The sequence below is a fragment of the Miscanthus floridulus genome, chromosome 6, assembly GCF_019320115.1.
Source record: "Miscanthus floridulus cultivar M001 chromosome 6, ASM1932011v1, whole genome shotgun sequence".
Lineage (NCBI taxonomy): Eukaryota > Viridiplantae > Streptophyta > Magnoliopsida > Poales > Poaceae > Miscanthus > Miscanthus floridulus.
The window spans coordinates 122,017,846-122,089,934 of NC_089585.1; the positions used below are offsets into that span (position 1 = coordinate 122,017,846).

Sequence of the window (72,089 nt, forward strand, 5' to 3'; positions counted from 1 at the left end):
ACAAGTTTCTTGGATTCTGATTTAAAACATACTTGAGGCGATAAACGAATCCTATATGACTCAGTTTTGTGGACTCACATAAACGCCCAGGTGAAATTATTCAGCACATAGAGATATTTAGGAATGTCTGACAATAATTCTAGCAAATAAATAGCGAACGGTTTGTTCTATTAGATTAAGCATGAAAAGCAACTTTTATAAATAAAATAAAATCCATTAATAAATAGAACAATATATATATATATAGATTTTGAATCTAACTTAAATTAGAGCTTTGATAAAAATCTCCTTGTGCCTTGATGTTGCTAATTGTCTAAATTAGTAAACCGATAGAAATATTTATAGGTATATATATACTCATGTGTTTATTTTGATAAGCATGCTCATTTGAAAAGCTTTAGTCTAGTGATATGTTTATGTTCTTACATATAGACTCATTTTAGTCCCTATGATAAATGGTAACGTACCCATGATGACTGCTCGTCTAGCCACCTCATAAATTTAACGTGATTGGTGTGAAAGCACGACGAGAGATAGCACAGTAGCTTCATTTACTTTTACTAGCACGGCGTATAGCTACTCGCCTTGCTTTGTAATTATGCACCATCTCGTCTCCTGTCATGGCTCTACACCCTGGCGCGTTGGTTTGCCTATTCCATTGTCTCTCTCTCCTTCGCTAGCGCCTTGTCTAATTTTTTAATGGGAGCACATGGCTCTATCGTGCCCACGCCCCTGCTAGGTGCCACCGTTCGTCTGCTTGTTCCATCGCTTCACTCTACGGCACCACCAATGCCTCTGCTTCCTCTGTCTGCCTTGCTCATCTCTATTTGCCTTGATTGCTTTTATCTGCCTCTACTGAGCCTCTGCTCGCTCTATCCCTTTGCCTCTTCATTTTTCTCTACTAAAGCCGCCACCGCTAAGGCACACCGTGAGCGCACACAAGCCCACAACGCTGCCTTCCATGCTCCTCTATAGCTCCACAGAGCGTCCGAGCCGCTTCACTAGCCAACCGCCCCACCGAGCCCCGGTTCGCGCTAGACCCGCTGCTCTACCCCACGATGCCTCCTCCACTTCGGTTCGTGCCATGGCCAGGCAAGTTCGGTAGTGGCCGCGCATCTCCCCATGCCACCCATCGCTCGGTTTCGCCTCGCGCGCTCATGCCTCCGTGGCCGCGCTAGAGCAGCAGCCACTGGCGCTATCCCTCTGAGACCCATGTTGACCGCCTGGGTCCTGTGTCACATATCCTAGCGTCCGCGCCCTTGTCCCCATGCCTACCCCACTAGCCCTCTGTCGCTAGAGGTCATAGTCGCCGCGTCTCCAACATGGTCATGCACCGCCGTCGCCGGTCCCTCCCTCTTCTGGCCATGCCGAGCCCTCGATGCGCTCGTGCTGCAGCATCCTCGCCGGCCATCATGCCCTTCAGTGCCTCTCTCATGTGCTCCTTCCCTGGTCCCACCGTAGCGGCAATCATGGCGCATGTGGCCAGACTTTGGTGAGCCCTCCCCAGCGTGGCTGTGTGCTCCTTCGGATCTGCATGGGCCTTGGGCCGCCCCCGCACCAGCACCTCACCGCTGGTGTGCCCCCACACCATAGGTCCGTCCGATCACCATTGCCGTCGCTGGCGCACGCAGCCTGGCCGCTTAGGCCATCGTCGGTTCCTGGCTGCCTCAGCCCAAGGCCGCACAGGTCCCCGTGCAGCTTGTTGGTGGGTTGTCCACCACCGTCGTGCCTTCCCCGGCCCCACAGCGCCATTGCCACCACCGCCGGCCGGTGCCTCTGCGCCGTGCTCTGTTTTGTGGAAGGGGAAAAGGTGAGGAAGCACGATTAGAAGTCTTTATCGGGTTCATTTTGTAAAAAATGCTAGACTCATATGTTTACAAATAAGGGCGTAGTTAATTTTAGGTAAGCTCAAGGGCCTTTTCGCAAATGTGCCATCGCCGCCTACACCGCACTAGGCCACGCTCGTCCGCGCATGGGCCGCTCGGGCCCCGTTTTCGCATGGGCCAGTCTACCGCGCTGGGCCGCTTGGGCCCCGCTTCCGCGATGGGCTACGCTCGCCGTGCCTGGGCTGGACTGGTGCTGCTAGGCCGCATGTGCGTGCTGTGCACCGGGCTTCCCGCGCCGTTACCGTGGGCCGCTGGGCCATTTTGCTGGCCGCTGGGCCCTTTTGTTTTCTCAGGCAATTGCAAATTTAGTTTCAGGAATAAACTTGTAAAATCAATATAAAATTGTGTAGGTGTTCAAAAATGGTGAAACTAGTTTTGTTGAGTTTCTAAAATCATGATATACCTAATAGTGTATTATGTTCGCATAGGTTCGGTATGTTTTTAGGGTAGCTCTAACTATTTTAACATGCTTAATATTGTTAAAAGGTGAACTTGTAGGAGTTTCCGTGATAAATCGGTGATAGTGTTAACTCTGAGAATTTTATAGTAAATTACTAATATTATTAGCTACTCACTGTAATTTTTGTAGCTCCGGAATAATTAGTTTGCTAGATAGATAATGATGCCCTATCTCGAATAATGAGTAAATCGATAGAATAAAATAAAGAAACAACTTGGGTTTGTAGAACTAAAATATTTGTTGGGAAATAACGCCTTAATCGACGACGTGGATACGTAGCCTAAGTACGGTCATCGTTAGAACTAGCTCATTAACTTGAGAGGCGTAAATCATATTTTACGAGTCATGGTTACAGTCGATTAATTATGTCTTTGCATTGCATTATATTGCATATCATAATAGGGACATCGATGGATCACAGAGTCATCGCGAGTTGCTGGAGAAATGGTACTTTGGAGATCGTGTTGCAATGATGGAAAGCTAACTTCTGATTAAATCTTACCCAGGCAAGCCCCGATGCATAACCCCTGATTTTCTGCACTTTAAATCATATTTGTGCATTAAGTTTTAAGGAGTTGATTGAAACCCACTTGCATATATATCTTTATCCTATGAGTCTTACTAGTATGACAGGATCGTGTAGATTGCTATGCTATAGGACTCCGGTAGAAGTCAAAGGATTGCCTGTCACTCGCGAGAGATAGGAAAATATATTAGTGTATTATTATCACATGGAAAATATAAATGGTGGAAAAGAAAATGGTGACTGGGCAGGGATATGGTTTGGGTATTGGTGGGTGTAAGAGGTTGTGTCCTGCGACCAATGGGATATGGCTTGGTTACACTGCTTTCCCCGTCTGTGTCGGTTAAGGACCGACCGTTGCATAAGATGCCAGGCAAGTCATAGATTTATTATCTTGAGCACATACTTATGTATGGACGCTTGGAAAACTTGTTACTCTCTTATCATGGGTTCCAGCTCTTTTTGGACTGACCGTCATGGTATTTTTTGGGTTAGGAGGTCCTTGCACCACACTGAGTCTGGGACTTAGGGGCGGGGGCATGGAGTCCCAGTTTGGATAGGGACCTGGACCCCATGATAGAAGGGTAGTGGTTTGGTCCTACTTGTGCCCGGGGTACAAGTGGGGGCATGTGTTTTCAGGGTACCCAGCTGGGCACATTGATTCGCGAATCGCCGCCGAGTCGGTACAACTTGTCTTAACTCTAGCACCGTAGTAAGAACTAAAGGATGAAAGATTGAAAAAGGAACTCTGATTGCTTACCACCTACTTGAAAGTAGCACAGATGCTTACATAGAATGGTTAGTAAATGAACTAATGCACTGCTAAAAAATTTGAATATAAGGACGCTCTTTTAGTAATGCATTTTGTAGATGTAATAAACCCACAAACCAGATAGCCTTGCATATCCTTAGAGTCTTTTCTTTCCTCTGGTTGGGTAAGTCTTGCTGAGTACAATTGAGTACTCAGGGTTTTATTTCTCCTTATTGCAGGTGATAGGTGGATGCTAGAGCTGACTCTTGTGTGTGGATTCCTCCTGGTGGGCTCAGAGAGGATTTCCTTTATGCTGCGATCATAGTTTTTATTCCTAACTCTCACCAAATATTTTTATAAATAGAAGTTTTATAATCTGTTGTCATAGTTTATTTATCAATGCTTCATCATGCCATGAATAGCTATTTATTTCCGTTGTAATTCTGATCACATATTTATATTCTGCTGTTAATTAAATTGTTCATAACTCTGATAATATGTTCAAATTTTGCTATTATAAATGATAAATATTATACTCTGATGTTGTATTAAAAGTGAAGTAAGAAATGGTTAATAATGATATAAGCTTTATTCTCTCATTTGTGACCCTGATGGAAAAATGTGGATTTTTGAGTTCTCCCTCAGTGTGTGCCCGACAGGACCACGTGATTTGGTGCCCTCCCTTGAGTGCTTAGTGTCTAATGAAAGACGAGCACTCCTGAGAGGCATTAGATTAGGTGGTACTGTCACATATCCACCAGGAGGAAATGAGCGGACTTGGTAAGGCGATCCACAATGACCCAAATAGAATCATACCCCTTTGCTATGTGGGGCAAACCCACAACAAAATCCATAAAAATATCCTCTCATTTCCAAACAGGGATAGGCAAGGGCTATAGAAATCCAGGCGTACGCATATGGTCCGCCTTAACCCTTCCACAAATGTCACATTCTGAAATGTATTTGGAAATATCCTCTTTCATATTTGGCCACAAATACAAGTGACATAAATCATGATACATCTTGTTACTTTCCGGATGAATGGATAATTTGGAGTTGTGAGCTTCATCCAAAATTTTCTCCTAAGCTCATCACTTGAGGGAACCACCAATCAGTTTTTGAACTTGACCACACCTTGATCATCAATACCCAAATGAGGACCACATCCTTTGGTAATTAACTTCTTGATATAAGGGATTTCTGAAGCATCTTGCCTTTGCTCTATAATAATTTGCTCAAGTAAATACGAGACTAGAGCAATATGGGCTAACACTTTAGAATGGGTGAGAGACAAAAAATCTTCTTCAACTTGATGCGACTTCCGACTTAATGCATCAGCTACCACATTAGCTTTTCCAGGGTGATAATGAACTTCTAAATTATAATCTTTGATTAACTCAAGCCACCTCCATTGTCTCATGTTCAGCTCAGACCAAGTGAAAATATATTTGAGACTCCTGTGATCAGTAAAAATGTGTACTTTATTTTCCAACAGGTAATGTCTCCAAATTTTTAGAGCATGCACAACTGCAACCAGCTCTAAATCATGGGTGGGATAATTCAACTCATGCTTTTTCAGCTGCCGTGCAGCATAAGCGATCACACGTGCATTTTGCATAAGCACACATCCCAGTCTAGTCCTAGAGGCATCACAATACACATCAAATAACCTATCAATATCTGGTTGGGCAAGAACATGAGCAAAGGTAAGAAACTTCTTCAGGGCTTGGAAAGCTTCACACAAGCCAGACTCCATACAAACTTGACATCCTTCTGGAGCAACTTGGTCATTGGTTGAGCTACTTTAGAAAACTCAAGGATGAAGCACTGATAATAACCACAGTAGGAGACCGTGATGCCTAAGAGGGGGGTGAATTTGGCAACTTAAAATTCTAACTCTAAACTATGGCCTCTTTTTCTAACCTTAGCAAAACCTATGCAAAAGATAAACTATCTAAATGTGTAACTACAGTTTTGCTAGTGTGTTGCTATCTCTACCACAAAAGGAGTAATACAATCAATGTAAATGCAGAAGCTAAAGAGAAAGGTAGAGATATGCAAACTCCCATCGACAACTCTGATATTTTTACCGAGGTATCGAGAAGCATTCAAGCTTCACCCTAGTCCTCGTTGGAACCCCTCACAAGAAATGCCTCGCAAGGGCCATGCTCCTGGTCAGGTAACTCCGTGGATAGCCTCGGGCCTTCCCCACACGCAAGTGGGTCTCCGACGTGCCTTTCGGCAAGGCTCTCCCGGATGCTCCCTACCGTCTTCACAATCAAGCTTCCGACCGAAACGCCATGGACCTTGTTCTCTTCGGTACACGGTGGCGGCCACACCACAACCACGGTTGGTGTGATCTCGCAAGACTACAAGCCCCTCTGATGTACAACGATGGTGCACGCAAGCACCGAGTGGTAAGAGATATGCAAACCTCACTAAACACTAGGCCTAAATCTAGAGCAAGCGCATAAGCGGTGGTCTAATCAACCTAAGCACTTCGCAAAGCACCTACGCTAATCACCTAATGAATCACTAAGCACTATGCATGTGGAGATCACTAAAATGGTGTATCAACACCCTTGGTATGTTTTCTTAGCTCCACACACTTTATTTGGTCAGTTGGGGTGTATTTATAAGCCCCACTAAGAAAGTAGCCATTGGGGATGAAATCCTGCGTTTCTGCTACTGACCGGACGCTGATCACGTCCTGACTAGACGCATCCAGTCGTCTCGACTGTTAGAGCCACGATCAACTGATTGAATGCTGCCAGCGTTCGGTCACATGCCACCGGACGCGTCTAGTCACAATTTCACCCTTTGGAACATCTCTGTACTCGATTGGACTCTGCTGTCCTGCGTCTGATCGATTTGCTTGTTCAGCGTTCGGTCGCTGCTGCTGCCGAGCCTCTTGATCGGGGCATCTGGTCACTGTGCTACCAGCGTCCGGTCACTTCTGTGAGCTCGTTTCTTCGTGATCTTGCGCCCGGCTTGGTTCCTATATTCGTGCTTGGACTTTACTTGATATCTTGGGTCTTCTCTTGTGCTTCTAAGGTCTTGCTTATGGTGTTGATCATCGGATCATCATGTCGCCTTCGTCCAAGTCACGTCTTGCATCCTATTGAACTACAAAACAATCACTTACAAATTCGTTAGTCCAATTTGGTTGTGCTAGTCATCAAACACCAAAATCCAAAGTAAACGAGCCAAGGGTCTATTTTCCTTACAATCTCCCCCTTTTTGGTGATTGATGACAACATGACCAAAACAAGCAAATAATAAAAATTTGGAATTTTAAAAACTATCTACTTGCTAGGATGCAATGCAAGGGCAAGGTTATATGATGCTAAAAGATACTACTTGTAAGACTAAAAGATACTACATAAAAACTTATCTTGCCCTTGCAAATGTCCCCATGTGGCATTATAGATTTTAGCCTTGCTTCCTACAAATTCTCCCCATTACATAGACTAATCCATAATCCACTATCCTCCCTTTCTCGGACCGTTACCACTTGTAGACACTACTTGTAGGCCATTACCACTTATAAATTATTATGATCTAGCTTTTGGTCCTACAAATTAGTGCTTGCTTTTGGTCCTCTAAATTCCCCCCCTTTGGAATCAAACACCGAAAAGGAAGACATTAGTAGCACAAGGGAGGGTCAAACTTTGTGATCCTTTGTATGTAGAGTGGAATATGTCACAAAATTTGACTCTCACATTATATAGACTAAGCTCCCTCTAAATATATGCATACATATGGTAGAAGGCAAAGCATATGCATAATTGGCAAATTGTTGGTCAAGAAAATTTAATCTATATAATGCATGGAGAAGGCATATAAATATCAAAATGAAATCAATATGAGGATATTGGTTTAGAAATACCACATGTGGAAACCAATAAGATTTCTACCACTTGCAATAGGTGGTGGATATTTGAAGTATGGTGCTTAACTCCGGGGACTCCATTTTCCTTGCAATGAGACTACTACACACATGATAAGCTTGAAAAGGTATTAGTCTCAAAGCATCCAACTTGTAGAGTAACATCTCTCTAAATTTGTGCACACAAGTATAGAATACTTGTAGGAAACATGCACATTGATTTTACAATAAAAAAACCACTTGAAAGATGACATCACATGAATGTAAGAATCATTTTCGAAGGCGATATTCAGGAGAAATTATCTATAATTTGGACTTTGGCACATATTAGATGAACAATCGAAAGACAAGATATGTGCCGTGCTCCTAAACAATTTTAAACCATGTAGGTTTGCTCCAAGGGTTAGGAATGAAACCGAGCAAGCCTACCATAAGATACACCTAGTGTATGCATGACAAAAGATATAAGCATGCAAATGCAAACCTAGGCATGAAAAGCAACCAGATGCTTAAAGATACCAATTTGTAAGAAATATCACTTGTAGGAAATGCAAATTGATACTACTTGAAGGAAATTGAATCTAGTTACCTAATATGGGAAGGGGAATTTGGGTCCATAGTATTCACTAACCCACTTGGCAATGATTTTGTCCATCATGATGCACCCCATGAAATGCGCCCACACTTTGCCAAGTCTCCAAATTCCCCGAGGTCCATCGGACTTCTCACTCCCCTTTCAGGATCTAAACCTTCTTGGTGCTCTTCATTTTGGAAATGATTTCCTTTGGCACCCAAAAGTGTTTGACCCTATTGTTGGCTTGCTTGTTCACCTTGATGGCCACCACCTTGTCATTTTCTTCTTCTTTAACAAGTATGGTGTGGAGGCCTTCTTGTCCACATTGTTGGTGTAGGTGTTGGAGAGCTTGCTTGTTTGCTTCTTCTCTTTCTTCTCTGCTCCTCCCCTATTTTTCACCTTGCACTCATAGGACTTGTGACCTTTCTTGTGGCACACGTAGCAAACCATGGTTTGTCCTTCATCAAGCTTCTTCACTCCCTTGATGGTGTTATCTTGATGAAGTTGGGCTTGCTTCACCTTGCCTTTCACTTGAGTCAAGTCCTTGGAGAGGCGAGCTACTTCTTGCTTGAGTTGCTCATTCTCCTTTCCAACCTCTTGTGTACATGTATCTACAACAACTTTCTCAACACAAACTTGGTTGCACAAAGATGAGTCTAAACATAAATTATTACAAGAAGTAGAGGCATCCTTTTTAGACATGTTAAAGATAGAACTTTTCTTTTTAGATGCCTTGGTGGAGGTTGTACTAACGGCTTCAAGATTAGCAACTTTATTAGTTAGCCCATCATAATGTTTGCACATGGTTTCCATTTTAACAAGCAAACTTTTTTAAGCATCTTGAGAGCTAGCTAACTTTTCTTTTAATTTTTCATTTTTCTTTACAAGTTGCTCATCATTGATTGTGCATGCATTTGTTGTTGCACTAGCCTCAAGTTGCTCAATTTTAGTAGATAGTTCAACATTGAGATTAGCATAATTCTCATATTGTTCAAGCAAAGTTTTGTATGCTTCTTATGAACTATCTAGATTTTCTTTTAATTTTTCGAGCTTCTTTTGTTGACTAGTGCAAACTTTAGCATAATTAAGATTTTGTTGCACAATTTCATTATAAGAAGGCATTTCATCATCACTATTACTCTCACTAGAGGATGAGCTTTTGTTACCTCGTGCCATAAGGCACATATGAGAAGAGCTTCATGATGAGTGCTTGCGCCCTCGCCTCTTGTGATGATGTTCTTCTTCACTTGAAGAATCATCCCATGACCTTATTGATGTGAGGGCTTGGTTCTTGCATGCCTTCTTTTTTGTCTTGGGTGTGGGCTTATTTGGACAAACTTCCACAAAGTGCCCCAACTCACCGCATCCATAGTATACTCTCTTTCTTTGCTCATTTCTTTGATTGGTGAAAATGAGATCTTGGATTTGGATGGGTACACCCTTGACATTAAGCCTTTGGATCATCTTCTTCACCTTGTTGATAAGTTTGATTGATTCTTCATCAAGGTCGGAGGTGGAGGAGGAAGATTGATCATCATCACTTGAATTTTCATCATCATTATCATCATCCTCATCTTCTTCTTCATCTTCACCTGAGGAGCTTGAGCTTGTCTCAACTTGCCTGCCCTTCATCTTCTTTTTCTTGCTACATGCGAGAGCTTTGCCTTTGTTTGATGAAGAGGCTTCTTCTTGATCCATCTTGTATGACATTTCAAATGCCACTATCTTACCAATGACTATGGCCGGGGTCATGGTGCTTAAGTTGTCCATGTTGTGAAGGATGGTGATGATACTTGCATATTTCTTTTATGGTAGCACGGAGATGATCTTCCTCACAATGTCTGCATCATCTAGCTTTGTTAATCCTATTGAATGAAGCTCATTGATAATTAGATTCAAACGAGAATACATATCACGAATAAGCTCATCATCATTCATTGTAAAGGAATCATAATTTTATTTAGCTAGACAATGTTTTTGCTCACGGACATTAGATGTGCCGTCATGGAGCTCTTGGTGTTTTAACCAAATTTCATGTGCCGTATTTAAAGTGAACACTGGTTAAATACATCCATGCTAAAAGATTCAAACAAACAATTTTTAGCTCTAGCATTAAAATGTATTTCCTTGTCTTCACTCTTTGTGGGTTTATCAAAATTCTTAATGGGTTTCACCCCATCACGAGTGACTCTCCAAACTCTCAAATCAACCGCCTTATGGTAGCAAGTCATTCTAGCTTTATAATAGGGGAAGTTAGTTCTATCAAACTATGGAGGCCTAGAGGTATCCATCCCGACCACTCTAAATAGCGTCGGCTCAACGGCGGTTAAGCCAAAGGTCCAAATTGAGCCAACCTGTCTCTGATACCACTTGTAGGGAATGTGACGCCTAAGAGGGGGGTGAATTAGGCAACTTAAAATTTTAACTCTAAACTATGACCTCTTTTTCTAACCTTAGCAAAACCTATGCAAAAGATAAACTATCTAAATGTGTAACTACGGTTTTGCTAGTGTGTTGCTATCTCTACCGCAAAAGGAGTAATACAATCAATGTAAATGGGGAAGCTAAAGAGTAAGGTAGAGATATGCAAACTCCTATTGATAACTCCAGTATTTTTACTGAGGTATTGAGAAGCGCGCAAGCTTCCCCCTAGTCCTTGTTGAAGCCCCTCGTAAGGAATCCCTCACAAGGGCCAAGCTCCTGGTCGGGTGACTCCGTGGATAGCCTCAGGCCTTCCCCACGCGCAAGTGGGTCTTCGACATGCCTTCCGACAAGCCTCTACCGGATGCTCCCCGTTGTCTTCACTATCAAGCTTCTGGCCAAAACACTACAGGCCTTGTTCCCTTCGGTACACGGTGGCAGCCACACCACAACCGTGGTTGGTGTGATCTCGCAAGACTACAAGACCCTCCAATGTACAACGATGGTGTGCGCAAGCACCGAGTGGTAAGAGGTATGCAAACCTCACTAAACACTAGGCCTAAACCTAGAGCAAGCACATAAGCAGTGGTCTAATCAACCTAAGCACTTTGCAAAGCACCTACGCTAATCACCTAATGAATCACTAAGCACTATGCAAGTGGAGATCACTAAAATGGTGTATCAACACCCTTGGCATGTTTCCTCAGCTCTATACACTTCATTTGGCCGGTTGGGGGTGTTTTTATAAGCCCCACTAAGAAAGTAGCCCTTTGGACAAAATTCTGCTTTTCTGCTACTGACCGGACGTTGATCACATCCTGACCAGACGTGTCCAGTCGTCCCGACCGTTAGAGCCACAATCAACTGATCGGACGCTGCCAGCTCTGGAACCTCTCTGTACTCGACCGGACTCTGTTGTCCTACGTCCGGTTGATTTGCTTGTTCAGTGTCCAGTCGCTGCTGCTGCCGAGCCTCTTGATCAGGGCATCCGGTCACTGTGCTACCAACGTCCGGTCCAGCGTCTGGTCACTTTTGTGAGCTCGTTTCTTCATGATCTTGCACCTGGCTTGGTTCCTATCTTTATGCTTAGACTTTGCTTGATATCTTGGGTCTTCTCTTATGCTTCTAAGGTCTTGCTTAAGGTGTTGATCATCGGATCATCACATCGCCTTCGTCCAAGTCATGTCTTGCATCCTATTGAACTACAAAACAATCACTTGCAAATTTATTAGTCCAATTTGGTTGTGTTGATCATCAAACACCAAAATCTAAAGTAAATGGGCCAAGGGTCCATTTTCCTTACAACCACCAAGACCAAGGAACTGACGAATCTGATGCACTGACTTTGGAGATTTCCAATTTAACACATCATGCACCTTGCCAGGATCCATAGAGATGCCTTTAGGTGTCAGGACATGTCCCAAAAACTATACTCAATCCAACCAAAACTCATACTTGTTGAATTTGGCATACAACTTGTGTTCCTACAATTGAGTCAGGGCTATGTGGAGATGTTGTGCATGCTCTTCATTGTTCTTAGAATATATCAATATGTCATCAATGAACACCACTACACACTTGTCTAACTTCGGCATGAAGAATAAATTCATGAGATACATGAAAAATACAGGAGCATTGGTGAGACCAAAAGACATGACTAGGTATTCATAGAGCCCATACCTAGTAGATAAATCCATCTTTGGTATTTCTTGTGGCTAGATCTTAATTTTGTGATACTCATAACGAAGATCAATCTTTGAAAACACCTTGGCACTAGCCAACTGATTGAACAAAGTATCAATAAGAGGTAAAGGATACTTGTTCTTAATGGTTACCACGTTGAGAGGGCGATAATCCACACATATCCGAAGAGTGTCATCCTTCTTCACAAAAATAGCTAGACAACCACATGGTGAAGAACTTGAAAGGATGAATCCCCTCTCTAATAATTCCTCTAATTGTTTCTTCATCTCAGCCAATTCCTTTGGAGCCATGCGGTAAGGATGCCGTGAAATAGGAGTAGTACTAGGTTCTAACTCAATGGAAAACTCCACATCCCTATCCGGTGGTAACCTAGGTAGATCTTCAGGAAAGACACCCAAAAACTCATAAACCATAGGAATAGAGGCAAGATCAGGAGAAGCTTTAGTATGAGCAATAACTGGTAGGGCGAAAACTAAAGGCATAAGGAGAGACATTCTATCCTTAGAAGAAGGAAGCTTTAACTCCACAATTCTCTGCCTAAAGTTCAAGACTACCCCATAATTTCTCAACCAGTTTATTCCTAGAATTACATCTATACCTTGCCCATGCAGCACCATGAACTAGAGACGATAAGAATAAGTGGCTAGCACTAGTCTCACTGTGTCCGTCTGAGTTTTAACGCACAACTACGCACCCGGGGTTCTGATTCTATAGGCAATAGGCATAGACACAGTAGATATATTGTGCCTTTGTGCAAACCCCATACTCATGAATGAATGTGATGCACCAGAATCAAATAATACATATGCTAGGTGGGAATCAATGGTGAACATACCAGCCATCACAGGCTCTCCCTGTGGGATCTCCTCAGCCTCAGTGAAGTTAACCTATCCCGAGCAGCTCACGGGCACCTTCTTTCTGATGATAGTCCTCTTGACTAGACGAGAGTTGGCCGAAGGCTGAGAAGATTGAGTAGGCTAGTTCTGGGGGCACTCACAAGCATAGTGGCCTTCCCTGCCACACTTGAAACAAGCACCTGGCTTGTTCCCCTGTCCCTGACGAGGCAGAACCTGCTATCCCTAAGCCTGCTGCACCTATTGAGTAGGTGCATGATACTGAGTGGGAGGTGCCTGGTAAGTCTGCTGAGTCTGACAAGATGACTGTCCACCCAGAGAGTGATAGGACACCCTCCTCACAACCTATACCTTCTGAGACTGTGGGTGACTAGAAGATCCAAAGATCACCCTCTTGCGCTTTCACTCCACCTGAGAGTCACACTGAAGTCCCTCAACAGCAATAGCAGCATTCATCAAAGCACCAAAGGTCTCATAGCCCCCTATATATAGCTTCTCTTGTAAAACACAAGAGAGACCACGATTGAAACTATCCATCTTTTTCTCATCAGTATCAACATGAGTTCCAGCATACTATGCAAGGTAGTTGAACTTGTTCACATATTTTGTCATAGTCATGTTTCCTTACTTTAGCTCTAGAGACTCAGACAGCTTCCTGTTCAGCAGACCAGTAGGAATATAGTACTAACAGAAAGCAGTGGTAAACTCCCGTCAAGTCACATGGTGGTCCACAGGCTACATGGCATTGAAAGTGTCCCACCAAGCACTAGCATATCCTAGAAGCTGTTGTGCGTCAAAGCGCACCTTCTACTCATCCGTCATATTGAGTAGCTAAAACTTATGCTCTAGAATACGAAGCCAATGCTCCGTGTCTAGAGGCACCATAGTCGGCATGAACATGGGCAGGTGCGTCTCCAAGAATCCTAGTAGGAATAGGGCCTCTTAGGACCGTGGCCACCACCCTCGTTCCCACCATTGCCACCGGGACCTCCACGAGCGAAGCCACCAATAGCCTATGCTAGCATCTCCAAGGCATGGGCTGACTCGCGACGAGAAGCCAACATCTCAGCCATCATGTTGGCATGGGTCATCAAAGGTGGTGGCGGTGGCGGAGGAGGACCAAGGAGTGGGGCCTCATGGCTCTCCCCATTGGCATTGCCATGATCATCGCCACGACCATTTTTGCCTTGATCTTCACCAAGACCACAGCCTGTCCCAGCACTGGTGCTCCTACGACCAGACCTCAAGTTCATCTATAAACAGATAGGATCCCACCGTTAGGGACCATGCCTCCATACTTAGAAACAAACGGCTAGAGGGATGATAAGGCCCAATAATGGTTACAAGCGAGAACTTTTCCTTAAGAGTTAAAATATTTCTCTTTATTTATTATCCTATCAATTTACTACCCAAAATTATACGTGTGGGGGAGTTTAGTTTAAGCAAGATTCTCTTTTTATGATTCATGGATCGACCTATTCGTTCGCTCAAGCCGGAATATAGCGGCAGTCGCATATAATTTTTGGCACATCGTGCACTCACTTCCTGTATGCTAAATAATTCTTATGCAGCATAAGTTAGTGTACCTCTAGAAGATTGATTAGATAAAACTAGTGCCACTATCCTAGATAGACCATATTACTAGGGCATATACTTGTTTACATAATATATCGCATCCTATTTTGTCGCAAAGCTTTTGTTGGTCAAATTTTAGGTTTTGAAAAGAATTTTTAAACTCATAGACTCATTGTTAGCTACGATATCACCTGTAGCAGAACCATCCGAAATAACACGCTTTTAGAAGCATTGTCTTCCACTATACACTAAGCACCCCGAAAGTTAGCTACATCGAACAGTTCCATCGAGCACACCCCACGGGAGAAATCAATCCATGTTTTACCTCTAGAATCCAATAATGAGTATGAGCCTACAATACTTAGTCCAGTTCATACAACAAGAGTTCTTGGAAATTATTTATTATAATACTAGGGTTCAGAGTGCAATAATTAAACAACGAAATGAAAATAAACATCTAGCGAAAATGATACAAGGATCCATCTGTGCCCACCAGAAGAATCCTCGACACAAGAGCTACTCAAGCTGCACCTGCAATAGGGTAAAATAAACCCTAAGTACACAAAATAGAAAACTATTTATTAATTTCTTATGAAAAAAACTGAATCTCCCACGTGGCCCACACACGCAGCCCACGCAACGCAGCACGCACACACGAGCGCACGATGGCCCACGGATGTGGCCCTCGGGAGGCCGGCCTACCCGCGAGGCGCCCTGCGGTGGGGGAGCCTGCGCGCGTTGGTGTTTTCACAAAAGAGACCTCGAACTTCTCCTGAACTACACCTAAGACCTAACACTATTTTTTCCTCGCTCTAGTGCATTCATTTAACCCCTGAGTTTTTCCTAATTCACCCGTGCACACCCTCGGCAACTCTGTGCATGGCGGTGCGGCGAGTGGCGGCACCGGGTGACTGCACCAACCACCTAGGACCTGCGTGAGCCTATCTAATGGGTCGATCACCATGTCCAACCTAGATGACTACGCTAAGCAGTGGTGAGGGGTGTTGGGGATCACTAGGGAAGGCTACAGCGACACACGGCCATCCACGATGGTGGCTCAACGGTTCTGGTGAACTAAGACAGCTACCGACTTAACCAACTAGCGTGCGAGTAGCAGGGGTGAAAGGTCCTTGTTGGTTTTGGTAATTGAGTGACAACCTAGGTGGACTAATTGTGTTTATGTGAGATACACAGGTGATTAGTCCACAGGTACATGTGTGTGAGCAACATATGCCATGAAGGTGAAAATGGCTTGGAGATGTTGCAAAGCTCACACATGTGATGATGAAGGAGCTTAAATGCACATGAGACATGACATTGAGTCATGTGATCAAGGTGGAGAAGATCAAGACAAGACTTGGCTTGATGGACCGGTTGCAAGCGTGAAGGGCAAGTCGAAGGCTTTGGAGTGATGGACCGCGTGGCGGTGAAGCTTGAGCAAGACTTGGCGCCGATGGACGATGGCAACGGTGAAGAGCAAGTAGAGTCAAGATCGATGAACCAATATGATCATGTGATGATATGAAGTGGATCATATCATTGTTGATCGTGTTGGTGCATGTGTTGCATCGACATTGAAGGAGATGGAATGGAATGCGCAAGGCAAAGGTATAACCTAGGGCATTTCATTTCACCGGTCATAGGTGTGTAGAGAGGTTTATGACCGGGTTTAGGATAGATGGCCGTACTATCAAGAGGGGCAAACTTGTTTGCATATCGGTCATCTAGTGCCACTCGAGTGATCTAACTTTGCATTGTCGCTAGGATCGAGTGGCGTGGCAAGTTGAGTGGCTAACATCCTTTGGGAAATGATTGTGAAATGCTAACACACATACACATGGTGGTGTACACTTGGTGGTGTTGGCATATTTACAAAGGAGGTGGTGTTTGCAGGGGTGAGATTGGGAAATGATTCGGCGCTTTCGAGAAAATGGAATGCCTATTTTCTATTATGCCGGATGCAAACTCTTGGTGGTTAGCACATTGGACCAAGGGTGAAGAAGATAGAGGAGAAAGGAATTCGGTCTCACTGTTTAACAGTGACCGGACGCTGAGTCCGAAACGACCGGACGCTAAAGTGGTGCGTCCGGTCAGGCTGTCGGTCGGCACAGTGCTTAGGGTTAAGCACCGGACGCTGGGCTGTGTCCGGTCAAGTTGACCGGACGCGTCCGGTCATGCTCGGGAGCTTACTGGAAACGACCGGACGCTGAGGGTCCAGCGTCCGGTCAGTTGAAGTGCTGCGTCCGGTCGGCAGATGACCGTTGGGATCGGAAGATGACCGTTGAACGCAGGGGACACGTGGCGAGTATCGCGTGACCGGACGCTGAGGTCCAGCGTCCGGTCGATCGGACCGGAGCGTCCGGTCGGCCCGAGTTTTGCCCAGTGAAGGGGTAACGACTCTATTTGCCCATGGGGTTATAAATAGAGGCCATGGCCGGCCTTGGGCCGGCAGCTGAGCACACTAGAGCCTTGGTGGCTTGTGTAGTAGTGCTTGAGAGCCCTCCATCTCACACATACATGATAGTGTTCATCCGATAGTGTGAGAGAGCGATTCTAGTGCGATTGCATCGTGAGGTTGCATCGAGTGGCACTAGGTGATCGTGTTGCAAGCCGGTGGTGCTTGTTACTCTTGGAGGTTGCCACCTCCTAGACGGCTTGGTGGTGGTCTCCGTCGAAGCGCGCAAGAAGCTTGTGCGGCGCTCCGGAGAAGTGCTTGTGAGGGGCATTGTGCTCGCCCCGCGGGAGCCACGAAGAGCAACTCTAGTAAAGCGAGACACGAAGGGCGACAAGTGGTCTGGCCGGGTCAAGTGCTAGAGCTTGTGGTAAGCACTCCACATGGGAGAGTGTGACTTGCAAGTCACCACTAGCAAGAGGACCGGCGGCAACCTTGAAGCTTGTCTCAACGGGGACTAGCGTGTTGGCAAATACGTGAACCTCGGGAGAAAAATCATCGTGTCAACTTTGTTCTTCCCGTTGGTTTGCAACCCCCTTACACAAGCTTGTAATTACTTTCACATACATTGTGCTTGTGTAGTTGCTCTTGTAATTAGTTAGCTTGTGTAGCTCACTAGTTACCTTCTAGCTTGTGTAGCATAGAAGTAGCTCCCTTGCGTGGCTAATTTGGTCTTAGTAACCTTGTTAGTCACATTGCTTAGTTTGTGTAGCTAAGTATTTGCGCTCTCTAATTAGGCATTAGTTGCCTTGTTATTGAGCATTGCTAGTGAGCTTAGTTAGCTTTGTGCTTTTGCTTACTAGCATGTGTAGGAGCTCCCTCATTGCATAAAGTACTAGTGGCATAGGTTTGTGTGACCTTGCACCTAGAATTGATTAGGAGAGCTCTAGCTAGCCCGGCACCTTTGTTGCATAATTGTTATCTCTGCAAGGTGCTAGTGAACATACATTGAGGGGTATAGTCTTGGCTAGACCGATAGTTTTAATTCCGCAATTATATCGGTTAGCCGACGCGATTAATTTTAGAAAAGACTATTCACCCCCCCCCCCCTCTAGTCCGCCATCTCGACCCTTCAAGGGGCTCACCGTGGGCCTAGCCAAGGTGATGGTACGACCGAGGACTATCCGAGCAAGGCCGACCACGTGCGACCGAGTGACACGATGGTGCACCGTGGTGGACACGACCGTGTCAGCAGCACTGGGGTAGCGGTAGAGGTATGGCTAAGGAGCACATGGTGATGTAGAGGTGGAAGCAAAGCTAGCGGTGCACTTGGATTGGGTCATGGTGGACAGATGGTGGACTACCATGGCAATGGCCGAGCTTGGCCTTATCGGCACGACAGCGGGGGAAAACTCCAAATTGGAGCTTGGTCGTACTCGCTTCAAGGCTGGGTGGGGTCTGGGGTCAGGTGGCTTAATGGAGAAGCTAGGGACGAGTTGAATTGAGTTGAGGTGATCTAACCATGCCAAATTGGGTGAGCGGGCTCGGCCGGTCGTGGTGGCAGAGAGAGAGAGAGGCAGTCAACGCTCAGCTTATCCTCACCTTGGCAGGACGCGAGCAGCGCGATCAGGACGCACACGTGCAAGCACTATGGACAAGGCGTGCGTCGATCCACGACCGACACGGCATGAGCAGCTGTCGTGCCTTTATGGGTGAGACGATAGTGGGTACGGCCATGTGCCGATGCCGCGGATTCACCAAGCGTCCACGTAGCAGCAGCAGGGCCGCCAGTAGGGCAGACAATGATGTAGAGCCACAGGGGAGGTGTGGATGCGATGATGAAGGCGATGGTAGCGCAGCACGGCCGCGGTGGCACCAATGGCGGTAGCCTGAGGTAGGGCAGCAGGGCGTGAGGCTAGCGGCTCGCCGCGGCCGGCCTCGGCCAAGCCCAGGCGAGCTCGACCAACCTAGTGTGGTGGCACGGGGTGGCCACGTGGGACACGGCCATGTGCGTGGCACAGGGTGGCCACACGGTGACCGCGCACACGGCGCTAAACATCCCGAGGCTGTGTCGTGCACGAATTTTAAAGCATTTGCCAAAACTAAATCGATTTGATTGAGGCTTGACCACCTAAACCATACTAAAGAGGGTACATCAAACTACCATACGGAACAAAAACATATCACTGACCTTTAGCTAAATTTTCCAAAGTTAATTCACCAACATAGCCTTGTCACACTGTTTTCAAACTTAAGGATTTTTCTATCTTGAGCTGGATTTGATTTCAAGTTCCATTTCTAAGCTATTAGAAATACTAGCTAGCGAAGTTATTTTTCAACATCAAGGATTTCATTGTCATCTACAAAGTATGTACTTCAAACTTTATTTAAGTATCACGCACATGTTCTATAGTATTTTTGCTCAATAAAAATTAGTTTTCAACCCTACTTGATATACATGAGCCATTGTATCAACTTTCATTTAACATTTTATTAGTCATTTTAGGTTATAAGAAATTGATCTACACACTTTATCACATGCTTTATCACATAAACATGATGCTCATGACATGGTTTAGTGGTTTGTTTAGGGTGTAGCACCGAGGGTGTTACAGCTGTTACCTTTGATTGGAGGCGGTTGCAATGTCCGCCTCCATTAATCCAAAATGACCATTGCTGTTAAGTTTTCTATACTAGTGCCACCCGCTTCGCCACCGATGTCGAGAGCAGTCGCCAAGGGCGCTGTCGAGCCCACCACCGCCGGATTCGGCGTCGGAGCGCATCCGCGGACTCCCTCTTCGTCCATGCCACTACCGACGATGGGCCCCACCGTCGCGGCGACCAACAACAACTATAGCTCCCCGTGCATGTAGGTGACGACGCTGGGCTACACCGCTAAGGCCACCACCTCCAGCAGCAGCGTCGAGCCCACTGTCGTGGGCTTTGGCACTAGAGCGCCTCCACAGACTACCTCCTAGTCCCGCCGCCACCGACACCGGGCCCTACCAACACAGCCGCTAGCTCCAGCAGCTCACTCTCATCGACCACGGCTCCGTTCTACTCTTCAAGAGGGTGCACGAAGCACCGTCGGTGGGCGGACGATGAGGAGGAGGAGTCCAACAACGACCACCCCGCAACCTACCTGGATGTTGTTCCTCGACCGGTGAAGCCAGCAACTATGTCCCCGCCACGTGCCCAGATTCATTCAATCATGGTCTCGAGCCATGGCGGAGCGGACGCTGAACGACAGGGACACGGGCGAAGCTAGAGGAAGCGTAGGCGGCCGCGCCCACAACTGGTGTGTGGCATGCCTAATCGGCCAATGGATGGCCACGTCCCTACCCGCCAACACCTTGGCCATCCTAGATGGGTCTTCGTTCCCACCACCGATGGGTGGCGTGAGATTCTCCCTCGGCTAGAAGCGCGACCTGTGTCCGCCTCAGTTGAGCCTTGCCAGAGCAGCTCTCGTAGGCTCAGAGGATACCCATAGAGCTTCACGATAGATGTTTGAACTACCTCTCCTACTCGCATAGAGTAGCGACATGCCGGTTGCCACGGTGTTGCCTGCGCTGTCACGAATTCCTCTACCTCGCCAGGGATTGCAAGCGGCCTAGGTCTGCTACGTCAAAGAAGGTGAAGGGTGGTGGCCGGTCATGGCACACTGCTCGTGACCACATCCCACCGGCCTCCCAACACGTGCCCCACGGTGGCCCAGCGGGATCAGTTAGGGCCAAGCAGGGTGCCGTGGGGGGCGATGGTGGAATCAGATGATGACGCTGGCGGCGATGGAGTAAGCCAGCAAGGGACAACAACATGGACGTGCCTGCTGACTACCCCGACAACGCTGCTACCTCTACTGCTACACACCTTCATGTTCCAGATCTGCTTGTGTCGGAGCTGTGCGTGAGCACTGGGCCTCCCATGTGGGTTGACCCAATGCTGAAGGAGCTCGCCGCCTCGCTCGCTGTGAGCCGACCAGCAGGGGCGACTGCCACTCAGGAAGAGGAAGCATCGTTGGTGGACAAGTTGGCGACGGGCTCGCCTACGCTGTCGCCTGTGCGGGGGTAGGTCACGTCGCTGCAAGGGAAGCAGCCTAGCATCATGGATGCTGAGGCATGTCTACAAAGTTCACCACCTCGAGAGGGATAGCACGGCGTCGTGGATGCTAAGGGGCGAGCACAAAGCCCCAGCGCCACCCCCACAGGCGCGGATGCAGCCATCCCTCCACGATCAGCTGACTCCGCCACCAAGAGGCTAAAGCGATTCACCGAGAAAATCTTGCGTAAGGCGCCATCGCCGTTGCTGCCGCTGCCTCAGCCGACTGTGGAGGGACAACCAAAGTTGTCGACCCGCAGCAGGAGGATCGCCGCACAACCGCTCTCACGTGTCCCAGCTTCTAAATGGGGAGATGTGCTGATGATGAAGCGGATGGGATTCCTTGACGGTGAGACAAGGCGGTCCACGGTAGCCGTGGAGGCCTACGACATCATCTTCGTCGACCAGCTTAAACCCTCGTATGCTGAGGCAATGCGAGAGCTCTTCCCGGACCCACAGGGAGAGCGGCCCAGGCGGCGCGTCTGATCGTCGGTGATGGCTAGGTAGTGTGATTAGCGAGTAATAGCTTATGATCACATGTTGCTAGGGAGGGCAGAACTGATTCTATAACACTCCCCCTAGTGTGCTATGTTCGTGGCGCGTCGTTGTAACATTCACTATTTCTCGATCTTAATGCAAAGATGCGCAAACCTTTTGCGTATTCAAGAAAAAAAACTATCACACTATTTTATTCAGGTTTGGAGGTTGCTATGAAAAAAATATAAGTGTTCACAAGTTATAGTTTTTGGTGTTGCATTTCATAATAAGTTAGTAAGTTAGTAAATACGTTAAGAGACTGTTTTCAAAGATTATGTTACTCGGCGGGACTCTGGCGATAGATCTCAGCAGTACTTTTTAGCAAAGAGATGGTATTTTTCTCTCACATGAAATTAGCATCAGCAGCTGCATCAGCCAAATTTCAGCGAAACAAACATGGCCTAACAATCAAACATGACAGTTGTCCCGTACGCTGGCTTTTATCTCGGCCTTGTAACCATGACCGGCTGAAGAAGACGGCGTCACGTCAGTGTTTCATACGGAGTAGTTGCTACCTTGAAGATGCCTATCCTTGAACTTTTTCCAAAGCAGCTTTAAAGAAAACAAGCAATAGCTATCCAATGTATAAATCGAGGACGACACCGAGTAGCTATCTATCTACTAGGTTTATACATGCAGATGGCAATACTTCGGAAGTAAGGATTGCCATGCGAGCGGGCTCACTGTAGACCCCTTTGAAATGCAAAAAGTTTGTATAAATCATTTTATATAAAAAAACATATGAAACTTGAAAAAATCGCATTGAAAAAGGGTCCTAAAGTGGAGCTAGCATCCGCGGTACGTGGGGTAGCTTTCTTGGCAATGCACTCCTGCATGACCTTTTTCTCGTGACCGAAGCTCGTGCGATGTGGGATGTGGCCTGTGGTCTGTGGATAAGCAGTTAAGCATGTGCCATCATAATAGCACGACTGCATGACCTCCGCAAAGGAGTCGCAGGCCGCAGGGCCATCGGACGGCCAGGGCCGGCCGGCCGGTGGCCCTGGGGCTGGGCGAGAGGTGTGCCACCTTTCTTGCACACAGGGCGCACGGTACGTGTGGTGCACTGCGTGCAGCTGCAGCACAACAGTCAACAGCAGCGGCTTTGTTCGCACAAGAACAGTCGTTTCCTGCAGGGCGGGCAGGCGAATCCTGCCACCGCCGGGGCCCGATCGTGTAGCTTCACGGATTGTATCATGACGTGAGGCCTGAATCGCGAATGCTTTGGTTTTGTTCGCTTTACCTTTTCAATTTTCGCGTTCGGCGGTCAGGGCCCAGGGGGTGGAGCCGTCCGGCCCACATGTCGGAGAGCGGCGATTATGACGATCCTTGCACTTTCTGATGTTCCATGTGATCCTGGCTATGCCTATCCTCCTGGCCACCATGTGTACCTGGGCGCCAAGCATCGTGTATCAGGAGAAACCGATGCAATACTTCTGGATGTCTATCGCATTCATACAGATCTTCTGGATGCAATGCCATGTACATGGCCCTCTTCGCTTGTGTTTTAATCTGTACTTTTCATGTTGTTTTTTCAGTCGAAATAGTATTTTTCTCTCACGACAAATCAGCCGGAACAGTGTTTCGATTTATTTTTTTTCAGCGAAGCGAACGGAGCCTATATGTGTTTGATACTCTTTGACTTTTCGGAAAACGTGACCCAGTGAATTCGTGCTTCTTCTATGTCTAGGTTGGAACGCCTTTAAGTTATAAACTGTATGGTATGGTGCCTCACGACAATATGACACCAGTTGTGGTGACAACTATGACACAACTTTGAGCACAATTGAACTTAGATTTTTTAGGTTGTGGTGGGTTGACACGGGTGCTAACATTCATGTATGTTCTGATGTTTCTTTGTTTTCTTCTTATCAGGAACAAAGAGGTTGCTCCTTGCTGATGGGAAACGGTACGCATGCTGCTGTACTTGGTGTTGGTACGATCAATCTGAAGTTTACTTCGAGAAAGACCGTGCAGCTAAAGAACGTGCAGCATGTCCCCTCAATCAAGAAGAATCTCGTTAGTGGGTCTCTATTGTGTAGAGACGGCTTTAGACTTGTGTTTGAGTCCAATAAATGTGTTGTATCCAAGTATGGAACCTTTGTTGAAAAAGGCTATGAAAGCGGAGGCTTGTTCCGCTTCTCTTTGATGGATTCTTGTGATAAAATTGTGAACCACGTGAGAAATGATGATGAGTCTAATGTTTGGCATTCCCGACTCTGTCACATCAATGTTGGTTGTATGACGCGCTTAGCTAGTTTAAAATTAATCCCTAAAATCGATCTGGTCAAAGGGTCTAAGTGCCATGCTTGTGTTCAAGCGAAGCAACCTCGCAAGCCTCACAAGGCTGTGAAAGAGGCGAGAAATTTGGCACCGCTAGATCTCATTCATTCTGATCTGTGCGAGATGAATGGCGTACTGACCAAAGGAGGAAAGAAATATTTCATGACTCTTATTGATGATAGCACTAGATTTTGCTATGTGTACTTGCTAAAAACAAAGGATGAAGCAATGCATTATTTTAAAATCTATAAAGCTGAAGTAGAGAACCAATTGGAAAGAAAAATCAAACGATTGAGGTCTGATCGTGGGGGAGAATACTTTTCACATGAGTTTGATTCATTCTGCGAGGAACTTGGAATTATTCATGAGAGGACGCCTCCATACTCCCCCCAATCCAATAGGATTGCCGAACGAAAGAATTGCACTCTAACTGATTTGGTTAACGCCATGTTAGACACTGCGGGACTTTCCAACGAATGGTGGGGTGAGGCTATATTGATAGCATGTCATGTCCTGAATAGAGTTCCTACAAAGAATAAAGAAGTAACACCATTCGAGGAATGGGAAAAGAAAAGGTTGACTCTCTCATACCTACGCACTTGGGGATGCTTGGCCAAGGTGAATGTGCCGATCGTCAAAAAGCGCAAACTTGGACCAAAAACTGTAGATTGTGTGTTCCTCGGTTACGCTTTACACAGCGTCGGCTATAGATTCCTAGTTGTAAGCTCTGGAGTACCTGACATGCGTGTCGGTGCAGTGATTGAGTCCAGAGATGCTACATTCTTTGAGAATGAATTTCCTATGAGAGGAAATGTACCTAGCACATCTAGTCAAAAACCTGTTGATTCCCCCGTGGCGCCAACAAAACATCTTGAACAAACATGTGTTGAGAATCCTGAGGAGGATAATAGTGGAGCTACTCGAAAGAGTAAGAGACAGAGGACTGTAAAGTCTTTTGGTGATGATTTCACTATATATCTCGTGGATGACACTCCAAGCACCATTGCTGAGGCATTTTCCTCTCCCGACGCTGACTACTGGAAGGAAGCAGTGCGAAGTGAGATGGATTCAATTATGACCAATGGAACTTGGGAGATTGTTGATCGTCCTTATGGGTGCAAGCCTGTAGGATGTAAATGGGTGTTCAAGAAAAAGCTTAGGCTTGATGGTACGATTGAAAAGTATAAGGCAAGGCTTGTGGCTAAGGGTTATACCCAGAAAGAAGGCGAGGACTTCTTTGATACTTATTCACCAGTGGCCCGATTGACCACAATCTGAGTATTGCTTGCCCTGGCTGCGTCTCATGGTCTTTTTGTTCATCAGATGGATGTTAAGACGGCTTTCCTAAATAGAGAGCTAGATGAGGAGATCTACATGGATCAGCCTAATGGTTTCGTAGTAGAAGGTCAAAAAGGAAAGGTGTGTAAATTATTGAAGTCTTTGTATGGCCTAAAACAAGCACCTAAGCAATGGCATGAAAAGTTTGATAAAACTATGACATCTGCTGGCTTTGTTGTGAATGAAGCCGACAAATGTGTGTACTACCGCTATGGTGGGGGAGAAGGAGTAATCATGTGCTTGTATGTGGATGACATACTAATCTTTGGGACAAGCCTCAATGTGATTGAGGAAGTCAAGGACTTTCTGTCAAAGAGCTTTGACATGAAGGATTTGGGAGTGGCTGATGTGATACTAAACATCAAACTACTAAGGGGAGAAAATGGTGGGGTAACACTTGTACAAACTCACTATGTGGAAAAGGTACTGAGTCGCTTTGGTTATAGTGACTGCAAGCCTGTGTCCACTCCCTATGATCCAAGCGTGATCCTAAGAAAGAACCGAAGAATAATGAGGGATCAGTTGAGATACTCCCAAATCATCGGCTCGCTAATGTACTTGGCTAGTGCAACGAGGCCTGACATCTCATTTGCTGTGAGCAAATTAAGCCGGTTTGTTTCAAATCCGGGAGATGATCACTGGCGTGCTTTTGAAAGAGTATTACGCTATCTAAAGGGAACGTCGAGCTTTGGCATTCACTATACTGGGTACCCGAAGGTACTCGAGGGCTATTGTGATGCAAATTGGATATCTGATGCTGATGAGTTAAAAGCCACAAGTGGATATACATTCACACTTGGAGGTGGCGCTGTTTCCTGGAAGTCTTGCAAGCAGACCATCTTAACGAGGTCAACAATGGAAGCAGAACTTGCAACACTTGATACCGCTACTGTTGAGGCTGAATGGCTCTGTGAGCTCCTTATGGATTTGCCGGTGGTTGAAAAACATGTGCCCGCAATTTCTATGAACTGTGATAACCAAACAGTAATTATCAAGATAAACAGTTCAAAGGACAACATGAAGACCACTAGGCATGTAAAGCGGCGGTTAAAATCTGTCAGAAAATTAAGAAACTCCGGAGTAATAGCATTGGACTATGTCCATACGTCTAAAAATCTGGCAGATCAATTTACTAAAAGACTATCGCGTAATGTGATAGATAGTGCATCGAGTGAGATGGGACTGAGACCCACATGAAGTTCTATCATAGTGGCAACCTGTCCTATGTGATCGGAGATCCCGTGAATTAGGATGGTGAAACAAGCTATGGGTAGACTGAGGGAAGAGACCCTTTTAATAAAGGTCAATCTCTTGAGTAATGCACTTCTCTTCCTATCTGTATGGCAGGTTGGTAAATACCTCAATGTGATCCGAGTGGCTTAATGAGAAGCAAAGATGTCGGCCTACAGGGCATCTTAAAGGAACACACCTATGTGAGTTCGATTGCTAGTCACAATCTATGAGATTTGGATGATCTCTAGATACTCATGAATAGGCCAGGAGTATGACTTATATGCTCCAACCAGAGGGGATGCTACAGGCAGCCTAGTATCAGTAAAGGAATCGAGTGAGCCTCACTTTGCACAAAACTGTCAATTCAAGGCATAGTTCATTGGTCAGTTATAAATGAGTGTAAACTCCTTTTCTAGATGGATGTTCAACTTAACAGTTTCCATCGAAACACTGGTATATCAAACAAGCTCAGAACTGAAGACATTAACTGTGGACTTCTGAAGTTTGGTGGGGATTGTTAGATTAATTTGGGTCAGGCCCATTATTTATTCTAATTAATCAAATAAACTTCAAAGGCCCACAATTATTGTTAAGTGGAAAAGTGATTAGTACCATATGGGAAATTCACTAAAAAGGTTCCCAACTTAAATAGTGAGTCTTAGGACTCTCACATAGACAAGTTGAGAGGGAGAACCGGGAGGCCACACGCGCGCGCCGGGGCGTGGGCGTGGGCCGTGGCCTGGTTTGGTTTGGCCTGGTTTTGTCGCTTGGTCCAACCGAAACCCTAGCCGCCGCAGCCAACTTCCAACGCCCAACCACCCTGTCCAGGTTCATTCCCCCGACAGGGCCTAACGGACAGATGGAGAACGACGCGGCTATAAGGGGGGCGCCCCTGTCCGACAGAGGATAGACCCGACTCTTCCTCTTCCTCCTATCAGCAACATCTGAGCGTTGAGCTGTTCATCTGCATCTTCGACCGGAGTTCCCTGCGCGCACAGGGAGCTTCGGTAGCAGGCCTCCGGAACTTCCCCGTCAAGCGTACCTGCACGGGTAGGCGGGGAATGAAGTTTTTGAGGAGCGCCGGCTTTCCGACGCGACTGCTGCCCCGTCTTCGCTTCCTGTTCGGGGGCTTCTGCTTCCTGACGGGAGAGTCCCGTGTTACTACTCCGACACCTCACCTGCAGAAGCTTCCCGTGCTACTGCTCCAACACCGCACCTGCAGGAGCCTCCCGGCGCGACCTCCTCTGCAACATGGTGGACACGAGGAGGACAGGTGCCCGCACCAACGCCACCGACGGAGAAGATGGTGGCTCACTGTTCGCGGGTACCGGCAGTCCCACCCTAGGGTATAAACCTAATCCCACTGTGCGCTATTGTTCATATGCTATTCTGTTAGCGTACTTGGTTGCTGCACTGTTAAATACTATCTGCAGTAGTGGTGGTGTTACAGTATGGTTACTAATACTGTTACTATTGGTTAAGTCGTTTTTATGGATTAATATAAGTCGTAAATTAACCAAATATTCAACAATTATTATGAGATCCTTTTTTCATAAGATTCTCAAAATCCGCTGAGGCTAAGATAAAAAAATTCCATCCTCGAAGGGCCGATATTCTGGAGTCCCCGAAGGACCGAAGGAATCGGAACTAACGAACTAACACGCGTGTAAATCATGGACAGCTCAGGGACCGAGTCGTAACTAGCCCATCCTCCCTGCTCCCTTCCCTACCCCCTCCGTCCAGGAAAAAACAAACCTGCACACGCAGGTTCCAGCCGTCGCGTGAAAACTGAGTAACTGACTGCGCCCCCCCCCCCCCGCCCCTGCCGTCCGCCCTCCAGGCAGCCGCTGCGGCGCCGGGTTTCGTGCACCGTCTTGTTTGGCCGCCTCCACCTCCTCCGCGGCGACCCATGGCTCTCCTCGCCCCCGCCATCTCCGGCGAGGTACGTGCCCTTCCCGCTCCGCTTTCCCACGGAAACCTGGATCGCCCGTGCCTCTCAAGCGATTTCGCTCCCGCTAGTTCACCGGAGGGATCGGGGTGTCGTTGTCGTGCAGCTATGCTAATTTATTAACCGGAGGGATCGGGGTGTCGTTGTCGTGCAGCTATGCTAATTTATTAACCGTGTATGGTTTCTGTCAGCTGGGTTTGGGTAGGGGGACGAATGTGCAGATTGGGGTTGGGCGCGGCTGAATGTTTTGTACCGAAGGGCTGTGGCAGATCGTGGAACAAAACAGGGAGTTTCTGTTCGGTGGTTATGAAGCTTCCGTGCGGGTTGAGCCAAGTATGGTTGCCTTTACCAGGGAATGAGGGAATCCTAGCCATTGTGCCTCGAAATTTACCTTCTTCCCCGTCACTGAAGGGCTGGATTGATTATTGTGAGAACTGGGACAGTCCTGTAACCGCCATTGGTCTTGCAGTGTATCTTGTCAATATGGTTAGAAAATCAGTATTATATTAGTGGAAATGACTGGCCCATTAGGGGGAAAATATGAGTTTCAAGTATTAATCCATTTGTCAATCATCATGTGAGCTTGTTCGTGATATCTGATATGAACCCGCCTGGCTACATACTCATATTTGCCAAAGCTGATTGAATGGATAATGACTTTTGTGTTTTAGTGTGTTCAGTTTTGTTTTGGATTTGATGCCTTTCAAGAGTGCACATGAATTGAATTTAAAATACCCTTTGTGTAGCAAATTTGTAACACCCAGTCACATGCCAAGAGTATCTTGCTCCACTAGCACCAGGGTTTTTGCTTATTTACGAAACATTCTTCATTTTGCTGGTTCCTTTTATCCTATAGCCCAAAATTTAATGGTTGATCTATGGAATTCAAGTGCTCTTAGTGCATCTGAATATGGACACTTGAATATTCAAATTCCTGAGCCGTGGATTGTGTTGATACTTAACTTCTCTAAAGATTTCAGGATAGATTCTTCATAGATTTCACTATTTCCAAAAATATTCATTGCAACATAAATGTTATTTATGATTTGTGTTAAAACTGTATTCGCAGGTTGGTTTGCGGCTCTTATTGGCGCCTCTAAGCTCTAACATAGTCATCCGTACAGCCAGGTACTTAGATATTGTGATATGATATGTTAACATGTTTATCTCTGTGTTGTGCTCCCTGGAAGTTGGTACTAGAGCGAATAACGAGTCAACTGCACTTTTTTTTCGAGCTTTCTTTGAATTTGGCATAATCTTATTTATCAGTCTCCTGAATGGTTTGAGACCCAACTTCAAACTGAGCTTAACGAGCCGAAGTTGAAAGTCATTCAAAATCAAGTCATTTTCATTAAAAAAAACGAGTTCAATCCGAGCACTTTTGAAACGAGCCACCAAGCCAGCTTAACGAGCTTTTTGTCCAGCCCTTTGGTATTGGTATGAGGTATGATACTAGAAAAGGTCGATAGCTTATGCTGTGCCAATAAAATAGTATATGTTATAAACTGTCCAATGGCCATACAGATGTCCATTCCTTGTAGTTTATCAGGTTTGCGAACAGGTTATGCTGGCAATAGTCAATAGCTACTTCAATCTATGTGAGCTGGGCATCATCTGTAACTAGAACATTTTTGTCTGCTATTAGGCACGATATTTCATGTTAAATTGCTTGGTTGTCTTATTTAATGTAATAAATGATAAAATATACATTATTTTGGCTTTCCTTTTCAAAAGTGTGCTACCATCATTGTATGGGTAATGATTTAATTCACGGTTTTTTATTCTCACCTCATGCTGCTGCAGTTGTGCTGTGGGGATCGGTCTACCTGTATACTCCACTTTCAGAGCTATAGAGAAGAAGGATGAAAAAGAGAAAGAGCGGTTGCTTTTGTATTGGGCAGGTCTGTAACGAGATGAATTTTTTAGTATTTTTCAATATTAGCTAATCAACTTATTTTAGTATATTGATGAAAATGCTGTACAAACTTTTGCTACTTTTAGCATTATACAGCAAAGCTGCGCATATGTTGTTGTACTTTATGGAGTTATTCAGCTGGTTGTATTTGATATTCAAGTAATATTCTGGATTTAGTACCATGGTTTTAGTACCCACTGTTTTTTTTTCCCCGTCGTAAATAGTCTTAGCTAATATTGCATGGGCACAAACTTGCCTTCTCTTGATTTAACGAGTTATAGACTTGGATCCTGTTTGGGTGTTAGTTCCCAGAAAGGGGAAAACCATGGTGTTGATAAACTACAATTTTAGAAACCAGGGCTATGTAATATCACAGTTTAGGCCCGGGTTCAAGTTTCTTAAATTCTAAAAAAGGCTACGGTTTTGGCAATAGTATGGTTTTTAAAACTACAAAATTTATTACTTATTATATCCAAACACCTTATAGTTTTTAAAACCAAATTCTTTTAGCAAAACCATAGTGTTTTCTGAAAATTCCAAAATATTTTGCATTCAACCAGGTCCTTAATAATACCATAAGAATGAGCAATTTTAGTGTAGCCATAAATCTAAAAATATCTGCATTTTTTTTTCCCCGTTGCTTGTTGCTTACTATATTACATTGATATCTGAACCATAACTCCTTTGCAAAATGTTTTTGCAGCATATGGATCTTTTAGCATTGCTGAAGTGTTCCCGTTGCTTGTTGCTTATATTACATTGATATCTGAACCATAACTCCTTTGCAAAATGTTTTTGCAGCATATGGATCTTTTAGCATTGCTGAAGTGTTTGCAGATAAGCTTCTTTCAAGGTATGAATATCTGACGTTATTGAAGTGTTTGACATGTTAACTGAAGAACTATTTCTTGTTTTTTTGTCATGACCATGAATAGCAATGCCACTATTCATTAAGCACTGGTTGTAACATTTTGTTCTGCAACCTTGCATTATTAGACTCCATGTACTCTCGTTATTATCTCTATGGAAGACCTTCTGGCTAGAATTATTTTTTTAGGAAATGATGCATTGAGAGTCTGTTTCATTTAAGAAAATCCTTCAGTAACTTGCTACATTTTTTTTATTTTGTTTTTGTGCTTTACATTTGACAAAGTATCATTCTGTTTACCTTCATGGCATTCTTATTTCATAACATTGTGTATGCACTTGATTATTTTACTTTACATTTGCCATAAGCAACATGCCTTCTTTTTGTGCTATTCGTTTGGCATCAGTTAAGTGTTTTCAATCCTACCTTAGAAACTATTTGAACATGTGTCTGCTGCTGTTCTCCAGTGTTCCTCTCTATTATCATGTGAAGTTTGCTATCCTTGTGTGGCTCCAGTTCCCTTCAAACAGTGTAAGTTTCCCTTGCCCCTTCCATCCCTTCGTCTAAATTTCGTATTGTACTGTTCAATTTTACCATTTTACCACTCTGTGATATGGCTTTAGTTCAAATGCATGATATTAGTGAGTAGTGACACTTGTTCTTTGAATTGCCCATTGCTCTGACCCATAAACCATTCCAGTTCTCTTGTAGTGGGAGTTTGTCAAGAACTTTCCATCAGCTTTATATATGTTTTCCTTTCTATTGCTTATGAAGTACATACCCTTGGCTTCTTTTAAACATTGTTTCAATGTTTTCTTGTGACAAGACACATGCTGCCTTTTGGACAAAAAAGTTTAACTATTATGTGGCTTGCTGTATCTTTGATGATTGTTTTGATTGAATTCGTGTTCTTTGCTTTCAGGGATCAAAGCATGTATACAAAAGATACCTGCGCCCATTTTTCCTGAAACATCAAGCAAAAATTGATAGGTTTCTGAATATTCTGTCAAAGGAACTTGTAAGTGTGTTCACTGTGCATCTCATAGACATTGTAGTTCTTGGATATATACTGTTGAAAGTAATACTGTACAAAACCAGACGAAGTTTGTGAGCAGCCATGAAGATGAAATTCGTTTTATAGAGAACATGGCCATCAGAGGCGCTACAACAGGTATACAACTGGGAACACCCTGTATAATACAACAAACTAAAACATTATGCACGCACAGAAAATAGACTAACTGCTCAGGAAAACGAGGTAAAGATAATTTCTAAAGTTGGGTTTAGACCATAAATAATTAAATAATAAAGATCTAGTCACAATTTGGATCTCAACATGTTAAGATTGATTTGTTTTGTGGCTCAAATGCTTGCATGGTGTGCTGTTATTTTTGCCTGTGCCCTCAACATGACTTCATATGCGCATTCTTCTGCACATAGCATTTCTCATCCTATCCCCTCTGCCTCATAGTCGCAATCGTGCTTTGTGACTTTAGAATATATCTAGATTTGAAGGAAAATGAATTTATGCTGCTTTTGTTTGTGACAGCAAACTACATTGTAAATGGCCTCGACCAACCTGAAGAAACACGAGCGGTTAATACAATTGAAGGTCCAAATACAACTGTGACCGAAGAAGCTGGTGTGTCAGGAACTGAAACTTAAGCTGAACTTTCTATCTCTGCTCACGATCTCTGATGCAGCAAATACGATCTGGTTGGATATGCTTCAAAATTGTTTGTTGAGGTCACCCAGCTTGTCTGGATTGTGAATACGACTGTTCCTGAAAGGCTAAATCTAGAGACAATGTTTTAGCTTTAGCTAGATATCCATGTAGCAACTAAAATGGGTGTTGGACAAATTTGTAGCACCAGTTTGTCATATACAGTGTAAAAATGACCCGGTGTGTTGTCATCTTTCACGTTGGAGCAATTTGAATCCTGCGATGAAACAATCTCTAAAGCATGAATTCGTGGTGGTTAGCATACTTCGGAACATCTACTTGTGCATGCGATCGTGTACATCAGTGGTGCATCATAATTCACCCTTCAAATTTCCTCGTTAGCTTGTGAAGAATGACGTAATGATAGATCAACTTATTCCATTTTTCGAAACAAACAAAACCCAACAAAAAAAAAGTGAGTAGCGAGAAAAAAAGTGAGTAGCGAGAAGGTAATGGACTACTACATTGCTAAAAAAATCGAACATCCCATTTGTTTGCCCCCTCTTTCTTGGGAGAAGGCGGGCAGGCGGCTGCCCTTTGTCAGCCAAGCACATCCTGTAGGCCTGAACATGCCGTGTCACTGTCACGTACAGAACATGTTGAATCATCTCGCAATTTTCCTACCAATTCAAAAGACATATTGCAGTCAATAGCAATTTAGTTACGAACCTCCAGAGTCCAGACATCGTTGTAACTGTCCGTGAACCTTTTTACCGAAAGACAATTTTTTTTTATAAAGTACAACTTCAGTAGAACGCTAGTATGAAAGCAGGTTTCTTTAAGAAGAAACCCATTAATCCTTCTGTTTGGTTTTAAGTTATCTTGAGTCAAAACTATGAGACTGTACTAAGTTATAGAGAAAAGTAATAATATTACCTCATTGTATATAGCGATACTAATTTAGTGCAATAAATATATACTTTAAAATAAAAACTGTTCAAACTATTATAATTTGGTTTAGGATAATTATCTTTTCCATAATACCCAAGAATTATACTTAATTTGGTACTCTTATTGTAATATAAGAATGACAGGTGTACAAATTCTCTCCTAGTCGATCATTTTCCTTCGTAGACACGTCACATGTTGCCTCTGCCTATCTCACCTTTGAAGATAGCACATATATATACTACTTTAAAATAAAAACTGTTCAAACTATTATAATTTGGTTTAGGATAATTATCTTTTTCATAATACCCAAGACTTATACTTAATTTGGTACTCTTATTGTAATATAAGAATGACAGGTGTACAAATTCTCTCCTAGTCGATCATTTTCCTTCGTAGACACGTCACATGTTGCCTCTGCCTATCTCACCTTTGAAGATAGCACATATATATACTACTCCTAATAATACTTTATCGACATGTATCGACCTGTTGGTTGGTTTCTGAGCTGATAAGTTCGGCTGGTGCTGGTTTGTTGTGAGAGAAAAATACTGTTGGCTGGCTGATAAGTCCTGGCTGAAACCAACAAACGAACATGTTGTATGACTGCAGGCGTGCCACTGTGTTGTGTGGGGCAGCCTGAGTTTCTGTGATAAACCTGCGCCATACCCCCTGACTGCCGAACCGCCATCGAGCCATCGAATTGAACCAGGTCTAGACAAAATACTCGTGGCTTGTCAACTCGTTCGACTCGTGACCGGTTCAGTTCGGCTCGTTTTAACTTTTTCACGAGTTGAGCTACAAGTCTAGCTCGTTATTTTAAAGATCCAGAAGATGATGATGCTGACCTAGAAGTGTACACCTATTCTATTAGTATGTAATCCTTATTTTTAGCTGTTTTATATGAATTTTAATTTTATAATTGTTGTGATACTTAAATGTTGATTTTATGGATTGTTTTCTAGAGAGAAGATGATGATGCTGACATTGAATTTGTGGATTTTTCTAAATTTGTGGTGGCAAGCAACTAATTAGTATGCTACAGCTGCATGATCATGAATAGAACAGCTATGATGTATGGTTGATACTTTTGATGAACCTGATATGTATTAATCATGTATGGTTGTATAATGGTGGACGTCATCTTCTGACATTAATGTAGCATAAATATTATAAACATGTGTGTCCTATTTTTAGTAGCTCACGTGCTAAACGAGTCAGCTCGAGCTCGGTAACGAACCGAGCCAAGCTACCCCTCTAGCTCGTAATATTAACGAGCCGAGCCGAACCGGCTCGTTAACCTAACCAGCAGTGGCGGATCCAGAAACGGACAAGGGGGGGGGGGGGGGGGGGGGGGCTAAACAACATAGGCCAAAAAAAATTTGCTCGCTGGACACAGTACACTAATAAGCATAGAATTAGATAATTGATTCAAAGTGCTCAAAGTCAAAGATACATAGAATTATGATAATAAGCATAGAAAAGTACCAAATACAAGGAGTCTTCCATCTTCAAGAATTCACACCACTTGAACCGCCACGCTCAATGCTACATAATTTTTAAATGTCAAACACTTCTTCAATAACCAAGATAACAAATACAAAGAAAAGCTCTAAAACAATACGCACCCTGGGACCTTAGGTGGCAAGTTTATCTTACGGTTTCTTAAGCCTTGAAAGCGCTTTAAAATTTTATCATCTTCAATGGATGCAAACAAATCCCGCTCAATATAGCATATCATGCTATTATTCATCCAATCATCATTCATTTTATTCCTCCTGTCGGTCTTGATAATATTCATAGCAGAGAAGGCTCTTTCAACTGTTGCTGTTGCCACGGGCAATATCAATGCAAGCTCAATGAGGCGATACACCAAAGGAAAATATGTATGTCTATCAGTTTTAACCATCTTCTCAGCAAGGCCACCAAGATCAATACAAGAGCAAAATTCTTCATCATGTTTGACTTCATCCATGAAATTTTCAAGCTCAGTTCTTAGCTTTTCACATTCATAATCACTAAAGTCAGCATAATAAATCTTAGCAAGCTCAACTAATTTCTCTATCTCAAAGTTGGCAAACTCATTTGTCGGATCAAGACAAGCAACACATCTCAATAGTTGAGTTGATCTTTCTGGAAATCGATTGTTCAACTCACAAATTATTTGATCAAGGACAACATTGAAAATCCCATGATGAATATGATGGTAGTAGGTCACATATTTGGCTCCACGACATTTTGAACGACCTCTCATTGGTATCATATCTTCCATATTAGGAATGTCTATATTGTGTTTGGCAGCAAAGGCTTTTGTCTTCTCTAAAAGATCATCCCAACCATTTTCCCTCATGGCATTTATATTTCTCATCACAGAACCAATCAATCCTATTGCACGAACAATGTTTTGATTTTTCTTTTGCAAACATTGTGATAGGTCTTGAGTTATCCCCAATACTCTAATCATCAGATGCAATATGAACATAAATTGAAATGACTCCATTTTTTCTATCAATCCAGATGCTATAGTTTTTTTTCCCCATCAGTACCATCATCACTAATATTCTCTAACACCTCAAGCACAGGTTCCCACATGAGCATAAGACGTACTAATGTTTTGTGATGTGTACCCCATCGTGTATCACCAGGCCTAGCAAGACTAGTTTCTTGGTTTTTCCCTCTCCCAGGAGATATTTCACCACTATCTAATTGCTGAACAAGAGTATCATGGTGTTTTTGGAGAAGTTGATCTTTTCTCTTGCAAGAAGCACTAACAGTATTGACAACTGAAGTGACATAATTGAAGAAATCATCAGTTGAAGCACAACATCTGGCTACAGCAACTACCACAAGCTACAATTGATGAGCAAAACAGTGGATGTAAAAAGCAAAAGGGTTTTCATTCAATACCAGCCTTTGTAACCCATGAAACTGCCCTCTCATGTTTGAAGCTCCATCGTATCCCTGTCCTCTAACCTTGGCTATAGATAACCCGTATCTTGCAAGCATAGAAACCAATGCTTCCTTCAGTGAAGATGATGTGGTGTCAGAAACATGTTGTAGGCCAAGGAACCTCTCAATCACACTTCCTTTATCATTGACAAACCTATAAAACAAAAGGAAACATAGTGTTAATTGGAAGCCACAAAACAAAAGAAATGAAATACACGAATAGATGATATATACCTCACAACCACGGCCATTTGTTCCTTAATTGATGCATCACGAGCCTCATCAACAAGCACCGCAAACCAACGATCTCCAATTTCACTCTTAATTAATTCACTTGTCTCCTCTGCACAAGCCCTTACCAAATCTTTTTGAATTGTTGGACAATTCATTTGATTATTCCCTGGAGCATTCTCAGCTATCACAAGTGCAGCCTTAGGATCCTTCTTTCTATACCAATCAAGCATCTCCAAAAAGTTCCTTTTATTTTTATATGTTTTAGACTCATCATGCCCACGAAATGCCAGAGCTTGCAAAAGAAGAAATCTAGCAATGCCTAACATTATAGTTAAACGAGCTTTATATGCCTCCTCTTCTGCTGCAGTTGTTACTGCCCACACATGTTCTACACTTTGCCTTTGATTTTTGAAATCATTTGCTCGTTTTCTTGCTGCACTATGGTAGCCATCAATTGATTGAGTATGCTTCAGCAAAGAAGCCTTTCCCTTTTTCCAATTTTTGAACCCTACTCTGGTGAATGTCTCATTATCAACAAAATTGCTTGCTGGTGGTGGCTTAAAGAGGTAGCAATAAAAGCAATAGGCTGCATCCTTAGCAGGACTGTACTCTAACCAATCAAATTGAGTAAACCATGATTTAACAAAACCTCTAGTTTGAGTTTTACCCGCTGTTCTTTCATACTCACAATTTGGTTGATATGGACTCATCTGTAAATATGCTCTCCTAGCATCATCCCTAATATCATGGTGGAATTCATCAATTGGCTTTCTAAGACCTGGATCAGCAACTATATCATTCATATCAAGCTCAATGCAGGGTCTTTTTTGCACAACCCGACTCTCTTGAGTAGAAGTAGAAGCATCTTTCTTAGCAAAAAATTTTCCATTCTACAACTGCAAAGTAAAACCAATCGGATCACTGACTGAAAAAAATTCTCAACCTGTCAGCCTATCTACCACAAGCTGCAATCGGATCCTGCGTCAGTATACCACAACATCTGGCTACGAAGCAGTAGTTGAGCTTATTACCTGAAGCGAGCTGGGAGCCGCCACCCAACTGTGTCGTCCCCGTGAGACGGCTGACGATGAAGCAGAGGGAGACGACGAGGGCAACCACCACCACTGCGACGCCGACGCCCGTCCTCGCTGGCTGCAGGCTGCCGGCTGCACGCTGCTGGCTCCGGCCGCCCGGCGCGGCGGTGCCCGTCCTCGCTGTCGCTTGGCGCTGGGCCGCTGGCCGATGCGCAGAGCAGAGGGGGCGGGAGGGGGGCGAGGCCGCGAGGGGGCGAGGAGCGAGGGGAGGCGCGACGCGCGAGCAGGCGAGCCGCGAGCCCGCGAGGAGGCGCGGCGGGCGGCGGCGGGGCGCGATGCTGCGCCTGCGCGAGGAGAAGCCAGAAGCGGCGCTACAGCGATGCGTCTGCTCTGCGTGAGGCCGTGACTCCGTGAGACCGTGAGGCCGTCTGCTCTGCGCCTCTGCTGGCCGTGAGTTTTGGGCTGGGCTAAAGCTTGTTAAAAAAATTTTGCAGCCCACGGGGGGGGGGGGGGCTGCAGCCCCCCGTACGTCCGCCAATGCTAACCAGTCAGCTCGAGCTGAACCGAGCCGAGCCGAGTTGGCTCGATATCCAGCCCTACCTAGAACACAGTAGAAGGCACCAGACTACGGCCCTGTTTCTATAGACGCTCCTAAAATTCCTGTCACATCGAATATTTAGACACATGCATGAAGTATTAAATATAGACTAATTATGAAACTAATTATACAACTTGCGACTAATTTACAAGACGAATCTTTTAAGCCTAATTAGTCCATGATTTGACAACGTGGTGCTACAGTAAACATGTGCTAATAATCAAGTTTAAAAAAATCATCTCACAAATTAGCCTCCATCTATATAATTGATTTTATAATTAATATATATTTAATACTCTTTATTGGTATCTAAACATTTGAACCAAAACCCCCCCCCCCCCCCCCCCACCCCCACCCCCCCACCCCCCACCCCCCACCACATTTCATCACGCGACCAAAGACCGGAGTCTCCCCGGGCCCCAGTGGCCAGCGCCCAGCCAGGGGTTGTTCGCCGACGTGTGCCCACTTGTCACGCCCCTAGCCCGTCTCCCGAACCGCCCCTCCAGACCCTTCTCGAACGCCCCTACGATCTGGATCCAACGGCCGGGTCTCCGCCGCGCTCGAACGTTCTCGAAACGACGTCACCCCCCGATAAAACCCCACGCCCTGCCTCCTGCCTTCCCCAGCAATCGTTCCAAAAGCAAAGCAAGCGATCCAAATTCTCTCCGTTTTCTCCAGATCTCCAGTTTCGCTACTAGTTTTGATTCCTTCTTTCGTTCGAGAGAGCGATTCTCTGGTGGCAATGGCAAAGAGCGAGGGTCCGGCGATCGGGATCGATCTCGGCACCACCTACTCGTGCGTCGGCGTGTGGCAGCACGACCGGGTGGAGATCATCGCCAACGACCAGGGCAACCGCACCACGCCGTCCTATGTCGCCTTCACCGACACCGAGCGGCTCATCGGCGACGCCGCCAAGAACCAGGTCGCCATGAACCCCACCAACACCGTCTTCGGTACGTGCTCACTCCTCCCTCTGCCTTGCCATGTTTCTCTGAATGCTTAGAGCCTCTTGTATGCTCAGTGGTTTAGTTGGATCTACAGATTAAGCTCTGAAATCGTGCTCTCTGTGCTGATTGATTACGGTGCTTTGTAAAAATAGGAACCATGGTAGTACGATGATATGACAACGTGTATTTTGGTGGTTAGTGGTATTTATTTAATCTCCTGTTGCTGTTATAGGCACTTAGATTCAGACGTTTACTGTTAAATTCGCGATAGGGTTTCATACTATATAGGTGAATACTATAATTGGTTCGTCTGCAGAGTTTATTATTTACCAAAATTAGATTAGATACTCCTAATCTGTTCTTGTTTGTGTGCTGTTAAATTGTTAATGAACGAAGAAAGAAAGAAATATAATAATTGACGTAATTTTGATGTCCATGCTCGTTTATTGTGGCGAAATTAAGATAGTGTCCTTGTTCTAAATTATTGTTGCCTGAAGAAATAAGTAACTGACAGTATTTCGATGCATTGCCCTGCTCATTTATTCTGACAGAAAAATAAGGAAGAAAAGTTCCCCTGCTATAATATTTTTGTTGCTCTGCTTCCCTTGACTGCCTTGAGAAACGCGGTAAACTGATAGCATATTGCGATGCTTGTTTTACATATTGTAGCCGTCCCCTGTTTTCTGTTATAATGCCCCCCACAATAAGTTGAACTGATTGGAAGATGTCTTGCTTGATGCCTTCTCCCTAGTGCTGACCACTGTTACTCACACAATCTTTGTTCATTTCATTGTAATGCAGATGCCAAGCGGTTGATCGGCAGGAGGTTCTCTGACCCGTCAGTGCAGAGTGACATGAAGCTATGGCCGTTCAAGGTCATCCCAGGCCCTGGTGACAAGCCCATGATTGTAGTCAACTACAAGGGTGAGGAGAAGCAGTTCGCTGCTGAAGAGATCTCCTCCATGGTGCTCATCAAGATGAGGGAGATTGCTGAAGCCTACCTCGGCTCTACGATCAAGAACGCAGTGGTTACAGTGCCAGCCTACTTCAACGACTCGCAGAGGCAGGCCACCAAGGACGCTGGTGTCATTGCGGGCCTCAATGTGATGCGTATCATCAACGAGCCTACTGCTGCTGCTATTGCCTACGGTCTTGACAAGAAGGCCACCAGCTCTGGCGAGAAGAACGTGCTCATCTTCGACCTTGGTGGTGGCACGTTTGATGTGTCGCTCCTCACCATCGAGGAGGGCATCTTCGAGGTGAAGGCCACTGCGGGTGACACTCACCTTGGAGGTGAGGACTTCGACAATCGCATGGTGAACCACTTCGTCCAAGAGTTCAAGCGCAAGCATAAGAAGGACCTCAGCGGCAACCCCCGTGCACTGCGCCGGCTGCGCACGGCGTGCGAGCGCGCCAAGCGCACGCTGTCATCGACGGCCCAGACGACTATTGAGATCGACTCCTTGTTCGAGGGCATCGATTTCTACTCCACGATCACCAGGGCTCGCTTCGAGGAGCTCAACATGGACCTGTTCCGCAAGTGCATGGAACCTGTGGAGAAATGCCTGCGTGACGCCAAGATGGACAAGAGCAGCGTGCACGACGTCGTGCTTGTCGGTGGCTCCACCCGCATCCCCAAGGTGCAGCAGCTGCTGCAGGACTTCTTCAACGGCAAGGAGCTGTGCAAGAGCATCAACCCCGACGAGGCTGTGGCGTACGGCGCGGCTGTCCAGGCCGCCATCCTCAGTGGCGAGGGCAACGAGAAGGTGCAAGACCTGCTCCTGCTCGACGTCACGCCACTGTCACTCGGCCTGGAGACTGCAGGAGGCGTCATGACGGTCCTCATCCCGAGGAACACCACCATCCCGACCAAGAAGGAGCAGGTCTTCTCCACGTACTCCGACAACCAGCCGGGCGTCCTGATCCAGGTGTACGAGGGTGAGCGCACGAGGACCAAGGACAACAACCTCCTCGGCAAGTTCGAGCTCTCCGGCATCCCTCCTGCTCCTCGCGGCGTGCCCCAGATCACGGTCACCTTCGACATCGATGCCAACGGCATCCTCAACGTCTCTGCCGAGGACAAGACCACCGGCCAGAAGAACAAGATCACGATCACCAACGATAAGGGCCGGCTGAGCAAGGAGGAGATTGAGAAGATGGTGCAGGAGGCTGAGAAGTACAAGGCCGAGGACGAGGAGGTCAAGAAGAAGGTGGACGCGAAGAACACGCTCGAGAACTACGCCTACAACATGAGGAACACCATCAAGGATGACAAGATCGCCTCCAAGCTCCCGGCAGAGGACAAGAAGAGGATCGAGGACGCCGTCGATAGTGCCATCAGCTGGCTGGACAGCAACCAGCTGGCTGAGGTGGACGAGTTCGAAGACAAGATGAAGGAGCTTGAGGGGATCTGCAACCCCATCATCGCGAAGATGTACCAGGGCGCTGGCGCGGGCATGGGCGATGCTGCTGGCATGGATGAGGATGCCCCGTCTGGTGGGAGCGGTGCTGGTCCTAAGATCGAGGAGGTCGATTAAGTTGGTTTAGTGTCCGAGGTTTGGTTTGGTGAGGCGTGAAGCACATCTGAATTCTGAAGGTTGTGATGGAGTGATATTGCGAAGTGGTGTCGAATAGCTGTGGACTGTGGTCAGACTTTTCAGAAATAAGTTTTCGTTCCTAATTTGTCTTCGAATTGTTCATATCGTTGCCTTTCATGTTGAACATTTGTTCTCTTGCCTTGCTAATGAGCTGAATTCAACTGCGTAAATCGTACGAAGGGAATTAAGTGCTTAGGAGCGCCCAAATTAAGTCGAATAGAATAGACGAATTCAGTCGTATAGAATAGAATGAATAAAGAAAGGAGAAGAAAAGAGTTGAATAGTTTGCATAATTTACATAGACGAATTCAGCGTGATTTGGTTTCTGAATCCCAAGAAGATACAAGCTCGCTATATGTCCATGCACTGTCAGGAAAACTTTTTAAAAACTGAGTACATTTTATCATTCTTTTCAAAGGGATGGCCTGTGATGTGTTACTGTTTATCTTTGTTTCCAAAGCTGGCCTGTGATCCTGTCTAGGATGTTTGGTCAATTTTTCACACATGCGTTATTCCAGCAGAACTCATCTGGAGCGAAGAGCTGCAGAGCCTCGTCTGATCAGTTCGTTTTTAACGCCTATAGTTTTCTAGATATATAGTTATATATGTGCACCTACATATAGGTTAAATTTTTATTATGTGGCCTATTTTTTGGATCAGTCATTACGGCAAATAGCAGTATAAAATTCGGATGATATAAATTGGTACTATAATCAGAATCCAATATACAAGAATGAAGTAATAAATAAACTCAGACCAGGGATGCCACCGCAACTGTAGAACAAGAGGGTTAAAAGGACACCTAGAGTGTTAAAATACACTACTTCACCAAAGTTTTTTTTTTTTTTTTTGTTTCTGAAGAGATCAAGTACCATCAGAGGTACTTACAAGGCTACAATCATCAGCTCATTTCACATTTATCTGGGTTATATAGTTGCACCTGAGAAATGCTTCAAGAGCAATACCGTTTGCAAAGGGGCATGCTCACATTGGAAACGTTACAGCTGATTCACAGTATGCGCAAGCTTTGAGTTTATAGTTGCAGGCTCAGAATTAGCTGGCTCGCTGCATTCATCTCTGCAACCTATATAAAGAGAAGTATGTTCTTGCTCACTCAGCATCGCAATCTCTCTTCTATGATACGACTTGTTTCTCTGCTTACAAAAAAAGGAACAGAGCACCACAATGTCTCTTCTCCGCTACTACTTGTTTTCTGCTTACAAAAAAGGAACACCTGTGTCGGAGGTGTTTGATGAAATATTCAATCCCCTGTTGTTTTTTCCTTCATAACTGAAGTGAATCAAGCGATACAGTGTAAATTTTTTACGGTAGAGACAAGAAACTGGTACAAACAGATAATCACAATCCAACAATCAAACATGTGACAACTCAGAATATTATTTTCTTTAATTGAACTTAGTACAAAATCTAAACATGAGGGTTAAAAAGACACCCATAACACAAAAGCTAGAACAAACTAGTCTTCAGCCAAGTCTTTGTGGCTGAAGAGACTTAGTATGGCATAGGTCGGGGCGTACCCAGTGCAGAGAGCTCCCGTTCTGTGCGGGGTCTGGGGAAGGGTGTCAGTGGCAAGCCTTACCCTCGCCTGTGCAATGCGAGGTGACCGCGACTCGAACCCAGTACCTTCCGGTTACAGGCGGTAAGACTCTACCGCTTGCACCAGGCCCGCCCTTCACTTAGTATGGCACAGGTACTGAAAACATTAGGCAGAGAACAAGCATACTGAAACCTTGATTCTCAGCTAAATTTGGCATAAGTCTGGGGTTACAAGCAAGACAGAACATGGTGCAGAGACCTTACTCAGCTTAGGTCAAAAGTAGATCATTAGCTCCAAAGTGAGGGGGTCGCAGAGAGACCCTAACTTCATGTTCTTCAGGTTCATTTCCTCGTTTTGGGACCATGATCTCAAGCACTGAGGCAGCCTCATCAAAACATGCCTCGAGCTTAGCATCTTCAGGGATACGAGTAGCTAGAGGTATTTCACGGATGAAATCCCCAGGAGGGCAATGCTCAGGGGAAGGGTCGGCAAGCTTGAACGTCCTACCATGTCTCCTTATATGTTGCATCCTAGCAGTACTAACACAAACGATCTTCACAATGCCATGAGTCAGAGTGTTCCTCCATGAAACCTTCACCCTCTGCTGATCAACAAACGGCAAGCTGACCATTATTAAGTAGCCCTGGTCATCCTCATAGATAGACTTGGCAGCAGTCACTGGCCCACAAGCGTTTCTCATCACCCCAGCAAACTCATGGAGCCATGCAGGTTGCGCTGGTGAATGCATCTCCACATCTTGTTGTGTCTTCTGAGGGCAAGAATTCAGTGGGAAGAATACTTCCTCATCCATGGCTTGTGGGGATAATTCCTTCCTACGCTTGCTGCTGACTGGGGAGAGATCCATACCATCTTCGCCTGAATGATTGGACGGTGATGACAAATTCAAGCCCGCTTTCTTTGAGTTTTGGGTACCATTGCTCTTCATGACAGGGTGTGGCTTCTCAAGCTCAAGCTCTGAGTTCGGAATGGTCCTCCATGTCCCAAAATCACTGGCTTCCTGCGGGATGATGAAATTGAGCTCCCTCCCTGTAAGTTCTGCCCACCTCCTAAGGTCTGCCTCAGTGAGGCCTGCAAGATTTGGTGACCTGACCACCTCAATCCCATGAATACATTGCGGGTTTGACAGGCCCCTGTAGTGCTTACGCTGCATCCGGTGCGACCGCACAAATCCCCTGTCGACACTGAATGGGAACTGCGGCTCACCAGGCCGGGAGTGCCCGTTCATGTAGCTCCTCAGCTGCATCTTCCCGAGAGCATTCTCCGGCCGCTCCTTGAACACCCACATGTACATGTTCTCCATGTCGTGCTGCACCAGGAACATGTCAAGGCGGAGGTCCGACTTGTCGAACCCCGAGACGCCGGTGTTGTCCCGGACGACCTTGTCCTTGCACTTGTCGGACAGCAGGGGCTTGAAATAGAAGGTGAAGAAGAACCAGGCGCCCCAGATGGTGTCCCCGCGCTTGGCGGCCTTCCGGCTCCCGGCCTTGGGAGCGCAGCTGAGCACGGCCTCGGCGCTGTAGATCTGCGGGCCGAGGCCGACGTCCAGCATGTCGCAGAGGTCCGTCTGCCAGGGCTGGTTGATGTCGGGCGGAGGCGCGCCGGAGGGCGACACGGCGTGGGCGCGGGCGCCGGCGCCGGCGCCGACGCCCCCTCCGATGAGGGCCTGCACCATGACGCCGACGGCGCGGTCGTCCGGCGCGGAGAGGTGGCCGGACGGGTCCATGGAGAGGAGCGTGCAGGGGCCGTGGTGGCCACCGCCGCCGCCGTTCTCCATGGACAGGGTGGTGACGAGGTCTTCCCCCATAGCTGCTGAGTCGCGCCGCGGGGTGGTGGGGGTGCTAACGACGGCCTCCGCCTCCTGTGGTCCCTCGCTCCCCAGCCGCTATCTAATCGGTGGCCTCATGATCCCTCCGCACTCCAAGAAGGCGTCCCACAGCAACCAGTCATGCACCCATTCCATGAACCCCACCATCAATTCCACCACAAATCTTTGACCAGCCTCCTCCTCCTCCCCCGGGCCAAATCCACACGACCCACAGAATGCCGCGCTCGATGGAACGAAGAAACCGAAACAAAAACTCTTCTAAACTGGGAATGAAGGGACAGACAACAGAGAGGGACGCACGGCGGTGCGTGCGGCGTGCTAGCCGACTGTTACCTCCATCATCAGAGATGCGAGGGCGTGGTGGGGAGCGAGGAGATGCGAGGGCAAGAGCGCGGGGAGGAAGGCGAAGACATGAGGGGGGTGGGACGCGAGATTGGGAAAGGGGAAGGGATGGTTGCCGGGGGCGGCCGATTTTAATGGCCTCTCTGGGACACCCGCGCGGAAGAGCCCTCCACCGGATAGGACCGGCCAGCGCAGGCGCCGTCCTTTTTTTTTTTGACGGCCACGGCGTTAGGGCTCCGCGCACGCACGCCACGCGGTCTCCAACTCCAAGCCAGGCCGCGGGCCGTGCCGTCCGCCCGTTTTGTCATTTTTTTTTCTTTTGTGGAAAACCGGCGGATCACACAGCCTGGATGCTAGCAGATAATATATTGTAATGTATACTAGTAGATAAGTGCTATAATAAGTCATAACACTGTCAATGGCTTGGGATGACTTGATAATCATCAGCAAGCTATCAATTATTATTTTTTATTTTGGCAACAGACATAGTTATCCTTGTTAGCTCAACAAAGCTCTTGGCCGGCGTCAATGGGCAAAGCATGGTGCTGGTATCAAACTGCCACGACTTGTCCACTGTTTCGTTCTGACGGAACGCATAAGCGAGAGGCCATTTAATTTTACCTTTTAAGACGCAAGAAATTCCCGGTTGGGAGAACGGATTTCATCGTCAGATTCCGACGGAATTTCCAAAAGCGAGTAGCATTATCCACCTGCTTTTGGCCCTTCAATTTGTCTACGGTTCTTGGGTCTGGACTCTGGAGTCTGGACCGAATCGAGTGGACTACGTACGTGCTGGCTATCGACCAAGGACAGGACGGGACCGGAGCCGGAGCCGGAGGAGTACGGCGTCACCGAGGCAAGCAGAGCCCCGAGCGCACGACCCCGAGAAGCAAAGATTGCGTCGCCGTTCGCCGGTTCGGGTGGCTTTTGTGGAACGACACGGCGCGAGTGGCTCTGTGGCTGGCTGGCCTGGCCCTCCGCACCGCCGCTGTGCTCCTCTCCTTTCCCGCAGCTTCTATTTCGTGGGCCAGGCGCACGATATTGTCCCCTCCTATCTTGCCCTCCTCGCGTCGCTTTGAGGGCTTTGAGCAAAAGCATAGCGTGTGATTCCGGTCGCGGCCCATACTTTCTGGTGGCCGAGCTGCGTATCTCGTTCGTCTACCCGGGTCCTGATCGGATCATGTGGAATCGGCGTGGCAAGCGACGGCCGTCACACACGCAATGCGTTGCCTTGCCTACACTCGTTAGCAGCTGGGTCGGTGAAAATGTCCTTCTCAACAGTTTTTTAGGCACGTGTCTAAACGTTCTGCACCTCTTTGCTAGTTTGCTGGGTATTTCTCTTTAACCGGAGAAAAGGATAAACTGTCAATCGGTCTAGATTTTTTTTTTTGACTAACGGGCGGAAAGTTTAGGCACCCAAAGCATGCCACCTCCTAAAATTTCTGTCACATAAAATGTTAGGACACATGCATAAAGTATTAAATATAGACTAATTACGAAACTAATTACACAACTTACGATTAATTTGCGAGACAAATCTTTTAAGCCTAATTAGTCCATGATTTGACAACGGTGCTACAGTAAACATGTGCTAATGACAGATTAATTATGCTTAAAAAATTCGCCTAGGAAATTAGCCTCCATCTACGTAATTAGTTTTGTAATTAATCTATATTTAATGTTTCTTATTAGTATATAAATATTTGATGTGATATGAATTTTAGGAGCGACTAAAGAACCAAACACCTCATTAGACCATGAGATCCACGAAGGAACTGTGTTGCTCAATATCTCTATTAATGTGATCGGTCTTGCAGCAACTACCGATACTCGGTCATCTGTTAGGCCCTGTTCGTCTAAACTTATCAGCCATAGTATAGTATTTTTCTCTTACAATAAATTAGCGAACAATATTTTTTTGCCTAACTTTTCAACGAAGCGAACAGAGCCACGTGACAGTTGACAGCCCAGCCTTCTACTGATCCATCGTGTCGTGTTCCGGTGTCCCTATTTTCAACCTCACCGCCCGGCGCCCGCCGTGTTACTTCCAAACACGGGATGGTGACAACAAAACCAGACTCTCATATCGACGAAAACCCATGACGGACCCAGCTAGGATAATCACTTATCATCGTGACCCCGCTTTAGTATATACTAGTATTATATAAGTGCATGATAGGCTCATAGTTTCTTGTGCATCACTGCCCAAGGTCTCGGTAGTAGCCTATAAATGCCCTGTTCGTTTGTTTTTTAATTCGTATTTTTTAGCTTGTTTTTTTTTCAGTCGGACAGTGTTTCGGTTTATTTTTTCAGCGAAACGAACGGGGTCATAGGTTGCCTCCTAAATTATTCTTTAATGGCATGTTTCAAACAATTATGCAATACTATATAAAAAAGGAAACCAACTTATATATATGAACGTAAAATAACAAAGGGAAAAAATGTCGCTCGGTTGCCGAATCTCTTTTAGTCACAGACTCGTGCCAAAGTTTGAAAATAGTGTACCAAGGAAGCGTTCATATTTGACTTGTCAGTCGACAGTTGGTTTCTTTATCAAACCGAGAAAAAAACTAAAGCAACCTATCGCCTGCCTTCTCCGCTCTTACCATGGTGGTTGGTACACCAAGAAGGCAAATTGGCAATGCAGTATACCGGGTGGGGTTTGACCTAGCCAACAAGACAATTAAAGTATGGTACTTTGGATTTCATTGTCGTTCTCTCCGAATAAGATTCAAACACCCTTTGTTTTTATCCCACAACCATGGCATTTGGATGGCGATGGTTTCCATCCCAAAACCCAGCATAAAAAAAATAACAGGTGCTTAGCTAGGCGCATTGGCACTGTGTCATGTCACTGAAAGATCATATTGAAGTTTTCTTGAGGTTTATAGTTAACTATTGCTATTATTGTAATTGATTGCACTCTTCTTGTAGCTATAGATTATGTGCTTAAAAATGGCAATGTTCACAATTGAAGGATTATTCCCAATGGATCAGGAGAGGTGGGATTGCCAACAAGAATGTTGACCAGACAGGTTTATAGAAAGATTTGGAGGATATTTGACCAGCCACAGTTGAGGCAGGCGCACTAGGGACGACGAGGCATTGCGAGTGGACAACAAGAATGGATAGTTGTGGTTGGTTGATTGGGTTGGTGTGTGTGTGGGGGGGGGGGGGGGGGGGGGGTGGACGGCTTACCGTGTACTCTAATAATGAGCCATTTTCTCTCATCTCCAAATGAACTTGAAGTCAATGAAGCTACATTTTTTTTGCTTCATTGGCTCCGACTCCTCCACCCAATATAGCAAGGAGTCAGAGCCATGCCAAATAGGGCGTCAATGAGTCAGTGCAACGAGGTGGCAATAATAGATCCGTCAGTAGAAAGATCCCCAAAGATGGGTGGAGGTAGGAAAGTATACTTTGTGGAGCTAGCTACACAAAAGAACGTGTCTAATGCTTGATGATACACACACGAAAAGGAGGAGAAAGGCACAAGGGATGTTGGATGTCTTTTCCGAATATAGTACATACATTGACACTCGTATATTTACACACACTCGCTCCTATGAGCATATGCACACACACTGCCTCCATGAGCATCTCCGAAAGACTAATGCCGACCAACGGATCTCGAGATTCATTAATTCACCATAGATGTCCCATTGTCAATGGACACGCCTATAACTAAAAGAACAACGCTCGCACGCCTCGTTTGTTGTGAGTCGACCAACAGAAGCACCGGAGCATAGGTGCCCGCCCACCCCGACGACTACCCTTCAGGAAGTGGAAGCATCGCTGCTGGACACCCGTTCTCTGGCGAAGGCTGCTCAATGGGCGAACGGGCTCGCCTCCACTGTCGCCTGTGCAGGGGCAGCCACAAGTCACGCCGGCGTCATGGGTGCCGAGCCGTGCCCAGAAAGCTCCAGGACCATCCCCTAGGCGCGGACGTGGCCACCCCTCCATGGCCATGCCTTAGCGCCATCCCCCTAGGCGCGGACGCGGCCACCCCTTCCGCGCAGTTGAACGCAGGAGCTCCGCCACCAAGAGGCTAAAGCGATTCACCGACAAGATCTTGTGTAAGGCGCCATTGCCGCCGCTGCCTCAACCGGCTGTGGAGACACAACCAAAGTTGCCGACTCGCAGCAGGAGGATCGCCACATAGTCGCTTCACATGTCTCGGCTTTTAAGCGGGAGAGGTGCTGGTGATGAAGCGGATGGGATTGCTCGACGGACAAACGAATCCTTCCACGACAGCCAAGAATGTATACGACAATATCTTCGTCGACCAGCTCAACCCCTCGCATGCTGAGGCAATGCGACAGCTCTTTCTAGACCCATAAGGAGAGCGGGCGAGGCGCTGCGCAAACCAGCGCGTTTGATCGCCGATGTTGGCTAGGTAGCATGATTAGTGAGTAATAGCCCATGATCTCCTGCTAGGGAGGGTAGAGCCGATTGTATAACACTAATCTCTTAGTGTGCCATGTTTGTGGCGCGTCGTTGTAATTTTTACTATTTTTACTATTTCTCGATCTTAATACAAAAATGTGCAAACCTTTTGCATATTCGAGGGAAAAAAATTCTAAAATAAATCCACAAAAATGCAAACATCAGTACCAAGTTAATGTGCAGGTTCAACCACAAGAAATATAGGGAATTTGTCACCTAGGACTAAGATAATGGGGGGAAAATACAACCCTATTTTTCTTGGTGAATAGGACTATAGGAATAACGTAGCAAGCCTTCCTTCTCTACTGGTCTTTGTTCCTTTCATCCGTGTGGTAGTCATTTTCAAAGTTGGGTGGATTATTTGCTATCAAAAAGGTTGGGTGAATTATTGGCTCCTATGTGCCACGATATGATTGGACGGCTTATCGTGCGACCGGGGCTACATCGCAAGCAGTCAGCTCAATTATCATGCCTAGGACTATGATAGTATATTCCAAACACTTTCTCCTCCAGCAATAACATCGTTAGATTTTTAATTTTCACGCTGCAGTCAGAAGTGAGAAAAATATAGATGTGGGTAAGCTCATCAAGTCCATGTAGCTAATAATATTTCCTTTGATGAAACAGCTAGTATTATTTTTAGCTCATAATTGAGGGCATTGTGCTGGCACTGGTAGAAAGAATATCGCCTCGTAGCCATCTAGGTCGTCTCTGATCCGGTAGTTGGAGGCATGCATCGTCACCAGGCGGAGGTAACTTTTCTCTTCTAACGACAAAAGAAAAGAGACAAACCACTAGATGAGCAAGCCGAGACAAAAAAAAAAAAAAAAAAAAACGGGGGGCAGAGCACGTTGGACGGGCGTCGCGCGATGGCTCGTGGGCGAGAATGAGGCGCCGTTTGCTAGAGCTCTAACCGGCTTCAGTTTCTCTAACGTATTTACTATTTATAGATTTTTTTTCTCTCCTCTCTTCTTCTAGCCGATGCGAGCAGAAGAAACATGTTTTTTAGCTTCGTCGGCTCCCACGGGCTCTGTGAGAGGAGGAGAGGGGAGAGAAAAAAAAGCTCTCGTGAATAGTGCATGAACAGTGAATACGCAAAATTAGAGACGGCAGGCCCAAACAGGGACTGAATGACACGGCGCAGCGCACTCGTGAACATCGAAAAATTCACACATGTCATGCCAGCCGTACATATGCGATTGCCCATAGTTTTCAGTCCCCCCCTCCAAAGCCAAAATGATTGCCGGAAAAGCGCCCAAGCACGTAAAGAGAAAGGGAAAAGCAATGTCCGATGCGCCAACACAGCAGCTCGTTCTCGTTCCTGCTCTGTCCAAACAGATCGCCGCACGACGAAGCCAAGTGCGGCGGCGACCAGACGAAGACAGCGCAGTGCGCGGCCGCTTGTTTTCTTCTCCGGACTTCTATCGCCCCCCTCGCTCTGTTGCCGAGACAAAGTATACAGTAGTATATATAGTATAGTTTGCTGCATTATTGGGGATGATTTTTTTTGTCACTGCCTGGGATGCGTGCCTGCAGCTGCAAAAATGCAGGGCACCGAGCCGAGCGGCAGTGCAACCGTGACGTGTACTGCAGCTGAGGCAGATATTAAAGCTGACGGATAAGTTGACTGAAGCTGTTTTATTGTGAGAGAATGTACATTCTATCTAATAAGCCAACTGATATGTTCAAGCGACCGGGCCCTCAGCTGCAGATACGTGCGTGGCGCCGTGTGTGTGTGGAGTATCTCTTGACCCGGCATGCGCATGCTTTGTTTTGCAAGTACCCAATGCAGATCTGGTACGAGTGAGGCCGGTGAAGCGATGACAGGCTTTCAGTTTTCTTTGGCAAGCTGCACTTATAATTTGTCTGCGTCTGATTTGGTTTTCAAAGCAGTGATGTGGGCACCACGGAATAGAGGCCTTGTTTAGTTCAAAACCTTTTCCCAAAAATGCTACAGTAGCCATCACATTGAATCTTGCGATATGTGAATGTAGACGAAAAAAACTAATTACACAGTTTAGTTGGAAATCGTGAGACAAACGTTTTGAGCCTAATTAGTCCATGATTGAATACTAATTGTCAAATAAAAACGAAAGTACTACAGTAGCCAAATTCCCAAATTTCACTAAATTAAACACAGCCAGAGTAGAAATTCCAATGTCCAAACCGCTGCTGGCAGAGCATGTGTGGTCACAAAAACAGAAGGGACCAACACTGAACAGCAGGTGAATAGATGATATATGCAAAATTGCAAATGAGATGTTACTATTTCGAAGCTAAAAGAGTAAAATTGCCCAGATATGGCAAATGCTACTCCCTGCATTTCAAAATATGAGTAAAACATAATAAACTAAGGCCAGCAATCTTCGCGTTACTAATTAGAGACACCAACAACGTTAATCCTTTGGACGCGTTATTTGAAAAAAAAAAGATAAATTCTCAAATTCTTTAAAATTTAGAAACATTTTGGTCATCTATTCCATAATCTCTAACTGTCGTTGACACGGCCCCGTTCGACTTGCTGAAACTTGGCTGAAAAACACTGTTCTGGCTGAAATGTTGTGAGAGAAAAATACTGTTCCGGCTGAAAAAAGAAGCCGAATAAGCCAGATTTAAGATAAGCCGAACTAATCTGGTAAGTATCCACCTTTGCTATTAGATGGAAAATAGTCTAAAATAATCCCTTAAATATTGATCTAAATTATCCACCATTGCCATCTTGTAAAATAACCTAAAGTAATCCGTAATCTTCATCTAAATTACCAACATATACCATTATGAAAAACAATATAAAGTATCCCATAATTTTGCATCTAAATTACTTACCTCTGTTTTTATCAAAAAAATAATCAGATGCCCCAAGTAACAACTAAATTTAAATCACTTAAAAACATAGTTATACAAATATACCAAAATTCTCCTGTAGTGCTCCTAAACTACTCACTTCTGTCATTGTTAGTGTTTTAACGTAGAGTGTCTTTGATGTAAAGCAAGAGACAAATGAGAATGGAAATTGTTGTTATTTTATTGATCCATGGTTGTACATATATATATATACATGTGAAAGGACACTTCCGAAGAGGCGTCTTCTAAGAGAGCGGTTGATCACTAATAAAAGTGATTCATAACAGTTAGCATAGAAAGAAAACTCAAGATATGCATGGACGTGCATCACTATACAAACCATACATGTTGAGCACATGTTTAGCACACATGAAGGTGTGACCTAAATCTGAAAATATGAAAGGTTCGAAGAATACTTAAAGTAGCTGGTAACTAAAGCCTATCTCAAATCGGTCTCACCAATCCCCTGGCCAGCCTAGCTGTTTTAGACCCTCCCTCCTCTACGGACAATCTTGTCTCGCTCTGGGCAAATTTAACCGAAAACTAAAAACAGAACCGAAAGAACCGGAGCCGAAACCGAAAGAACCGAAACAAAAAAAAATCTAGTTCCTTATTCGGTTCGTGATATTGAGGAACCGAAATAACCAAAGAAAATTCGGTTCCTACTCTTGGTTAACCGAATTAACCGAAAGAACCAAAAGAACCGAATGACATGAATTATACATGAATTTTGTAAGATTATGTTTGGTTTATGTGTAGTGTTTTATATTTGAACTGCTATATATTTGTGTTACTATATTGATATTGTTTTCTTATACATTATTATTATTAATAAAAATAAATATAGTGTTGCATAAATTTGCCTTAGAACACGTATATTTATTGTTGTCTTGAGGTCTTGTGAAAAAAATCGGTTAGTTCGATTAGAACCGAGAACCGAAATGCTCGGTTCCTAAATTTTTTTGGAACTTATCGGTTCCCATTTTCTAGAAACCGAATTTTATCAATGACCGAGGGAACCGAACCGAACCCGAACCGAAAATCGAACGCCCACCCTTAATCCTGTCCTTGCTCGTGTCTGACTGCTGCATCAACTCTCTCTCTCTCTCTCTCTGCGCCCTGTGACGGTGCCACCCCTTCCAACGCATGGCAGCGCCAGCCCTCTCAGCACAAGTGGCCCCCGACACGATGCCCCTAGTGCGAGCAGCCCACAGCGCGGGCAAGCCGGCCCTCATCACATGGCGGCCACCCTCCTCCCTTCCTAGAGCGACATGCCCTAGCATGGATGCCGCCCTCTCTCACTCGACGTGCGGGTGGCTCCCTTATCGCATGAGCGCCCCCTTGGCGGACTCGGAGGGGGAGGAGGCCCTACGACATCAATCTACGACCTAGCAGGTGGGCTACGATGCGGCATAGAAGGGGCAAGCGATGGTGCGGCTAGAGCGGTCGGGTATTTTTTATGAAAATAATCGTTTTTATCATCGGTTTGAAATCAAGGCTAATGAAGATGATCCTCACCACCTATTTTCACTGCTTACGTGCGAAATCGATAGTGATAGGGGTTTTGGAGTTGGCAGTGGCGTTGATTCTGCAGTAGTAGTAGTGTCTCGTATCTGCAATAATTGTGTACTATAACCACATTCTTGGATTCGATAAGGTTTCGAGATGAGGCAATTATTCAGTCCATGATAAGGACATTTGTGTTTCATGTGATCAGTGGCCATGTTTACGTGGCAACCTATGTGCGAAGCCCATAGATTGAGCTGCTTTGAGCATCAACTACGGACCTATTTGAATCACTTGCAGATTTATAAAGAAATGACTTATGACTAATTGCACAATAATATGGACTGTTTGGATGAACGACATGTTTTAGCTCGTCTTCATAAATATATATTCTATAGCTGATTCAAACATGCCCATCCAAGTAAAGATTCACAGCCAGAAAACTATACAATATAAACCATCTTTCAAACAAGCAAAAGGAAATTAATGATACTATGCCCTATTGCTCGATTGTTGAGATGGGACCTATCAACGTCAAGCATATACACCCATATATATACACCAAAGTCTGAAAACAGTGTGACTGTGGAGAGAACCGATTTTTTTTTTATTTTTTAGCATTTTTAAAAAAAATCACAAATATGTCCCTGGAGGTATGATTTCAAAATCTGGACCCTTAGCTCGGCACCATCGTTGCTGGCGCCGAACTTACACATCTCGGCGCCATCGTTGCTGGCGCCGAGTTCTTGAGCTCGACGCAGACGTGGCGCTGACTTGGCAGGCAGCTCGGCATCGTAGATCCTGGCGCCGAGCTCGGCGCCATAGATCTTGATGCCGAGCTTGGCACCGTGGTCTCTGGCGCCAAGCCCTGTATTACGTATAGGCCCTCCCTTCCCTTCTCTCTTCCTCTCTCTCTCTAACGCTCCCCAAACCAGCGCTGTAGCCCCGCCGCCGCCGCCCGCCCACGCCACTGTGCCCGTCCGCGCCCGCGGCCACTCGCGCTGCCTCGCCACGTGGAGCGCTGGCCGTCCCACGCCCGCCGCGCGCTGTCCCTCCCGGTCCGCTTTGCCTCGTCCGTCCCGGCTCACCGCGTCCACCGCGCGCATAGGCGATCCCTCCGGTGACCTCGGCGATACGGCCCCTGCTCCCAGCACGCCGCGACCTCGCCGTCGATCCCGTCCTCCACGTCCGCGTCGCATCGTTGCATTAACTTGGACATGTAAATTTTTTTAATATGCAATGTAGGTACTTAGTTAGCTTGAATTGTAGTGCTACTTAGATTATTTGATAGTTTCTAGTAAATGACATGATGTAGGCAGTTGATTTAGTTAGTGAGATAGATATAGTTAGATAAATATAGTTAGATAGCCAGTGACATAGGTACATATATATAGTTATTAGATAGCTAGTTGATTTTGTTAGTGAGATAAATATAGTTAGGTACATAGACATAGTTATTTAGGGTGTAGTTGGTTAGTATCTATTAGAGAGGTACTATATAGCAACTACTTGGGACTAAACGAACTGTATTTTAATTTTTGTTTGAACTACTAGATGGACAATCTAGTGAGCATATATCATGGAGAAACCGTGAAAAGAGATCGCTATGGATATGTTGAGTTTGTTGAGATGCAAAGCGTGCCTGTGTTATTCAATAAGAAGCCATCGTTTAGTGAGTTGGCTGTAAGGGCTCGGGAGGAGCTACATTGACATAGAGCTGATGATGATGATGTCATCGCAGTAGAGGGTGTACTTTACCTAGGTTCCCCTCCCAACATTCTTAGGAAGATGATCCCAATTGGGTGTGCAGATCAGTGGGAGAACTATGTTAGATCGCCTATGAAGTGCCAGTTCCAAAGTTTGGATGTGGTTGAGCGTCGGGTGTTAGTTGATTCCATCCCTCATGGGTTTTCCCCACCAATGGGTCAGCAGACACACTTCGACCCTCCCGTCCCAAAACCTGATATGGATGTGGAGGTTGCACCTACGGTTCCCGATGCTCAATCTGCCCCCAATATGCTAGTTGGAGATGCTTGTCAGACTCATGATATTGTGGCAGATCCTCCTCATGAGATCTCTTTGACATAGAATCATTCGAGTAAGTGTCTTATCCGCATGGTTATTGAGAGCTTACCCCATTCCTTACATCCAATTTTTTTATTCTTTTCTTATTTTTCTACTTATGTTGCAGTAGACATTCCTGACAATGTGGATGTGCCCACTGTTGTTGTGCAAGTGCTTTATGGAGATGGATTCCGTCGCTCCAATAATGTTGAAATTATGAATGATTCGGAGCCATATGAGATGGTAAGGGCTCTTGATTCTGATGATGATCGTCCTGTTGGAGAGCTGACAGAGAGTGATGTTGAGATGCTGAGGCGTATCTTTTCCGTCTACCGTGATCCAAGAGTTCACAAGTTCAGCGATCTTGCTCATTCTGATCAGACGTGTGCAAAAGGACATGATGATGATCTCCTAGAAGCTCCTGAGGCCGGCCCTAACATGATAATTGAGAATGGGAGGGTATTCAAGGACCTCCTTGCATAGAAGAGGTGGTTTCAGGCGTTTGCAGTGATATGAAAGAGACCTTACAAGGTCTTGCATTCATATGCGGAGCGTCGTTACACAGTTGTGTGTGACAGGGTACGCTGCCCATGGAGGGTTTGTGCAAGAAAGCAAAAGATCACTGAAAAGTGGAAGATCACAAAAGTTGTCGGGCCACACAATTATGCTGACCATATGCTGACACTAAAGCATCGGTAGTTGACATCTATCCTTATTGCCAAGCGGTTGATTGGAATATTGCAGGGAGAATCCAACATGAAGGTTAGGACAATTATCAGGACCGTTGAGGCGTTGTATGGAGGTTATGTGATAACTTATGGTAAAGCTTGGAGGGCTAAGCAGCGAGCGTGGAAGATGATATATGGGGACTGGGAGAATGGGTATGAGCAGCTACTAGTACTTTTCAATGCAATCAAAACAGTGAATCCAGGCATGCATTATGAGTACATCCCAAAACCAAATGCATGGAAGGATGGGAGGCAAATATTCTTCTGTGCTTTCTGGTGCTTCCCTCAGTGTGTCGAGGCCTTTAGGCACTGTCATCCCGTCTTCTCCATTGATGGTACGTTCTTGATTGGCAAATACCAAGGCACACTTCTTATAGCCATATCCTATGACACGAACAACAAGTTGGTTCTTTTGGCATTTTCTTTGGTTGAGGAGAACAATGACAGTTGGGGATGGTTCTTGAGACTAGTCTAGATACATATGGTTGGGCCTAGCAGGGAGGTTGGTGTCATATCTGATAGGCACCAGGGCATACTTAATGTCATGCGAGACTAGACAGAGGGGTATGCACCTTTGCACCATCGTTGGTGTACTCGGCACCTTGCTAAGAATCTACTCCAGAAGGATGGTGTGAAGGATAACTTTGATCTATTCTAGGAGGCTGCTCGATAGCTTGGGGACAAGTACTTTTAGAAAAAGTTGGAGTAGGTTAGAACCGCATCAAATGCAGAAGGTAGACAATGGCTCACAGGTTTGATGAGGGATTTGGAGAAATGGACAAGAGATCACGACTACCGGTGGATGAAGGTATGAGTTTCAGTGTAGCAACATAGCGGAGTCATTCAATAAGTTGTTATTGGGGATACATGGTATGCCCATGAATGCAATCGTTCAATTCACCTTCTACAAGCTTATTGCCTGGTTCAATGATAGATACACCCATGCATTGAAGTTGCGGAGTGGTGGAGAGATATGGGCTCCAAAACTAAAGGCACACCTAGAGAAGGACAAATGAAAGGGCTAGCGCACATGAGGTTACATGCTTTGACCACTGCCACAGGGTCTTATTAGGTCAAGCATAGGGGCGGTACAACCTCCGACGGCGAGGTTCGAGAGAAGAGGATGAATGTGGTTATCCTCTAAAATTTCACATGCACTTGTGGTAAACCAAGGCAGTACCACTTTCTATATTCCTATTTGGTGGCAGCAGCTAGGCATCACAACTATAATATCGAGAGCAGGATACCTCATGAGTTCAATGTCAACACGCTTGTGCACACATGGAGCCCCCGCTTCGTGCCTTTCCAGGACCCTGGAGAGTGACCTCCATATGATGGGCCAAAGTACATTGCTGGATCCAGCTTACCGTTGGAACAAGCGTGGATCAAGAAAGAGGACGAGACATAGGATGGCTATGGATTAGATACCCAGAAGAATGAGACGTGGGAGAGGAGCCCCATTTCTTACTAACCCTGAGCAGTACGAGTGTGGCAATTATGGTAGACTAGTCCACAATTCACGCACTTACCATTGGCAGATTAGTGAGATGCGACTATTGGTTGTTTTTATTATTTCATATTTGTCGTATTCATTTAATTAATTATGCATGTCTCAATTTATGCATGTAATTATGTCAATTACTTGTACATTTCTAAGTTCATATTTCATTGTATATTGAATTTCTATTGAATTGACTTTTTTGTAGGATGACGCAATTTCCACCTGCTCGACCCAACGTACGAGGTGACCCACCGAGGACGTCTCATAGCAGAGGGGCAAGTAATAATCTATATGTTTTGTTCAAATTTTTGTGAGAGCATACATGTGTTCAGTAAAGTAACGGGAGACTATATTTTATTCCATGTAGGACCTTCCTGCTCCTTCATCCTAGAACCCACAATGGGTTCTTGGACATGCAGTACGACAACAGGTACACTCCTTTCCTGCAAAGAGCTGGCCTAGATTTCATCTCTTTTTAGGTTCATCGTGGGTTGCCTAAGTTCAACTTAGCGGCCATAACTACGTTGGTTGATAGGTATTATCTTCAATCATTGCCTCCATTCATGACCATTTATTCATGCGCTTGCCTTTTTGACATGTAATCTTGCTTTTTCTAAAATGTAGCTGGCGGCCACAAACTCACAGCTTCCACTTACCTTTCAGAGAGATGACTAGTCATGCTCTAGGACTGTCAGAAGATGTTAGGCCTAAGGATTCATGGCAACGCAGTCACTGGGCAGTGCAGGTTAGAAGGCTGGAGAGCACGAGTAGAGGCCTTCCTTGGGTGTGAGGTTGGCGAGCAAGGGGCACTGCACTTCTGGAGTTCTAATCTCCTGGCTCCGGCAAGAGTTTGCACAGTGCCTCGAGGAGACAGATGAGGAGATAGTTGGGTACTACTACTAGGGCATGGATCCTACACCTATTTACCTGTGTTCTCTTCCCCAATGCCACAGGTGACACTACAGTCGTGGATGTGGGTCCACTGTCTCAGTGACTAGGACTAGGTGGGTTAGTACAGCTGGGGCTCTATAGTCTTAGGATTTCTTTACCGCCAGCTTTGCGAGGGGTGTCGTCGGACTTTAGTCCATAGCGTCACTTGGTGGATGCGTGTACCTGCTCTAGTTGTGGATGTGGGCTCGTCTACCAGTTGGCCGTCCTAAGGTTCAAGCTCATCGTGAGTGGTTCCCTGGTCAGCCTTGTGGCAGAACCGCCTAATCTAATGCCCCCAGGAGTGCTTGCCTTCCCTTAGACACTAAGCACCCAAGGGAAAACACCAAATTACTCGGTTTCGTTGGGCACACCCCAGGGGAGAACCCAAAAATCCACATTTTTGCCATCAGGATCACAAATGAGAGAATAAAGCTTACATCATTCTTAATCTTTTCTTACATCCCTTTTAATACAACATAAGAGTATAATATTTATTATTATAATAGCAGAATATAATCATATTATTAGAGTTAGGAACAATTTAATTTAATAGCGGAATATAAACATGTGATCAGAATTACAGCGGAAATAAATATCTATTCATAGCATGATGAAACATTGATAATTGAACTATGACAACAGATTATAAACTTTCATTTATAAAAGCATTCGGTGAGAGTTGTAAATAAAAACTATGATCGCAGCGTAAAGGAATCCTCACCGAGCCCACCAGGAGGTATCCACACACAAGGGTCAGCTCTAGCATCCATCTGTCACCTGCAACAGGGGAAATAATACCCTGAGTACTCAATTATACTCAGCAAGACTTAACCGACAGGAGGAAAGAAAAGACTCCAAGGATATGCAAGGCTATCTGGCTTGTGGGTTTATTGTATTTGTAGGAAGCATTACTAAGCGTGCGTCCTTATATTCGATTTTTATTAATAGCCACATTGGTTCATTAACTAACCATTCTATGTAAGCACCTGATACTACTTTTAAGTAGGTGGTAAGCAATCAGATTTCCTTTTCCTTCCATCTTTCATCTTTCAGTTCTTACTACGGTGCTAGACACGAAACAAGCTGTACAGATTGCCCGGCGATTCACGAATCAATGCCCCCAACTGGGTACCCCAAAAACACAATGCCCTGATTGTACCCAAGGCACAAGCAGGACCAACTCATCACTCTCCTGTCCTGGGTGTCTAGGTCCCTGTCTAAACTGGGACTCCAAGCCCCCGCCCCTAAGTCCTGGGCTCAGTGCGGTGCAAGGACCTCCTCCATCAAAATAAAATCCTAACAGTCGGTCCAGAAAGAGCCGGATCCACGACAAGAGAGCAACAAGTCTTCCAAGCGCCCATACCCAAGTATGTGCTCGGGATAATAAGTCTGTGACTTGCCTCGATGGCTTAAGCAACGACCGGTCCTTAACCGACACAGACAGGGAAAATAGTGTAACCAAGCCATGCCTCGCGTCCACGGCGACACAACCTCTTACACCCACCAATACCCAAACCATATCTCTGCCCAATCACCATTTTTCCTTTCCACCATTTATATTTTTCAAGTGATAATAATATAGTAATATTTCTATCTCTCACGAGTGACAGGCAATCACTCGACTTCTACCGGAGTCCTGTAGCATAGCATTCTACATGATCCTGTCATACTAGTAAGACTCATAGAATAAAGATATATATGCAAGTGGGTTTTATTCAACTCCTTAAAACTTAATGCACAAATATAATTTAAACTGCAGAAAAGTAGGGGTTATGCACCGGGGCTTGCCTGGTTATGATATATATTAAAAAGTTAGGTATCTGCGTCTTCATATCATCCACCATCAACCGAATAGGAAGCTCATTGCATCATCTGCTGGAGACAATACCATTACACCATCTTTGGATTTCTAATCATCCTTCAATTGATCTGTTGATCCATCATCGTACCTATATGAATATGCAATGCGATGCAATGCAAAGACGTAATTAATCGACTGCGATCGTGACTCGGTAAAATATGATTTATGGCTCTCAAGTTAACGAGCTAGATTTAACGACGATCATACCTAGGCTACATATACACGTTGTCAGATGAGACGTTATTTCCCAACAATTATTTTAGTTATATAAACCGACGTTGTTTCTTTATTCTATTCTATCGATTTAATCATTATTCGAAATAGGGTATCATTATCTATTTAGCTAAACTAATTATTCTGGAGCTAGAAAAACTATAGTGAGTACCTAATATTGCTAGGAGCCTACTGTATAAATTTTAGATTCAACAATATTACCAATTTATCATGGAAATTCCTATAAGTTTATGTTTTACAAAATTACGCACCTTAAATTAATTACATAGCTTCCTATCCAACTATGCGAACAAATTATGCTAACAAGTAGATCATGATTTTAGGAGACTAACAAAACTAGTTTCATAATTTTTGGATCCCTATACTATTTTATATTGATTTTATAATTTAAACTAGAAATCAATTTTAGAAAAGCATTTCACAAATGGAAGGACCGGCGGCCACTAACTGGCCCAGCAGCGCGGCGCGGCCCACAGGGGCGCACGGCCCAGCGCATAGCGTGGCACCAGGCTGGCCCAAGCGGCACAGGCAGAGGTCCAACTCGGCTAATGGCCTAGGCGGAGACACGCGGCCTACGGGTGGCCCAAAGGCGCGCGTGGCATGCCGGCCCAGGTGCCGGCAGTGGCCCAGCCAGGCGGCACGAGGCCGGCCCTAGGCGAGCATACATGGCCCAATGCAATGTGATGGTGGCCCATTTTGCAAGGACGCCCTGCGTTAACCTCTATTAGACGCGAGATCCATAGGCACTATATAAATGAGTCACGTATTTTGTAATAACAACCCTGTACAAAATATTTGGTTGGATTTATACCCTTCACATCATCTTCTTCGTAGAGTCGAGCAGAGGAGGCATGGGACGATGCTGTAGGATGGCTCCACAGTGGCATCGGTGTCGCGCGTGCGCGGGGAAGGAAGGGGGTGCATCGCTAGCAGTGGCGGCCATGGCGGCAGTGACGCTAGGGCAGAGCACGACATGCGCATGCTACGGGGCGACAGACCAGCGCGAGCCGAGGGCATGACGTCGACATTGGCCGGGCGGAGTGCGGGTTGTGGTGGCTCGACAAGGGTAGGCCCTCCGGCATCGGTGGACCCGGCGCGGACGATTGGTGAGGTGCTGCGGCTCCGACGTGGAACCAAGGGAGCCCGCATGCTAGAGATGCGCCAAGGAGGTAGCGGGGTGCAGGAGGGGTAGCGCCCAGGCTCTGGTCTAGCATGGCATGGGGTGCTGCGAGGTAGTGGGCAGGAACCGAGGAGGGGGGCGCCGACGACTATGGTACGACAAGGGCATGAGGACTCACACGCGGGAGTAGGGCAACAACGGACGAGCAAAAAGCGAAGCCGGCGATGGAGGCTTGGGCAGGTTGCTCGACATGGCGGTTCTAGAACAAGGAGGAGGGAGGCAGAGCTTTGGCCTTGAGCAAGGTGAAGAGTGGGGAAGGAAGAGCGACATCAACGGGTGCACTACGGCAATGTGGCTTGGTAGCATCGGTTTAGTCTCAGCTTGCTCAAGAAGTAGTGTAGGCAGGTGTGGTAGGTGGATTGCATGGCCAGACGGCAGCCATAGCTCGGCTCTACGCGTGATGTGACTGAACGGCAGCAAACATGCAGGCGTAGACACTTCATTGGCACGACTCGGATAGAAGCAGACAACATTGCAGTAGTGCAGGGCCAGGACACGACACGAGTGAGTGAGCTGGACTAGCTAGGTGACGACATTTACATGGCTCGGCTATCTCCATCAACGTAGGGACAGCGTGGCGTGCTTCGGCAATCGTTGCAGTGCTGATGGAACAATGGAGGCTAGTGTCTACTCGGTGGTGCTATAAGGAACCTGCTGGACTGGCGCTCATCAAAATTCGGACATGACGCAAGAGAGAAGGACATGGACATAGGTAAACGGACACGCCACGGTGCAGAGCGCGCGTGGGCATCAACATGGGCAGTGCATAGATGGGATGACTCGAACGTGGCGGAACGCGAAGGCAGCCAACAAGCAGCAGCGGCCTAGCCAGCTGAGCTCAGTCTAATCACGTAACGCCCACATCGTACCGGCGAGGTAGGCAGGCTAATGGTCAGGAGGTACTTTAGTTATTATTTTAAATGCAACTAAAATTCGTACTCCAAATTTTTACTTAAGTACTATATACCAGTCGTATCGTATTTTGTTTATAAAATTGTTTTTCATGTTTAATCAATTAAACACGCCGTTTGCTATTTATTTGCTAGAATCGTTATCGGACATTTCTAAATATTTCTACGCACTGCATAATTTATTTTGAGCATTTATTGGAGTCCAAGAAACTAAATCACACAGGATTCGCTTGTCGCCTCAAGTACGTTTTAAATAAAAAATTTGAGAAACTTGTTTTGAAAATTTTACTTAGGCCTAAATCGCGGTGCTAAACAAGCTCGTAACACTAGGGGTGTTACAACCAACCCCCCTAAAAAAATCTTGTCCCGAGATTCGAAGCAAGAACCAAAAGAGGGGAAAACACGATTACATTTCATAGATCAGGGATTACACAAAAGATTACATGACTTCAAATACTAAACCACACGGGGATCTAGGGATACATGGTTAAGAGCATCCTGGTACAACCGAGACTTAATCCAGAAGTCGAGATAAACTAGGGCAATGGAGAAACAACAAGATAATGAATTATCCAAAACATGGCGTAGCACCAACAGATCCAGAAACAGGACTCCCAGAACTCAAACATTGTGAACCCTAAGACCAAACTAACCAAGGAAACTTGAACTCCTTCGACGGATCAAATTCTTCCTTCTTCTCAGATTACACCATCGCCTCAGACTAACAAATCTCGCTTCACAATGGCGACTGGATCTCGTAGCTCTGCTCTGAATTCGAGGGGAATGGGGATGAAGAAGAAGAGCAAGGGCCAAGGGTATTTTATAGAGGCAATTGGAGGTGGGGAGCAACACATCGGAGGTGGATGTGGCGGGGATGGGATACACAGACGGTTCATGCTATGGAGATAAGGTCGGAGACATGGTGCGCTTCCTGCGTGAATGGTAGGGGGAAAAATAAAGGAGAGGAGAGGGGAAGGTCCACTCGACGAGGCAAGCGTGCGGACGACCATGTTCACAAAATAAGAAAGGAGGGAGGGGAAGGGGGTCTAGTACGAGGGATGAGGCATGAGAGTCGAGAGCTGACCGGATGCTGGAAAAAGGAAGAAACGCACAGTGCACAAAGACGACGAGTGTAGGCACGATGCCATGGCCACGTGAGAACGGGGAGCTAAGGACCTGATACAGACAAGCGTTCACAGGGCACGCAGCGAAATGACCCTAGCACGGTCAACTAAACACAGGGATTGGGACATGACATCCACTCAGACTTTCACAATCACTCTTGACTACCCGAGGCTAACTTTCCTTACTACTCTTATTTTACTTTCCTTTACTCGACCACATCTATCTTTCAAGTAGACTGAGACCATGTCATACTTTCCTCCAACAAACCACCTCCTCTCATTTACTTTGAGAGAACACTAGTTTATCGACCCGTTGTGGATTTCCTCGTTTGAACACCTGAATATTTCTAAGGAAATTATTTGTAGCAAAAGTGGTATGGCGGTGTAACTTGGTAAAGGTACTTGGTCAACAACCTCGATACCAGTGCGTGCCGAGCAGCGTCACCATGTGGCAGCTATTCCACAGGGAGCCCTCAGTGTCAGTCGTGGCACCATAAGCTATTAACCAGGCAACTACTACCAACTTACATGCCATGAAGGCGATGGGGTCATAGACCACAGAATAAGGAGAGTATTACAAGGGAAAATTCAAATAACAAAGGTTCCCTTCACAACAAAGGATAAGGAATTCTAAATCCAATGGTAGATTTGATTTAAAGAGATTCAAGTGCCCTGCTGGGACATCCACTAATTAGTCGATACAGTAGTCCAATAACATCCAATCATGGCTGATCTGCTGGCATTTGGGTGTCAACTTCTCCCATAACCCACTTAATATTGTCCATGAAACTCTTAAGCACATCTAACGAACTGAGGGTAGATGAACGCAATAAACATAGCAAAATAAATAAAATGCATGTTCCAACGGTCTCATGCGATACATCATACAGGCATACTGGCTCCCATTCATGATACAGCATTCACCTACGGTCAGACGATCTCAACAACTATGGACAACAACAATGGTAAGAGTACAATATCGGAGAACAGCGATGAAAAGCACTACCACTATGGGTATAGCATCCCAAGGCAACTAATCTACATCTTCTTGTGGTGATGGCTGAGTGAGAGGAATCAAGGGTTCTGCCTCTAACACTTTTGAAGGTGGAGGTGCAGGCGGTTCTGCATCACCGGTTCTCCTTCTTTTAGGCGGGTGGATAGGGATCCCCTCTAAGATCGGGCATCCTGCCTTTCATCAACTAGCATCCTTCGCTTGGCCCTGGTGACAAGATAGGCCACCCGCAGCTGATGGACATGCCGATCTTTAGGCTCCTTTAGAGCTTTCGACATGGCAGTCTCCCTCCTCTCAGCAGCTGCAGCACTGGCATGCGCTTCGGTGAGCTACACCTAGAGCATCTGATTGAAGATCTTGGCTTCCTCGGCACGCCGAAGGCATGCCCTTAGCTCCAAGACTTGCCAGTCATACTGCTCATCCAAAGCAAGCAGGTATGTGGTTAAGTACACCACGATTGGCCTGTCCTCTTGCAGCATCTTGCCCTTGCAAAGCCTCCATGTGAGCCTTCCATGGCCGCCGATTCCTGTCCAAGGGAGGAAAGAACCTCATGGGGTTACGAGGAAATGGGCTCTTCATAGATCTGGCTAGAGGATACCGCAAGGCTTTGTGGGCCACAACCTGGTAGGTGTCATTGAAGCTAAACCTAGTTGCGGTCACACTCTAGGCTTTAGTGAGGTCGGGGAACTCTTTACTCTTCCCAATATAGATGGTAACCTCACACCGATTGATGCCATGCTCCTCATACTCATGGCCCTCATACTCAGGATGATCCTTGACTTCAAGTTTTTGTAGGGTGGCATGCAGGATTCTAGGAAAACCCTCAACGTTCAGGCAGTAGCTACTAACCCAGGCTCCTACCATTCCTGGCGGTGGTTGTGAGGAATGCTAAGCAAAAAGCTTGCTAAAAGGAAAAGCTAAGCGAGCTACAGTGCGCTGAGTGTGGTACCAATGGCTAAGCCAGACTCTACTTATAAAGGCGAAGCGTTCAGTGGTCCGGACATGGTCCACCAGGGTTCCCACGCGGGATCACTAGGACGAATCGACCAAATTCCACGCGTTCGAGGCGAACGACGTGCGATGTCATTACTGACTAGTACGACTATAGGGCAAGGGTTCGATAAGAGCGTAGAAAAGGGGTGCGGGGAGACGTGGGTCACGATAGGCATGAACCATGGGCAAACGCGGAACACAAAGCCATGGTGTAGACCTAACTCTGGAATAGAAACGAGTCAGTCCGTGCACAATACGACACGCGTGACACCTATGGATGGCGTATCTGCCAGTAATACGAGCGCTATAATGCATAAACAGGATATGCATGGATGCATGTCCTATATGTCCTTCCACTGTTGCCAACATATAGGGCAACCGTTCTTAGATTTTTGGCATATCGTTCTCTGCCTGTAGCTAGTCGATGCTCTCGAACTATGCTCGAGTCAGTGTATCTGCAGAAAACTTGATTAAGTCTACCTAATTCAGCAGAGTGCCATCTATCCTGGATACATAACCATAGTAATAGGGCTACTTATATACTTCGCATACACACGTCCTAACTTTTTGCAAAAATGGGTTGTCCAATTTTTGTTTAGAAAAGGTTTTTAAAACCGTATTTCCTCATTTACGCTCTGATACCACCGGTGGCAGAACTGCCTAATCTAATGCCTCCCAGGAGTTCTCGTCTTCCATTAGACACTAAGCACTCGAAGGAGACCACCAAATTACATGGTCCTATCGGGCACACCCCAGGGGAGAACCCGAAAATCCACATTTTTGCCATCAGGATCACAAATGAGAGAATAAAGCTTACATTATTCTTAACCATTTCTTACATCACTTTGCATGTAACATCATAATACAATATTTATCATTTATAATAGCGGAATATGAACATATTATCAGAGTTATAAACAATTTAATTGAACAGTGAAATATAAACAAGTGATCCGAATTACAGTGGAAATAAATATCTAACATGACATGATGAAGTATTGATATATAAACTACGACAACAGATTATGAAACTTTCATTTATAAAAGCATTTGGTGAGAGTTGTAAATAAAAACTACGATCACAGCGTAAAGGAATCTTCGCTGAGCCCACCAGGAGGTATCCACACACAAGGGTCAGCTCTAGCATCCAACTGTCACCTGCAACAGGGGGAATAATACCCTGAGTACTCAATTGTACTCAGCAAGACTTACCCGACAGGAGGAAAGAAAAGACTCTAAGGATATGCAAGGCTATCTGGCTTGTGGGTTTATTGCATTTGTAGGAAGCATTACTAAGCGTGCGTCCTTATATTTGATTTTTATTAATAGCCACATTGGTTCATTAACTAACCATTCTATGTAAGCACCTGTACTACTTTAAGCAGGTGGTAAGCAATCAGATTTCCTTTTTCTTCCATCTTTCATCTTTCAGTTCTTACTACGGTGCTAGACATGAAACAAGCCATACCAGATTGCCCGGCGATTCGCAAATCAATGCCCCTAGCTGGGTGCCCTAAAACACACGCCCTGATTGTACCCAAGGCACAAGCAGGACCAACCCATCACTCTCCTGTCCTAGGTGTCTAGGTCCCCATCCAAACTGGGACTCCAAGCCCTCGCCCCCGAGTCTCGGACTCAGGACGGTGCAAGGACCTCCTCCACCAAAATAAAACCCTGACAGTCGGTCCAGAAAGAGCCAGATCCACGACAATAGAGCAACAAGTCTTTCAAGCGCCCATACCCAAGTATGTGCTCAGGATAATAAGTCTGTGACTTGCCTCAATGGCTTATGCAACGATCGGTCCTTAACCGACACAGACAGGGGAAAATAGTGTAACCAAGCCATGCCCCGCGTCCACGGCGACACAACCTCTTACACCCACTAATACCCAAACCATATCCCTGCCCGGTCATCATTTTTTCTTTCCACCATTTATATTTTTCAAGTGATAATAATACAGTAATATATTTCCTATCTCTCACAAGTGACAGGCAATCACTCGACTTCTACCAGAGTCCTGTAGCATAGCATTCTATATGATCCTATCATACTAGTAAGACTCATAGGATAAAGATATATATGCAAGTGGGTTTTATTCAACTCCTTAAAACATAATGCCCAAACATAATTTAAACTGCAGAAAAGTAGGGGTTATGCACCGGGGCTTGTCTGGGTAAGATATATATTAAAAAGTTAGTATTTGCATCTTCAGATCATCCACCATCAACTGAATAGGAAGCCCATTGCATCATCTGCTGGAGAGAATACCATTACACCATCTTTGAATTTCTAATCATCCTTCAATTGATCTGTTGATCCATCATCGTACCTATATGATATGCAATGCGATGCAATGCAAAGACGTAATTAATCAACTACGACCGTGACTCGATAAAATATGATTTATGCCTCTCAAGTTAATGAGCTAGATTTAATGACAATCATACCTAGGCTACATATACATGTTGTTGGATGAGGCGTTATTTCCCAACAATTATTTTAGTGATATAAACCGACGTTGTTTCTTTATTCTATTCTATCGATTTAATCATTATTCGAAATAGGGCATCATTATCTATTTAGCAAACTAATTATTCCTGGAGCTAGAAAAACTACATTGAGTACCTAATATTGCTAGGAGCCTACTGTACAAATTTCAGATTCAACAATATTACCAATTTATCATGGAAATTCCTACAAGTTTATGTTTTACAAAATTACGCACCTTAAATTAATTACATAGCTTCCAATAATATTATCCAACTATGTGAACAAATTATACTAACAAGTAGATCATGATTTTAGGAGACTAACAAAACTAGTTTCATAATTTTTGGATCCCTATACTATTTTATATTGATTTTACAATTTAAACTAGAAATCGATTTTAGAAAAGCATTTCACAAATGGAAGGGCCGACGGCCACTAACTGGCCCAGCAGCGCGATGCGGCCCATAGGGGCGCACGACCCAGTGCATAGCACGGCACTAGGCCAGCCCAAGCGGCGTAGGCAGAGGCCCATCTCGGCTAACGGCCCAGGCGGAGACGCGCGGCCTGCGGGCGGCCCAAAGGCGCGCACGGCATGTCGGCCCAGCGCAGGCACGCACAGCCCAAGCACCGATAGTGGCCCAGCTAGGCGGCACGAGGCTGGCCCAGGTGGGCGAACATGGCCCAACACGGCATGGTGGTGGCCCATTTTGCAAAAACGCCCCTGCATTAACCTCTATTAGACGCGAGATCCATAGGCACTATATAAACGAGTCACGTATTTTGTAATAACAACCCTATACAAAATATTTGCTTGGATTTATACCCTTCACATCATCTTCTTCATAGAGTCGAGCAGAGGAGGCACGGGACGGCACTGCAGGATGGCTCCATAGCGGCATCGGCGTAGCGCATGCGCGGGGAAGGAAGGGGGTGCGTCACCGGCGGTGGCGGCCATGACGACGGTGATGCCAGGGCAGAGCACGGTAGGTGCATGTTGTGGGACGGCAGACCCACGTGAGCTAAGGGCGCGATGACAGCGTTGGCTAGGCGGAGTGCGGGTCGCGGTGGCTCGACGAGGGCAAGCCCTCCAGCACCGGTGGACCCAGCGTGGACAAATGGTGAGGTGCTGCGGCTCTGACGCAGAACCAAGGTAGCCCGCATGCTAGAGATGCGCCAAGGCAGCAACGGGGCATGGGAGGGGCAGCGCCTAGGCTCTGGTCTAGCGTGGCATGGGGTGCTACGGGGCAGCAGGCAGGAACCGAGGGAGGGGGGCGGTGGCGATTGTGGTACGGCAAGGGCGTGGGGACTCACGTGCGGGAGCAAGGCAACAGCGGACGAGCAGAAAGCAAAGCTAGCGATGGAGGCTCGGGCGGGTTGCTCGACAGGGCGGTTCTAGAACAAGGAGGAGGGAGGCAGAGCTTTGGCCTTGAGCAAGGTGAAGAGCAGGGAAGGAAGAGCGGCATCAATGGGCGCACTGCGGCAATGTGGCTTGGCAGCATCAGTTCAGTCTCAGCGTGCTCAAGAAGTAGCGTGGGCAGGTGCGGTAGGTGGATTGCATGGCCAGACAGCGCCACGGCTTGGCTCTATGTGTGACATGACTAAACAATAGCAAACATGCAGGCGCAGACACTTCATTGGCATGGCTCGGACAGAAGCAGACAGCGTTGCAGTGGTGCAGGTGAAAGGTCCTCGTTTGGTTTTGGTAATTGAGTGACAACTTAGGTAGACTAATTATGTTTATGTGAGATACACAGGTGATTAGTCCATAGGTACATGTGTGTGAGCAACATATGCCATGGAGGTAAAAATGGCTTGGAGATGTTGCAAAGCTCACACATGTGATGATGAAGGAGCTTAAATGCACATGAGACATGACATTGAGTCATGTGATCAAGGTGGAGAAGATCAAGACAAGACTTGGCTTGATGAACTGGTTGCAAGCGTGAAGGGCAAGTCGAAGGCTTTGGAGCGATGGACCGCGTGGCGGTGAAGCTTGAGCAAGACTTGGCGCCGATGGACGATGGCAACGGTGAAGAGCAAGTAGAGTCAAGATCAATGAACCAATATGATCATGTGATGATATGAAGTGGATCATATCATTGTTGATCGTGTTGGTGCATGTGTTGCATCAACATTGAAGGAGATGGAATGGAATGCGCAAGGCAAAGGTATAACCTAGGGCATTTCATTTCACCGGTCATAGGTGTGTAGAGAAGTTTATGACCGGGTTTAGGATAGATGGCCGTACTATCAAGAGGGGCAAACTTGTTTGCATATTGGTCATCTAGTGCCACTCGAGTGATCT

General features: G+C 45.7%; 3 protein-coding genes and 1 pseudogene across 3 annotated transcripts; 2 read left to right on the forward strand and 2 right to left on the reverse strand.

The window, feature by feature from the left end:
- The first annotated feature begins 28,288 nt into the window (after window positions 1-28,288).
- LOC136459393 (HVA22-like protein k) lies at window positions 28,289-33,200 on the forward strand. Its single transcript, XM_066459258.1, has 8 exons — window positions 28,289-28,454; window positions 29,530-29,588; window positions 30,264-30,361; window positions 31,177-31,228; window positions 31,711-31,774; window positions 32,166-32,261; window positions 32,342-32,414; window positions 32,793-33,200. The coding sequence occupies exons 1-8, from the start codon at window positions 28,422-28,424 to the stop codon at window positions 32,906-32,908; spliced, it is 591 nt and encodes a 196-aa protein (XP_066315355.1). The 5' UTR covers window positions 28,289-28,421; the 3' UTR covers window positions 32,909-33,200.
- Window positions 33,201-35,466: 2,266 nt separating this feature from the next.
- LOC136461143 (uncharacterized) lies at window positions 35,467-38,927 on the reverse strand (annotated as a pseudogene).
- A 347-nt stretch (window positions 38,928-39,274) lies between these two features.
- Window positions 39,275-42,297, forward strand: LOC136456796 (heat shock 70 kDa protein). Its single transcript, XM_066456781.1, has 2 exons — window positions 39,275-39,622; window positions 40,418-42,297. Exons 1-2 carry the CDS (start codon window positions 39,412-39,414, stop codon window positions 42,151-42,153), a joined length of 1,947 nt encoding a protein of 648 aa, XP_066312878.1. The 5' UTR covers window positions 39,275-39,411; the 3' UTR covers window positions 42,154-42,297.
- A 1,296-nt stretch (window positions 42,298-43,593) lies between these two features.
- On the reverse strand, window positions 43,594-46,097 carry LOC136456797 (uncharacterized). Its single transcript, XM_066456782.1, has one exon. The coding sequence runs from the start codon at window positions 45,594-45,596 to the stop codon at window positions 44,040-44,042; it is 1,557 nt and encodes a 518-aa protein (XP_066312879.1). The 5' UTR covers window positions 45,597-46,097; the 3' UTR covers window positions 43,594-44,039.
- Between the last annotated feature and the right edge of the window lie 25,992 nt (window positions 46,098-72,089).

Bases quoted from the DNA above. Each gene is read 5' to 3' on its own strand.
- LOC136459393 (XM_066459258.1), top strand. From the start codon at position 28,422: ATGGCTCTCCTCGCCCCCGCCATCTCCGGCGAG. The intron at 31,229-31,710 runs GTATGAATATCT...GCTGTTCTCCAG, and splicing joins GCAGATAAGCTTCTTTCAAG to TGTTCCTCTCTATTATCATG. The intron at 32,415-32,792 runs GTATACAACTGG...TGTTTGTGACAG, and splicing joins CATCAGAGGCGCTACAACAG to CAAACTACATTGTAAATGGC.
- LOC136456796 (XM_066456781.1), top strand. From the start codon at position 39,412: ATGGCAAAGAGCGAGGGTCCGGCGATCGGGATCGATCTCGGCACCACC. The intron at 39,623-40,417 runs GTACGTGCTCAC...ATTGTAATGCAG, and splicing joins CCCCACCAACACCGTCTTCG to ATGCCAAGCGGTTGATCGGC.
- LOC136456797 (XM_066456782.1), bottom strand. From the start codon at position 45,596: ATGGGGGAAGACCTCGTCACCACCCTGTCCATGGAGAACGGCGGCGGC.